The sequence below is a fragment of the Bos indicus x Bos taurus genome, chromosome 8 (assembly GCF_003369695.1).
Source record: "Bos indicus x Bos taurus breed Angus x Brahman F1 hybrid chromosome 8, Bos_hybrid_MaternalHap_v2.0, whole genome shotgun sequence".
NCBI lineage: Eukaryota > Metazoa > Chordata > Mammalia > Artiodactyla > Bovidae > Bos > Bos indicus x Bos taurus.
In genome coordinates, this window is record NC_040083.1 from 103,969,146 (window position 1) to 104,041,061 (window position 71,916).

At 44.5% G+C, this 71,916-nt stretch overlaps 1 protein-coding gene across 1 annotated transcript; it reads right to left on the reverse strand.

Annotated features, from left to right (window-relative positions):
- Positions 1-9,389: 9,389 nt before the first annotated feature.
- On the reverse strand, positions 9,390-31,031 carry TNFSF15 (TNF superfamily member 15). The gene is made up of 4 exons (XM_027550619.1): positions 30,719-31,031; positions 15,892-15,934; positions 14,945-14,992; positions 9,390-11,368 (listed from the first exon to the last, which is right to left on the reverse strand). The coding sequence occupies exons 1-4, from the start codon at positions 30,941-30,943 to the stop codon at positions 10,914-10,916; spliced, it is 771 nt and encodes a 256-aa protein (XP_027406420.1). The 5' UTR covers positions 30,944-31,031; the 3' UTR covers positions 9,390-10,913.
- Between the last annotated feature and the right edge of the window lie 40,885 nt (positions 31,032-71,916).

A 71,916-nucleotide genomic window follows, 5' to 3' on the forward strand; every position in this document is an offset into this window, starting at 1 on the left:
AAACAGATGTTTTTCTGGAACTCTCTTGCTTTTTCGATGATCCAGTGGATGTTGGCAATTTGATCTCTGGTTCCTCTGCCTTTTCTAAAACCACTTGAACATCTGGAAGTTCACGGTTCAGGTATTGCTGAAGCCTGGCTTGGAGAATTTTGAGCATTACTTTACTAGCGTGTGAGATGAGTACAATTGTGCGGTGGTTTGAGCGTTCTTTGGCATTGCCTTTCTTTGGCATTGGAATGTATAGTTTCTACCATACAGCAAAATAAATCAAGTATATATATATATATATATATATATATATGTATGTATATATATACCCTGTCCGTTTTGGACTTCCTTGCCATTCAGGTCACCACAGTGCACTAAGTAGAGTTCCCCCTGCTGTACAGTAGATTCTCATTAGTTATCTATTTTGTGCATAGTATCAATAGAGTATATGTGGATCTTCTCTGGTGGTCCAGTGGCTGAGAGTTCCTGCTCCCAATGCAAGGGCGTGTCAGGGAGTCACACACTCCCATAGTGTGTATGTGTCAATCTCAGTCTCCTAATTTCTTGCACTGCCCGCCCCCCCCGCCCCATTAAGTCCTTTTGTAGATTTGAATTTTTAAAATTTTATATTGGAGCATAGTTGATTAACAATGTTGTCCAAGTTTTAGGTGTTCGGCAGAGTGATTCAGTTATACATACACATGTGGCTGCTCTTTTTCAAGTTCTTTTCCCATTTAGGTTATTACAGAGTACTGAGCAGCATTTCCTGTGCTATACAGTAAGTTCTTGTTGGTTATCTATTTTTAAATACAGCAGTGTGTTCATGTCAGTTCCTAACTCCCAATCTACCTCTGACCCTTCCCCTTGGTAACCACAAGTTCTTTAAAGTCTGTAGTTTGTTTCTGTTTTGTAAATAAGTCATCATATCCCTCTTTTTTGTTATTTTATCTTTTATGGCAAAATTGCCTTACAACCTGTTAGTAGTTATACAGTAAAAATGCTTGCAGCGAAGATGTCGATGGCGAAGATGCTCATGGTGAAAAGACCAGACAAGGTCTTGGAGACATGGAAAGGTCCCAGTGCATTGGCCCTTACTCCTGTGTTCCTGTCTGTATCACACCCACAAGCACTTACAGGGGTTTAATTTGGCTGTGTAGACTTCCAGAGTGGGACATCTCTGACCCGTTTGCCCAGGGGCCGTCCCCTCTAGGGAGGCACTACAGGAGCTGGGAACAGTGTCCTGAGGTTGATCAGGCTCCACTGGGCCTGACAGTTTCCTCTCTAGGCCTGTTTGCTTCTCTATAAAATTGTTATTGTCCTCTGGACCCAATTCTCCTCCACATGGAACTCTTGAGAGAAGAGATACATGCCAGTGCTTTTTCTTGTGGTTTCGAATTGTGTTTCCCAGTGCCAGGACACTAGGGAAAGGTCCCTGGTGCAGGAAGCAAACTCCAGTTGGTATCATCCCTAAAAAAAAATTGGGAATTCCCCAGGTGATCCAGTGGTGAAGACTCCGCACTCTCAATACTAGGGGCCTAGATTCCATCCCTGCTCAGGGAACTAGATCCCACGTGTCACAACGAAGACCCAGCACAGCCAAATACGTCAATGAATATTTTTTTAAAAATGGCAAGAAGGGCAAAGAAGGGTTCTGGATCCCCATGCGTGGTGCAGGAGAAATGTTTCCCGTCTGAAAGCATGGAATGGAGTGCTAGGGATTGGTGGGGTGGTTGTGACCAGCCATACCAGAAGAGTCCAAGGTGAAACTCATTTGCTTTTGGCTCAGGGACAGCTGGCAGCTGGCCAGTGCTCAGTTATCTTATTCTTTGCCCCTGCAGGTCCTAGTAATTGGCAGTACTCGCTGGATTAGTCATACTTGCTATCAATCAGTAATTGTGTTGTATAGTCATCAGTCCAGATGTTAACTAAATCAAACACACTGAATCAACCTCTGTGGTTGGATCCCTCTTCTTGGTTCTCTGTCTTCACACCCTGTTTGTTTCCTTTCTGTGATGACTTATCAGGATGTAATGTCATTATTTTATTCCTTTATGGTTCCCCCTTCATAATTTCAATTCAGTAGCTTGGAAGCTTGGTGAGCTCAATAGCCATGTCAGTTTCACTCACAGCTCCCAACAGGAGCCTAATATATTGAAGGTGCTTATTAAGCATCAGTTGAATGAATGAATAACCCAATCTGTAGCTCATCATTTACTCTACCCCATTTCATTATAATTCCTATAACTTGGTTTTGCTTCCTTAAAGGCGGAAGAGGAGAAATACAGAGAGCATAATCTCTAGGTTATGACAGAAGGGTGACTGTCGTTTACTGAGCTCTGATCAGAGGCCATGCACTTTGATGGGCAAAGTCTCATATTATCTTCAGGAGGGCACCTAAGGCAGGTACTGCCCTCCTTCTCATTTTGCAAATGAAGAAAGCCAGGCTCAGCTAGACTACCTCAGCTGTCTGAGGTCTCACAGCTGGAGCGTGGTGGAATTGAGAATGCAACACAGGTCCGTCCGGCTTCAGGACCCTGGTCTTTGCTTCCTGTGTTGGTGTTTCAACAATTTTGGTTCACTATTGCAAAGTAGAAATAGAGACACAGATGTAAAGAGGAAGCATATAGACACCAATTGGGGGAAAAAGGGAATGGGATGGATTAGGAGATTGGGATTGATATATATGCACTGCTACGTATAAAACAGATAACTAATGAGAACCGACTGTGCAGCACAGGGGACTCTACTCAGTGCTCTGTGGTGCCCTGAGTGGGAAGGGACTCCAAAAAAGCAGGGTTTTTGTATATGTATAACTGATTCACTTTTCTTTATAGCAAGAACTAACACAACATTGTAAAGCAACTATACTCCAATAAAAATAAATTTCTGGTTCAACTCTGGCTCCACATTGGAGTTAAAAAAAAATACCTTTGATTGTCTTCCATTCTGTGTGTGTGTGTGCTCAGTCTTGTCCAACTCTTTGCAACTGTATGGACTGTAGCCCTCCGGGCTCCTCCGTTCATAGGATTATCCCAGCAAGAATACTGGAGTGGGTTGCCATTTCCTCCTCCAGGGGATCTTCCAGACCCAGGAATCGAACCCATGTCTCCTGTGGCTCCTGCATTGGCAGGTGGATTCTTTACTGCTAGCACCACCTGGGAAACCTCACCTTCTATTATTCTAATTTAATTAGTCTGTGATATTGCCTGGACATCAGGTGTTTTTTTTTTTTTTTTTTTAATCTAGCCCCATCTCCCACTTCTGCCAATGTGTAGTCAAAATTGAGATCTATTGCCCTGAAAAGCACAAGATAAACATAGAGCCGGTCAAGCAGTTTTGCTTGAGGGCAGAACTTCCTGGGAAATGCTTTAATGATAGTGCATCATGGTCCCCTGGGATAAATGCACAACCTGGAGAGGAGAGGGCTCTGGGTAGGATTTCCCTTCAAAAGCAAGACCTGACTTTACTCATCTGTATTATGACGATGATGACAATTCTGGCTTGTTTAGCTGTGAACCTAGAATCTTAGGCTGGAGGTGAACTTAGAAACCCAAGCTGGTGAAAGGGCTGCCAAGCCCAGTGGAAAGTCCGGGGGTGGGTGGTGGTGGTTGAGGGGGAGCAGAGGGGCAGGAAGAGTGCTGTCAGGATGGCACAGCACTCACTGACCCTGGAGTATATGTCTCAGTCCCAGCCACCTTTCCATTTTCTGCCCTGGGTGAGTGAAAAGTCCCCATTTGCCAAGTGTAACGTACTCGAAATATATGGTACACGGGGAATTTTGCTTTCTCTTGGAGAAACCCTCTTGTCTCCCCCAATACACTGAAAAAGGGAAGCTCACTTGAAAGTCAAGCATTATGAGCATAGAATTATTGAGACTTGTTTCTAAATTACAAATGGAAGGGGCTTTAGCTCACTTGATCCTTCTGTACTCAAGATTCTCGGGCCTCCCTAGTGGCTTAGACAGTAAAGAATCCCCGTGCATTGCAGGGTTTGATCCCTGGGTTGGGAAGATCCCCTGGAGGAGGGCATGGCAACCCACTCCAGTACTCTTGTCTGGACAGAGTAGCCTGGTGGGTTACAGTACATGAGATCGCAGAGTCAGACACGACTGAAGCGACATAGCATGCACTCACTCATGATTCTCACAGGAAGACATTGAGATTCATAGAAATAAAGTGGTTTGCCCAAGGTGGCAGAATTTGCCGGGTGACAAACCGGGGCCTGGAACAAAGTTCATTGACTCTAATCCACTGTGTTTTCTACAATTCCACCCTGAAGCATTATTATTATTGTCATTTTCATTATTATTATTTTGGTGTGTATGGGGGGAGTGGATAGAAGCAATGTAAACAGGGATGGCAGTCAAAATATATAACACTTGGTTAGTTTTGCTCTTTGTTCTGAAGTTCCTAGGGATTAGAGTCCTTTTGAGAACAAAAATTGTGTTTGGGAAGCTGGATTTGGTTCTCCAGTATTTTTCATCTGGAGAACTTGGTATTATGACTTTTGTGGACGTTTGACTTTTAATACATTTAGGGCAAATATTTCATTTTTTTCCATAAGTATAAAAAATGGTTTATCACTCCCAGGAGTTGAAAGTGAAAGTTGCTCAGTCGTGTCCAACTCTTTGCGACCTCATGGACTCATGAGTCCATGGGATTCTCCAGGCAAGAATACTGTAGTGGGTTGCCATGCCATCCTCCAGGGGATCTTCCCAACCCAGGGATCGAACCCAGGTCTTCCACAAAGCAGGCAAATTCTTTTACCATCTGAGCCACCAGGGAGAGGGAAATTTTTGAGACTGAGTTGTTGGAGGAGGATTTATTGTCTTCTCCCTCAATCCATGTTTCATTTTACCTACAACCACTAGCTGGAAACAAATGAAATTTCAATGTGACCATTTTTTGACCCACAGAAATGGCAATTTAATATGGTCCAACCTAATATTGGCTGAGCATCAGTGGTGACTCCAGATACTGCTCTGGAAATGGAAAGAGATGAATGAGTTTAACCCCTTCAGTTCTGGCTGATTGCTGTTGTCATGAGTGACAGAATGTGTGGTTTCAAAGATCTGGGTCCAAGTTCTGGCTCTATCAAATACTAATATGACTTTCTCTGGCCTTTTTTCCCTCCTTTTTTAGGGATGTTTAGTGTGAGCTTAAACCGCTTAACTACAGAATCTCCTAATTCATGAAAGGAACTCATCATATTCTGGGCTTCTCTTCCTTTCCTCCATCTGACCAGAGTGGTACAATCTTTTAGGCTTAACAATCAATTGGTCATAAGGTTTATAATAACCTGTGAAAAATCAGTTGCCATTTTGGATTCAAATACATGGAGAACTAGATGCATTTTAAAACTTCAAGAGATTATCTTTGGACCTTAATCTAGAAAGAAAAATAAATGCACAGATGGACAAAAGAATTGGTCTAATTATTAAAATTCTGTGGCTTTCAATGCCAGTTTATTAAGTTACATCTATTAAATACTTTAACGTACAACATTTCATTCACAGTGATTGAATACATACAGTAGTGCCAGAAGACATGGGATTAGTTAAGAACATATCCTACAGCATACAATATGCAGTTTACCTTGGGTTTGTGATGTTTTAACATAAAACATAAAATCAGTAAAAGCACATGGGGCTTATCATTAAAACCAGATAAACATTTGTTTAATCTTTTCACCCCTGAAACAAAAGGGGGGAGATTACGTATTTCATGACTTTACAAATAAAGTCATCTGATGAAGTTCAGCTTCTTTAGTTACTCAGCATTGTTTGTCTCCTTCCACCTGAACACGACACGAGCGTGGGACTCGCCCTTCATATTCTTTGTTGTCTCGACTCTCTAGCATCTAGGGAAGTGCTGTCATATGACAGATGCTCAAGAAAGTAAGTGAGTCGTGGATGACATGGAAAGATGACTAGTCTGGGTGTCAGGAGATATGCCTTCTAGCCTCACACTGCTACTTGTTACTGCCTGGCATTGGGCCATTCACATCACCTTTCTGAGTCTGGGTTCCTTCATCCTTAAAATGATATAACTTGGAGCAAATAAACTGTACAGTTCTCTAAAATTCCATGACATGCTCTGTTGGTCACGATCTCAGAGTCCCTTGTGTTGGACAGTCTCTGAGAAAGTAGGAAATGGCAACCACTTCTAGGCTAGAAGCCCTGAACCCTTGACAAGGCCTTCCAGGTTCTTAATAATCAAATAGAACAGTAATCAATTTAAGGAAAGGAAAGGAAAGTGAAGTCTCTCAGTCGTGTCAGACTCTTTGTGACCCCATGGACTGTGTAGCCTACCAGGCTCCTCTGTCCATGGGATTTTCCAGGCAATATTACTGGAGTGGATTGCCATTTCCTTCTCCAGTGGATCTTCCCGACTCAGGGATGGAACCCAGGTCTCCCGCATTGTAGACAGACGTGTTACCGTCTGAGCCACCAGGGAAGTCCATTTAAAAATGGACTTAAAAAATCAATTTAAAAATGGCCACAAAGATTTGGAAAAGACCTCAAAAATCCTTTGACTCAATTCTTATTCTCACCTCAATGAAAGTATGGTTTCTACAAAAACCTTAAGATGAGTCCTTTACTTGAATATCTTCTGGGACTAAATATTCACTATCTGGGAACATTCTCTTCAGGGATAGAAAGTTCATTTGGATATCAAGGCAGAAATGGTGACCCTGTAACTTCAACTTCTTAGCCTTAGTTCTTTCTTCTAGGGAAATAAGAAAAATCTCTTCCCCTTTCTACATCACCCCGTTGATACTTGATATTTCTCACGTCTTCCTCTAATTTCTCCTCCAGTTATTAAGAGGAGTACTATTTAATAAGAGCAGAGGGTAATTGGTGAGCCTAGGATTATGATTCAGGAAGCTAGTATCCCAGCTCCAGATCTGCCATTAGCTCATTGTGTGGTCCTGAAAAAGTTCTGAATGGGCTGGTATGGTACTTTTTTCTTAAAATGGGATGATGGAAGGAGAGATGGCAGGCGGCAAATGTGTATCAGAGCTTGGAAAGTTGTAAATATGGTTGTCAGAGTGGGGCAGGGCATAGATGTGACTGTTCTGACCCTCATTCTCTCACTGTTGGAGCAAAAGCATTCAGGGGTTAATAGTTCACTGAATTCTTCCCGGGCCCAGCTGCCAGCAGGATGCAATTGCTCTTAATATCCAGGATAGTGGTGCATCCTTTAAAAAATTTCTTCTAAAAATGGCAGAATCCTTCCGGGCTCTGGGTCCTGGGAGAGCAAGAAATCTTGAGGAAAGTGACTTCTGCATGTGTTTGGCAAGGTGCAGCGTATAAACAGTCCTGACCTAAAGAATTAATCCCCAATGTCACAATCATGAAAATACGACTGGGAAAGGACTTGGGAAAATACCTTGCAAGAGAAACTTGGCAACAGACATGCCTTGTGCAGTGAGCTAGTTGAACTTTTACAATCCAGAGGGGTTACTGACAATCAGGGGGGTGGCATTTCCTCTGGGGTTGTGTAGCTTTGATTGAAATGGAGCCCAGGGCTCTGGCATGCCCTGTTATTGAACTGAACCAGACGCTTTTCAGGATGTGAAAGTGCACCTTTTCATGTCCTACTGTACCTTAGCCAAACAATTTAGGAAGTGTAGTAGCTTAAGCAATTTTGTTGGGCCAAATAGACCAAACCACGTCAAAATGCTAGTGACCTCATGCATTTTGATCATGGTTCCTGTACTGGCTGAGAAACACAGGCTTTTCAAAACATCTGAGTTATCCCCAAAGTTACAATAGTATCATTGGTGTTGATGGATTATCTTCTCTAGTCCAGGAGATAATAAAAACCTTTTTCTATATGTGGCTTAGCTAGTGGATTTTACCACAGAAAGTATCTTTGTTTTCTCCCCTTTTATTTATAGAGAACTGTCCTTGAATAGCTGTTTAAAAAACCACTTAGGGTAAGCACAAGTCATTTTGTTAATGATTATCCTTCATCAAATGGCACCCATTTTCATAATGAGAAAATACCCACATGCCTAAAGCTAGCAAATTAATTAGTTAATACAACCAAAATAAATTAAAAGATCTACAGACAGTGGGGGCGCTAAGCAGTTAGAATGAACACATCAGAAGAGAAAATAATTTTTCTTTGTATCCCCAGGGCAAGTAGGTACTCAGTAAATGTTTGTGGAATTGATTTGAGTTCAGCCTTCTCATAGACTTAGAACCAGTAAAACATTTTCTCCCTAAATTAACTATTTTCCAAAGCATGTGAGCATGTTCCTTTTCCCCTTCTAAATCTTTGAATGCACTCTATTTACTCCTTAAAAAGCATTCCCTCACTTCATTTTCACAACTAGTGTACTAATTTTTGTCATGGAAATAATGCCAAGGAAACAGAAGTTCTGACTTGAGTCCCACTAGCAATGTTTGGCCTACTTAAGCAATAAAAGGAATATCAAAGAGGATTTAACAAATTCAGCATTAACAGAGAAGTTAACATTTCATTTCAGCAATGAAAACTTGAGCAAAATACAATCTTCAGTAATCAAGAGCAAAACAAATATGTGGTGGGGATTTTTCCAAAGCCTCAAGTCTTTTAGGAGAGTAGGAAATTCCTATTTTTTGGATAAACTTCCAAATTCACCAGATTCCCTATGGAACAGAGGGAAGATTTGAAGGCCCTTGCTAAGGGGTTCTTTTCAGAGGAGGGCAAAGTGAGCAGGCCACTCTGGGCACCTCTGTGAAAATCCTTTTCCACATCCCAAGATGCTTGGTGCTCACATGCAGATGCAGACAGAGCATTTTATTTCCTTAACAGGGTTAGTTCTGACCTAGAGCCAGGCTGGAGTCATTGATAAAAACATTCCTGAATTGCAAATAACTATTCTTCTAGGAGTTGGTGGAGGGAACATTCTCTTATCAAGCTGGTTTTGTAGTTACTGAGAAACCTTTCCTTTCTGCTTTAAGTAAAGGGTAATTCCTCTGACTGAGATGCCCTTTCCCCAGGCCCTCTGCTGCCCGCCCACCTCCTTTCAGGATGCAAGCTTTACTTCCCTTGTAAAGACACTTTTGAACCAGGTGGAAGGGACCACGCCCTGCTCTTTGCTCGTGCTGAGCCCTTTGCTGACTGTTGGTAGAAACTGAGGGCTTCAGAGCCTTAACCTCCCAACTAAGAAATTAATTTTTATTTACTTATAGCTCAACAAGTGTTGGTCAAGTACTGCTCCACTAGTCATTGTGTTCAGGAACCCCATCACACACGTCTCTGCCTCTGCGGTAACGAGTAAGAGTGAGGTGAAGTGAAAGCTGCTCAGTCATGTCCGACTCTTTGTGACCCTGTGGAATAGTCCATGGAATTCTCCAGGCCAGAACACCAGAGTGGGTAGCCGTTCCCTTCTCCAAGGGACCTTACCAACCAGGCATTGAACCCAGATCTCCTGCATTGCAGGCGGATTCTTCATCAGCTTAGCCACCAGGGAAGCCCAGGAAAGAGTGATGTCGTTGCCAGGCTTGCTTTCAGACCCATCTGTGAGGTCTCCCACAATAGGGGATATCTATAACAAAGGCCAAGGTGCTGGAGACCACTCCCCAAGTCACACTGACACACTCGCGGGCTTCACAGAATGCTCAAAGCTAACATGTTTCATCCCTATGAGCGCATTTGATCCTGGGAAACAAATTGATGGATTCCTCCTTTACAGACAAATCAACAGAGGCTAAGAGAACAAGAATGTCCCTCCAACCTTTGACATATGGTTGCAGGAAAATCATACAGATTTGAGGATCATAGAGGATATGAACTCATAGAAGCACAGGAGAGTGTTCTGCCTCTTCTTCAGGAAAGACGCCTTGGCTGGGCTGATGAGCCAATTCCACATTTAAATCCCTTTGAATATTTTCAAAGTACCCATATAACACTCTGCACATAAAGTGAGTCAAACCTCAAAGCAGATCTCAGTTAACATCTCCAGATTTGGTGATTGGCATTTTCCCTCCAGGGAATAAGTCCATCATCTCTTGGGATCAATCAACTTTGTTATATGGTTGGTCTGTTTTCTAGAACTCTTGTCTTCAAGTTTCTTGAGTGGCCTAATCAGCTGGTTGTCTAACATAGTGAGGAGAGCTCCAGAAATCTTCTGTTTAACAGTATCCAGTGATACTTGTTAGGAGTTGGAATTAGACCTTGAAATACGTTGAGCGGCATTTGACCAGGAGCCAGGTATTCATATACATTTGGGTAGAGTCTGTCTCATTCTTCATAGTGTGTTTTGGTTTAGCACACACACAAAAGGTGCTCAAGAACACTGTGCTGAGCAGGTGCTGTTGTGTTTTCAATATGCATGTGGAACTCACAGTTGCTTGTTTTGATGCATGTGTACATAAGAAATAGAAAGGTAGTTTTTCTCATTGGGCATAGATGGCATGAAAATTAATTCCTTTTCTTGAAGAACATTTATAAGAAATATCAGTTCTTTTTTCTTTTTTTTTTCCGGTAAGGCATTAAAGTATGTGTTTGGGGGAACTGATGCAGGATTTTGCGTCTGAAGTGTTTGGACTATTTCTGGGGCTTTGAATTTTGTTTTTAAGTTTCCTAAACTGAAGCAAATGCTGCATAATAAAATTGAACAGTACCTAGGCCCTCTTCTTGACAAATGCATAGGAGCCAGGCATGGAAATGTTCCATTCATTTGGTGATCAGTGTTTTAATGTTTAGAAACTCACCACTCTTCCAAGCAGTTCTGATAATAGGTCTGCTCTCTTCTGCCTTTTTCTGATTAGTATTCTCATCAGTCAGGTACATAAAGTATGAACTTTTGGCCCCTAAATTTCTTAACTGCTGTCTCTATCCTCCGACAAAGCCTCCTGGTTATAATTACAAGTGAGGAAAATTAGGACCTAAGAAGCAGAGGACCTCCATACAATGACATCTGTCTTACCACTAAAGCAAGAAGGCTCCGAAGAAGGTTTTATCTTCTTTTGTGTAATCTACCAAAGAGATATCGCTGACATTCACCATCAGCTTGTCCCCTTCATTCAAGGAGAACATGGCCCCTAGGTAGATGGGTTGGAACCAGTTGCTGCCTATTTCGCACACTGACTTGGTCCCCATTAGGAGCTGGGTTGGTTCGGGGTAGCTGTCTGTTACCTTGGTGATGACCACGATGATGGAGTCTGGCTTGTTTGGCCGCCTCCCTTGGCTGATTTCACCACACTCGGATGTGGTCCCTCGGAATGTCACCTGGGAGTAAACAAAGTAGTCTCCCGACTCTGGGATCACCAGGAATTTGTTGGTGTAATTCATCCGGTTCTTGGTGAAGGCTAAGCCGAGTTCATGTTCCCAGTGTAGAGCTGGGAACTGATTTTTCAAGGGCTGCATGGGAGTCTGTCTCACAACTGCAAAGACAAGAGGATGGTTTCATTGCTTGTGTCAGAACCTAAGGAATTTGCTTAGAAAAATCTTACATTATTTTCAAAGAGTAAAGAGATTGGATAAAACCAACGCTAACAGTCTCCTTGAAGGAATGAGTAGAGGATGTGTGAATGGACATAGACTTCTGTTCAGAGAGTAGCATCTTAGGCAGGGGACCTCAAGCAAATCACTTGGCCTCTCTGGACTTGAATTTTCCTGTTTGATAAATTTGAATTTTTTCTGAGCCCTCTGATCTTAGAAACCAAAGAAGGTTAAAAAAAATCTCCTACTCTCCTTGCTCCAGGCACCTGAAATTCTGTCCACCCTCAACCTGATCCTAAACCTGAGCCAGCCTCCTGAAAATATGCTGGCCTCAGGATAAAGCATTCACTGAGCTGATCAAGCCAAACTTCCATCCCACTTCCCCATACATGGTTCTTTTTAGCTGTATGTACTCCCTTCTATAAAAGCAAAACCCTTCAGCCTATCTCTTGAGAAACTTGCAGACTTGATGGTCTGAGATCCTTCTGTTTGCAAGCCTCTTCCCTTTCCTACCTCTCCACTTTGCAATAATCCTTTTGCATAAAGTATTAAAGAGGATTTGTTTTTTGCTGTACTTTTCCTTAAAAAACAACAAAAAAAGAACAACATTAAAAAAAAAACAAACGTAAAAAGAAAAGGAGATAATACCAGTGGAAAGGATTAAGAGATGATGTATGTTAGGAACGTCCTCTAAACTACATTCACTTTTACTAGCCTTTTGGTTTCGGAAATGCTGTGCTACTGAGAGAGATGTCAGAGAGAGTCATGTTCCCTATCACTTCCTTCCAATGCCTATTCCAAAGCCACATGAAACACAGGCAGTAATTAATAAAAAATTAGCATGCAGAATGCCAGAGATCCAGAAGATTTTGCAGTGCTTCTCCCACATCAAAAGGGACAAAATGTAAGCCAAAATACCACAGACTTGAGGAGTGAAAGGAGACGGGGACTCTGGACCACCCAGGCCCTGTTCTAATCCTGACTCTATAACATGGAGGCTCTTCTGTCTGAAACTCAGTCTCCTGTCTGTGAACTGGAGACAAAGGTCTTGTTCTAAAGAGCAGATGAATGAGACGTGGACATTTTCATCATGATGGCTGGATACAGTGTTACTTCTATATATATTTATTCTCTTTCCCCAAATAAGCTAACATCTTTCATTTTGACATTAAAAAATAAACCTTTTTCATGTTATATATACTTTATATGTTTTTATGTTTGCATTATTTAAAATGGTGGCTCAGACAGTAAAGTATCTGCCTGCAATTCAGAAGACCTGGGTTTGATCCCTGGGTCGGGAGGATGCCCTGGAGAAGGGACTGGCTACCCACTACAGCTTTCTTGCCTGGAGAATCCTATGGACAGAAGAGCCTGGCGGGCTACAGTCCATGGGCTTGTAAAGAGTTGAACACAACTGAGCAACTAACATTTTCATTTTCACATACATTATATAGAATATATGAATGAATGCTTTTTATGAGCTTTTGTCTATAGCAGAAAAAAATTGAATCAAACCATTGATTCAAACCATTGATTTTGAATAAGATAACCTGCAATAAAACTGGTACTTTTCAGAAAAAAGAAAAACACATTTTAATTTCCTACAACTGCTTTTGAAATTCATAGCAATAACCATTATGTACTGTTGGCCACAGTTTGGGGATAGGTTATATTTAAAGAAGTGTTCAGCAAACTTCTCACCTGGTAAGTGACCAAAACCTGGTTCCCGGATTTTCTGAAGTGTCTTTCCCTTTGCTGACTACGTTGTGACTTCTTCTGTGATTATGACACACGTTTAGAATGTGTGTGGTCTTTCCTGATCCCTGCACTGAGTGGCCCCTGGACAGCTCTGTTGTTTCTCTGCAAAATCTGTAAAAACCATTTTTACCAGTGACCTCTGATAGCCTCTACTCCCTCTTTGTGGGTGATGCAGTAGATTTAAAAAAGTCATCTCCTGGAACATCCCTGGCAGTCCAGTGGTTAAGACACCACGTTTCCACTTCAGGGGACACGGGTTCCATTCCTGGTCAGTGAATTAAGATCCCGTGTGCCGAGTGCAGTCAAAAATTAGAAAAAAACAAAAACAAAAAACAAACCCCAAAACTTAATTTCAGATGATTAGAAGCAAAAGCATGTATTTTCTAGACAAAGTCAGTTCTGTTAAATTGGTATGCAGTTAGCTAGGTCAACACAGCAGCAAGCAGGACTTTGAGTAGCAAGTATGTTGTAGTGGAAATAGTTGGAGTCAGTCTCAAATCTCAACTGTTCCTCATCCTGTGACTTGGGAAAGTGAACTTAGTTGTCTGAGCCTCAGTTTCCCCATCTTATTGGGCTGATACACAGGTTGAAAGAGATTGTGAATGTAAAATGTCTACCATAGTGTTTAGTGTTTCAAAGTGTTACTCACTTAGCTGTGTCTGACTCTCTGAGACCCCATGGACTGTTGCTTGCCCGGCTCCTCTGTTCATGGAATTCTCCATGCAAGAATATTAAGAGTGGGTTGCCATTCACTTCTCCAGGGAATCTTCATGACCCAGGGATCGAACCCAGGTCTCCTGCATTGCAGGCAGCTTTGTTACCACCTGAGCCACCAGGGAAAACAGTGGTGCTTGAGACATATTAAAAGCTCAGTAAACCTGGGATAGATTCCTGTCCCAATTTCCATTCCCCCCATTCAATAGGAAAAGGAGTGGCATCTCCATACTTGGTGTCTAGGATTTTCCTGCCAAGCCTGTTCATTATCTCCCATTTTCATAGGTAAGTGGTGAGTGATAGCAACTGACATCTCCCTGGCCCTCATCCTCACTTAGGACTCACCACAGTTCCCACTTGGTCAAACATTAAGGCAAATATGGGCCACAGGGATATCCCTTTGTGAGTTGCAGACTTTGTTATAGGTCAGAAGAATATGCTTCTTTTAACGCTCTAGTATTTCAGTGGGTTTTTAACACATCCTTCTGCACTGTCTTGCTCTTGTCTCTGGAGTCTTAGAAGTATGTGTGACTCCAGACACAAGGTGTCAGGAATGTCAACACTAAACTTGGGAATCTGACTAATTGGTGATGCTAAGAGATTGCTCTTAATCTTTTACATCAATGAAAATTCTTTAGAAATACCTAGCTGAGTGTAAATGTCCAATAAATTCATCTTGAATAGAGCACAGATGGACTCAGTAAATTGGCAACTCAGGTGAACATTCATCTTTGACTAGATTTGTAATTATGTGACTCTCTGCATCTGAGAAAAGTCATTTCTGAATGAGCAAGTGTGAGAATGAAGGGAGAAATGATAGAGAAGGAGGAGAGCTGATAGAATCTGAAAGAAAATGCCCAAGAAACAAAGGGGCTTTGGACCCTTCAAGGGAAGAAGAAATCTGAAAACCCTTGACTGAGAGGAGTCTTTTTACCAAGGGGTGTGGTTTCCATTTTAAAGCTACACACTTGAGTTTTGGCAAGCACTGAAAGAAGCCTCAGGTCCATGGCCCTTAGCCTCTTCAAAAACACACTCAGAAGAATTACCTGTCAGGTGTGCCCTTGGCTTCTCCCTGTCAGTTCCAGGAGGTGCGTCTGTAAGGAAAGGAGAAAAATGCTTGTATGAATGGGAGGGTGACTGGAGTGAAGATGGCGTTTGGGGAGTTGCATGGTGCCTGCAACCGGAGAGAAGCATTCCTCTCCTCCAGCTTGCTTCAGGGTTTTTGGTTTTTTTCCCCCCAGGGGCAGGGCAGCCTCAGAAGAAATAATCTTGAACACAAGTGAACCTTGACCCCATGACTTTCGCCAAGTCATTCAACCTGAAACTCTGTTTTCTCATACCTAAGGTGGGCACATCAGTTCCTGCCATGGGTGATGAGTGCTCAAAGTGACTCCGGCACGTGGTTGGGTTCAGCAAGGCTCATCTTGCCTTCCCTTTGCTTCTGTCTGTTCTGTGGGAGCTGATTGGCCTTCTTCGTTGTCCCTTTAGCTGTATCCTCTGAGCCATCTGAATGTGCTAACAGAACTAGCTGGGCACTGCTCTGTGGCTATGTGACCGTGGCAAATCCCCTTCCCTCTCTGACCTCTGTTTCCCTGTCAGTTCTCAGAGATGATGATATTGGATAACTGTGTTCTAACTGTAGTAATAAAGATGTTATTGATGATAAAAAGAAGAATTATTGCATACATTTGGTGTGCTAGGTATTGCAAAAATACCTTTCCAGAAGTTAATCCACACTAACCTTGGGAGGTTGGTACCATTATCACCATTTTTATAGGTGAGTAAACTGAGACCGAGGAAGGTGAAATTATTTGTTTAAAGACTGTCAACTCCACAGGCCATACACTTGGCCATGGCACCATTCTGCCTTCCTAGTGACTGAGGAGGAGCCTCACTTTGCCTCTCAGTCTACATCTGAACTTCCCACATATCAGAACTGCAAGAAACGTTCTTGCACCCCACAAGAAATGGTATAAAATATGAACACACTTACAAGCTCGCTGATGCGAAGGTCCAATCTCCTGCTCTTTTGGAGTCTGTTGGGAAAGAAAGACATGGTTCAGGTCATCTGTGGTCCTTTTGACCCACTGCTTATATCATGAGCACAGTTAAGATGCTGCTGCTACGCAGCCTTGGTCCTCAGAGAGAAGGGAGATGGGCGTGAGAATATGGGTTGACGGCAGTCTCGCACCCAAGCTCTCTCCTTTCCTCTTCCAGCTCCCCAGTGACCTTTCTCTCTCCTAGGCTTGTCTCTGAAGCTCAGCTTTAACATTTTGTCCTCAGAGCTTTTCCTGCTCCATTCTAGGGCACTCTGACATCTTATCGTTGCTTCTGTTATTTGAACAAATAGCCACACTTGCTTTATTTTCTTTTCTTCAGCACAATTTAAAAATTGGAACTGTTGCAAAAAATGAGACTGAAAAAGAAATGACTGTACTTTCTCATCATCACCCTCCACAATTCTGCCTTATTGCTTTGTACTATATGAAGACTTTTTCATTCTTGCAACCCTAGTTTGTGAGCCATTTCAGATACCAAAGGGTAGTTAAAGAATAACTGCTTTGGGGGGTAGACAGACTGGATTTGAGTCCTGTTTCCACCATTTATTAACAGTATAATCTTGAGCAAGATACTTCCACTCCAAGCTTTGGCATTTTCATTTGAAAAATGGGAATAATAACATCCCCAGCAACAGATAACTCCTGGGTCAGAGATGAAGAAAATGTATGAGTCAGTGTGGAGAAGGCCTAGGAAATGAAGAACCACCACTCATAAGACTTGCATACGAACTCAGGAGCAAAACTAAGTTCTTAGTTTAGGAATAAGATCACTGTCTTACATTATCCAATGTTGTCTTCTCTGCTGTAATTTGACTCAACTCTGAGTCTTCTGATTTGGTTCTTGTAACTACATAGTCCACGTGACCACTGATCATAGTGTCACCATGAACACTTGGTTAATTTTACATTTTAAAATTCATGTGTGTATGTGTGTGTGTGTGCTTGTGAACGAGAAACTGTGTGAGTAAGAGAGAAGGCAGTTTTATCAGTGGGAGAGGGTGTAAGTCAATGTGTTTTTGCATCTGTGTGTCTACACATGTTGTATGTATGGATTCTCTGCATGTGCATATGTGGTCTTATGGATGTAACTGGGTTGTTGGTGGGTCTAGGTCTGAGCAGTTCTGTGATAACAGTGATCTTGTTAGAGCCCAGACCACCAGGCTTGTGTTACTCCCAAGACACGTTACCCAACTTCTACTAGAAGCCGCCCGCCCAAATTGTCTAGTGGCTTTCTCGCTTTCCCAGCACCCTTTTCTCCACTTGCGAGTTCTGTGGATAGCGCCACTACTGCTTCTCTTCAGTTACCAAGCCTGACGTTTGCTTGCTGCTTTCTTCTTCCACAAAGCCAAGTAGTATTTTTATTTTGAAAATTTTGTCATTCATGCCTCCACTCCAGGTTTCAGCACACTGCTCTCCTGGATCCTTCCCACAGCCTCCTAACAGGTCTTCCTCCACCTGGTTCCTCCTTTTCTTTAACTCATCTCTTAAGCTGCCTTCAAAGGGCTTTCTCTAAAGCATCACTTTGAGACACAACTCTGTTCCTAAACCTTTGGTGCCCCCTATAACCTTTCAGACACAGTGCTAAATGCTTATGTTGGAATTAAAGTCCCAGCTGCCATCCCAGCCTTGTTATCCACTATTTATCCCTTTCCACGTCTTCTTTGGCTTCCGTGGTGGCTCAGCAGTAAAGAATCCGCCAGCAGTGCAGGAGACACATGAGACAAAGGTTTGATCCCTGGGTCAGGAAGATCCCCTGGAGGAGGGCATGGAAACCCACTCCACTATTCTTGCCTGGAGAATCTCATGGACAGAGGAGCCTGGTGGGCTACAGTCCCCGGGGTCACAAAGAGTTGGACACAACTGAAGCGACTGAGCAAGAGAAGCAGCAAGTTCTCTCTACTCCAGTCATTAGAGGCAACTAAGTGAATGATTCAAGAGACCTGAAAAAGGCAGTAAATGTAGCCTTATTTATTCCCTGAGTAGCGGCACTGTGCTGTGCTAAGCCCTTCATATGCGTTACCTCCTTCATCCTGGCAGTGAGTCTCTGCAGTGGATGCTCTTTATATCCTCATATTGAAAACTAGGCCTAGGGACACTAAGAAACTTGCCCAGTGTCTTATACCTGGTAAGTGGAGGAGCAGGGCTTTAGCCCAGGCCAACTGACTCCAGAATCCTAAGTCCTCAGCCATTATTCCTTCTAATCCCGGGCAAGTTCCTCATGTGCTGAGGTGGATGGATAAGTGCTAGAGGTTCCATGCACTGTGGCAGTTGGGGAAACACAGAGTCCAGAAAACAGGAACTTGGCCCAGAAGTAGGGGAATCAGGGGGGATTACCCTTGCACTGAGTCGTACAGGTATTAGCCATGTAATAAAGATAATGACCATTTTAGACAAGGCCAGAAGCTTGTGCAAGAGTCAAGAGGCTCAACAGAGCACAGGAGCAGTTGGGAAACTGGGATTTCCGCTGCCAAATGAACACATTATATGCTTTTAGCATAGCGCCATAAGCAGTCATCTTTGAACACTTAAGCCCAATCAACATGATGACTTATCCAGCATGGATAACTTGGATGAGCTTGGTAGGTAGCGAAGCAGCCTAGAAATGAGCTCACTCTGCAGCCTGTTTCCTTACTTGTTATTGACACAGCTGATAAAGGACTTGCTCCTTTGGCAAGGTAGAAAACTGAAGGTGAATTTTCAGAGAGAACTGGGTAGCCTGGGTGCATCCCCTGGTGTAGGAAATGGTACCTTCCCCGGTTGGCCTTCTACTTCATTTAGTTCTTCGCTGAGAGATCTTTGTGAACATCCTGCTTATTTTTGTCTAAGCAGACTTTCAGCTAAGAGTCTGGAGCATTTCTCGTGGCTCAGAGTTCGATTGTCTTTAGCAAGAATTTGGGAATGAACACATTTCCCTGTTTGCTCTGCTGGATGTCTGTAACTTGGGCACACATTTTATTTTCATATATGGGTGGATGTGTGTGGGTTTGAAGTGGCCCACCCAGTATGCTACGAAACATCTGGAGGCTGTGACAGTGCCTGCCAGTTGGCAGGTTTGAAGAACAAAGCATTCCAAGAGTCTCCAAGAAGAAGGTCAGCTGGGACTCTCTTTCCAAGAACAGCATCTAAAGCCTTCCATTGCGATTTCTCTCTCTTTCTTTAAAAAATGATTTATCTATTTTTATTTTTGGTTGTACTGAGTCTTCGTTGCTGCACGCAGGCTTTCTCTAGTTGTGGAAGGCGGGGGCTTCTCTGTGTCGTGCTGCGTGGGCTTCTCATTGTGGTGGCCTCTCTTGCTGAGGAGCACAGGCTCTAGGGCACGCAGGCTCAGTCGTTGCAACGCATGGGCTCTAGAGCGCATGCTCAGTGGTTGTGGCCCGTGAACCCAGTTGCTCCATGACATGTGGAGTCTTCCTGCATCAGGGATTGAACTCATGTCCCTGGCATTGGCAGGAGGATTCTTAGGCACAGTAACACCAGGAAAGTCCACTTTTTCTCTTAATAATCACTCTATCAAGGAAGGAAGATGACTGTGATGAGAAGCAAGAATGAATAAACAGGAGATTTGAGAGGATGAAACAGAAAGTTTTCAAGGCAAGGTTTACGCATGTGTCCTGGCTCAATGCCTGTTGCTCTCAAGGTGGTTGCTTAGAAAAAATGTCAGTAAGTGGCTTACTGTCTTCCAACCCTGACACCTCTTTATCACTTTTGGTTATTCTGGGGTACCAAGGAGATGATGGCTCCTGAGAAATGCTGGTTACTGCAACATTAGCTCACAAATCTGAATAGATACGGAATCCAAGAGCACCCCTGAGAAATATACGTTATCTATTTCCCATTAAATGCCTTCTCAAATCACTGGCTGAGAATAAGGATCCAACTTTTATTCCCCCCTAAGAGCATTTATCACTCCCTCAAGTGTTGTTGCTTATTTGTGGGCTTATTGCTTTTCTCTCTCTAGCAAGACTTGGTCTGGCTTGCTCACCCCCACATTCCTAGCACCTCAAGACAGTGCCTTGCTCCCCCACTGGATTGTCCAATTGATGCTCAGGCACCAGAATGACAGACAGAAGAGAGAGCAGAAGATGGAGTAAGATTCAGTTTCAGTGACTTTAGCCAGAATTTTACAACTTAGAAATCCAAAACTTTGCACGTATTCTAAATACATGCAAAGTTTTGAGATTTTGTTTAAAAAAAAAAAAATGATTAGGCAGAAGTGGATAGACATAATCGTTTAGTACAGAGGCCTTAAAGGTTGTTTTCATCAGGCTCTGCTTGGAGCATAGTCACAGCTCTAGAAATATTTGTTGAAAGCTGCCCAGGATCAGAATCAGAAAATGCAAATGTGTCTGCACACCAGCATATATGTTGATGGGAGAGTAGGACGCTTGCTACTTTGGTATTTATTAGCCCAAGCAAAGCAAACTCATGCTTTTTCCCCTTTAGTTCTTATGAAGTTAGTTAATAAAGGTAGAAGTGAAAGTGTTAGTTGCTCAGTCACTTGCGATTCTCTGGGAACCCGTGGACCATAGCCCATCAGGCTCCTCTGTCTATGGAATTTTCCAGGAAAGAATACTAGAGTCAGTTGCCATTTTTTCCTCCAGGGGATCTTCCCAACCCAGGGATTGATCCTGGGTCTCCTGCATTGCACGAAGATTCTTTACCATTTGAGTCAGCAGGGAAGATATTTCTTTTAGATCAGGGAATTTTCACTTGCATTTGATTTTTTTTTCCCCCTTATTGCTTTTTTTTTTTTTTTTTTTTTGAGGGGATGGTGCAAATAGATTCTACAGCGTGTGTGTGCTCAGTCATGGTCCACTCTTTGCGATTCCGTGGACCGTAGCCTGCCAGGCTCCTCTGTCCATGGGGTTTTCCAGCCAAGAATACTGGAGTGGATTGCCATGCCCCTCCTCCAGGGGATCTTCCCAACCCACAGATTGAACCAGCGTCTCTTGTCTTACCTGCATTGGCAGGCAGACTGTTTACCACTGCGCCACCTGGGAAACCGACTGGTAAAGAACCTGCCTGCCGAAGCAGGTGAGACATGAGAGACCCGGGTTCAACCCCTGGGTCGGGAAGATCCCCTGGAGACTGGTAAAGAACCTGCCTGCCGAAGCAGGTAAGACATGAGAGTCCCGGGTTCAGTCCCTGGGTTGGGAAGATCCCCTGGAGAAGGAAATGGCAACCCACTCCAGTATTCTTGCCTGGAAAACCCCATGGACAGAGGAACCTGGCAGGCTGCAGTTCATAGGTTGGCACAAAGTCGGACATGACTGAAGTGACTTAGCAGCAGCAGCAACTCAAACTAACCATGACCTATTACTTCAGACATTTTGGAAATTCTGTAATACGTCCAACAAGGAAAAAGGAAGGATGGAGGGAAGGAGGAGACTGCAATCTAGTTGAGGGCTCCTTGGTGCCAGGTACTATTAGTGCTTTTGTGCTTGCCTCATCTAGTACTCCAGTTGCCCTCAGGAGAGGTTGTCACCTGTTTATCGTCTTTATAAGTCAAAGGCAAAGAGAGGGAGGGATCTGAACCTTTAGACCAAGTACAGACTGGTACATGTCAGGAGCCCTATAAACATTAGCTGACTACATGGTGGATGAGCCTGAAGTGATATGGTCTTTGAGATTCTCTTATTGGCATTTCTCCAGAAAAATCCCTTGAGCATGTTTTAACTAATGACCCACTTATCCTTTTTCCCATAGTCTGTACTATGGGAAATACCATAAATACCACATAAATAAATAAATACCACATAAATACCACAGTTGCAAAGGCATAAATGCTTTATGACCCATAACATTCTCCCAGCACTTCGAGGAGAAATACACAGGTGCTTGTTGCCTTGCCTTTTCCTTTTGCAATTTCCTGTTGGTACTTGCACAAGGATATACCCAACCAGGAAATGTTTGATGCCAAGGCCATTTCATTTCATCCTCCTCCAAGGTGTGCTGGATGGAGCTTTACATGGAACACTCCAAGTGGTGCAAGGCAAAGAATGTGGTGTTTGCAGCCCAACAAAAGGTGGAAATCTCAGCTGTATTATTTCCTAGTGGTTACAGTGGTAAAGAGTCCACCTGCAGTGCAGGAGTTGAAGGAGACGCAGGTTCAGTCACTGAATCAGGAAGATCCCATGGAGGAGGAACTGGCAACCCATCCCAGTATTCTTGCCTGGAGAATCCCATAGACAGAGGAGCCTGATGGGCTACAGTCCATAGGGTTGCAGAGAGTTGGACATGACTAAGCACATAAACATGATAACCTCAATGAGACAGTCTCATCAGTAAAAGCAAACTGATTCTTTCCTCCCAAGACTGTTGTGATGGCTAAGAAAGACCATGTGCATAGAGTAGGAAGCCGATTCATTTTCCTTCTTTGTTTGGGCTCAGTCAATCCTTATGGTATGTGTTGTTGGTTCTGAAGGAGGAAACAGAACAGGCTCTATCTTGAAAGCAGGACTCCATCTTGGGCTGGACTAATGGACCTTGAGCTATATGCCCAGTATCTATGGAAACGACACACCAACTGGAAAACCAGGCCCTCGGCAAGGAAGAGCCCCAGGGCTCTCCATCGCCTAAAAGAATACCCTAATTATCTGTGCAACTGAATAGAATCATACATTCTATTATGCTTATTGGGATATGACCACAAGCCTATTGATAATTGTCCACTGTTAACTATCTGGAGAAGGCAACAGCAACCCACTCCAGTACTCAGGCTTAAGGCATATGAATCATGGGTTAACTTTGATTGTATCTTTCTTTTTCCTTTGTTCAGACTAGTTTCAGGGAATTTGGGGAGGTGGGTTTGGGCATGTACACTTAGGCTATATAAGGTTTTCACAAAAACTGGCCGGGGTCCTTGGCTAAGAGGAGACTGCCTTGGGCCTGCCGGTGTAATAAACTGCACTCTATTGTCTGCATTGTCCTTCTGAGTGAGTTTGTTTCCCAGCACGTGTGGCTACAACAGTTCCACATACCTTCCCTTCATCCCCACCGCTGCAGTGGTAAACAGAAGCCACCCTTGGGTCTCTTTATGATGAGTGGCACATTTGGATCCTTTTGACCCTCTGGATGGCTCTCTCCTCCCAACAGGAGGCCTCCTTAGTCCACAGTTTGCTTCTAGACTCCTGCCCTTGCTGAGTCTACAGGAGTTGAAGGATTGGGATATAGCCTCACCCATTCAAAGCCCATACTTGTTGCTGCTTTCAGCTGCAGGGCCTTGTTAAGGACACCAGGCTGGGGGATGACCTCTGAGAGGCACGGTGCTGCTGCCGCTGGGCTGCCTCTGCTCTGTTAGAAGAGGACGCTGGCCTTGAGTGATGTGTGTTTATTTTAAAGAGGGAATGGATGGATCATGGAGTCAGTAGCCAGGAGCTCCAGCGGAAGTGTGCAATTCATATACCTGCTCAGTTGCCCTCCCTTCCTTTCATTTCTGCAGTGCACCCTCACCTCCTCTGGATTCTCTGCACTTTGCCTCTGGTTTGACCTTGGGAGTGGGCTGGGCTTCTCCTCCAGTTGTGCCCAGACTCCTTGAGGCTACAGCAGAGGCAGCCACTGAGTGCTCAGGGTTCTGCAATTTACAAAAAGCACTTCTCTCAACTGTGTTTCCTCTAGACAAGCAAAGGGGCTTAATCCTTACATCCAACAGAGGGAACAGCTTCAGTGAAATAAAGCACTTAAAGGTGGCCTCAGCAGAGAAATGATGTCTGTGGAGCATCTATCATATGGCAATAGCTTTCTGGACATCGTGCAGAATTCTCAATGCAATGCCATGAAGAAAATGTGTTACTCTCTCTGTTTTATAGATGGGGAGTTTAAGGCTTAGGGAGGTCAGGTACCTTGTGCATTCTTCCATTCTCCTGTCCATCCAGGAAACACTTATGAGTGCCTTCTGTGTGCTAGGGACTGCCTGGTGTCTCCGGAGGAGAAAGGGAAGTCGCATTTTTGAGCACTTATTATGTGAAAGGCATTTTCTAGGGTAACATTTTTAAATCCTCTCTGACTACCCCCAGAAAGTGAATAATTTGTTGGCTTTATACTCAAAGGCAGACTAGCCTCACGGTTAAGAGGAACGAACATGCACAGGGGTTCTGATCCCAATATCGCTCTGTGTATGGTTTAGACTTTCTAAGCCTCAGATTCATCTTCTCTAAAACAGAGATAATAGCAGTACTTTCTTCATTGTGTGATTTCAAGGATTAACTGAGATGATGCACTAAGCATCAACAGTAAGCATTCACTGCACGTGTGACATGCCGGCTCCCACATTAAGAACTTTATAGGCGTGACCTCATGTGCTTGTCTCAAAACTCTGAATATGAAAAAGCTTAGAATGGAGTCTGGTATATAATAAATTATAATGTGCTTAGTCGCTCAGTCATGTCCAACTCTTTGTGACCCAAGGTACCCACCAGGTACCTCTGTCCATGGGGATTCTCCAGACAAGAATACTGGAGTGGATTGCCATGCCCTCCTCCATGGGATCTTCCCAGCCCAGGGATTGAACCCAGGTCTCCCACATTGCAGGCGGGTTCTTTGCCATTGAGTCTCCAGGGAAGCCCACAGATTATAATAAGGTCACAGTTGTGGCCTGGAAGGGCCATGGCTCTCCCTGTAGTGTGTACCATGTTGAAGCCTGAGCTGGCATCACTGTTGGGTCCCGCTGATCTGGAGCAAAACCAGGATGTCTCAGGGGCCATGTGTAGGAGAAAGAGGGGTGCAGGGAATAAGAACCAGGAGCCTTGCAGGGATTTTCAGGAAAGGCTGGAACTGAGATTGGAGGGGACGGAGGAGAGGTGAGGAGAGTACATGCAGATGATTCTAGAGGTAGGACCTGGAGGAAAGGACTGAAACTGACGGTGGTGCAGCCCTGGGAAGCCATGCCTCCCGTGGCATTCCTGACTATTCATCACACAGCACTGAGTGCCTGACCTGTGGATCTGTGCTGGGTTCGGGCTGAGCCAGTGCGGTGCATTCAGCTATGCCTGGAATGCAGACTCTGTGCTGGAGGGAAGATGAAGGCCTAGACTCCAGGTACCTGTGGGCCTGAGTCAGAAATGTAGACCACCACTAAAGGCCAAAAGAATGCCTGAGCCATGTTCAAGAGCAGCTGGGAAAAGATGCACTGGAGTGTGGGTGAAGGGGGCAAGACCAGGGTGGAGAAGGAGGTATGAAGACAGCTCACAAATATCAGAGACCAAGAAAAACCTTCCAGTGCCAGAACCTGCTCTCTGGACTGCTGATGGCAGATTCCAGGAAGGCTGCGGAAATCGTCCTCTTGTGACGTAGTTTCCATGAGCAGGGAAGTTCCCGGAGCCTAGCTCCTACGACTGCTAATACTCCACACCCTGCCAGATACTTTAAGTGTTTTATTTCTAATTATCCCTATTTCATACATTAAAAAGCTGAGGCCCAGGAAGATTAGGTAACATGGCTAAGAAGTGGCTAAGCCAGAATTCAAATTGGGTTTGAATTTTTGACTCACGGTTTTTCCACAATGCAAATCTATGTAGCATGCTTCAAGAGTCTCAAATGCTTCACTGTGTCTATTTTTCTTTTTTTTTTTTTCTGTATAGGTAACAAATATATTTTGTCCAAAATGTTATGGGTTCAAGAATATCTCCCTATTTCCTTTGTTACCCAGCCTCCCCAGTTTCCCTACTTGGATACTAACAGAGTTATCAGTCTATTTAATCGTCTTCCTTGAGATAGTCTATGCATTTATAGACACATCCATATATATTAATATACATTGTTTTTTCAGAAAATGAAGTATTTCGCATTCTATATGCTGTTATGTACTTTGGTTTTTTTCACCTAACATACATCTTCCAGAAAGTCCCACCCGTTCATACGAGATGCTTCATTTTTAGTTTCCCATTGCATGAAAGGACCATGATATATTTAATTGATGCTATATTTATGATCGCTTCATCTAAAGGCAACTAGCCCAACCTTCTCAAATCTAATTTTTATTTCTTCTCTGCAACTTACTGGATAATATGTCACATTGAATCTTTCCTAACACATTTCCTGAAGGAAGAGTCCCGTTTAAAGTATTTTCTTTTTTTAACAGTGCTGGTGACCGTTTTTGTTGCTGCTAAGAAAAACCTGGAAGACTACACACAAGTCGCTGTTGCTTTTCCAAAGTCTAGCCTAGGGACCCAGCAAGAAAGGAACTGGTCCTGTTTTCTGGTAGCGTGGGGCCAAGCAAACACAGACGTAGGATCTAGCTCTAGGCCTGCCCCTGACCTGCTCTGTGACCCTGGACTTTTCCTTCGCTCCTCTGATTCTTGGCTTCCTGAACTGTAAAACGAGGACATTCTACTAGATCAAAGGTCAGCAAACACTTCCTGGGAAGGGCCATGTAGTAAATATTAACTCCGTGGACCACAGGGCCTGTCACAAATACTTTACTGTTTGTATGAAAATGTCCAGTGTGTAATGTGTCCAGTGTGAACATGTTCACTGTGTAAGCGAATGGGTGTGGCTGTGTTTCCACCACACACACTGGCTGAGATTTGGCCCATGGATCATAGCTGTTGACCCTTGAACTAAGGGCATTGCCATCTTTTAATTTCTATAAATCTCTGAAGAGCCCTGCTACTAAGGGAAAGGAAGGGACAGACACCCAGCAGTGCCTAGATTGCCAAGTACTTTCGAGGGGCTTTACGAAGTTTCCTTAGCATCCTCAGGGCTCTTCTGTGGGGTGGGTATGATGGGAAAACGGAAACTTGGGGAGCTTCTGCGTGTTGCTCACTCTCTTCCTTTCAAGCCCCTTTGAGCCTCCTCTTCTCAAGCCTCAGCTCTCTTCTGAGGTAGATTAGAAAAGATCCTCAGGGATGCTGGCCTCCTACGGTTGTTCCGTGGGTGGAATGAGGAGGTCTCTCAGTGCAACCCTCACAGGGGGAAGAGGCCAGGTGAGGACCTGGCACGCAAGAGCACTGGAGCCCTGCGGGGACCTCGGGGAGCCAGAGGAGCTGAGGAGCCAGAGGCAGGGAAGAAGGGTGAGGGGTGAAAGATGAAGCCACCGTGGTGGGGCCAGTACACAGTGCAGTGAAGAGGTTCCCAAGAATCACTGCGGCTCCCATGGGGAGAGTCAGGATCAGGCCCCTCTTTACAGGATCTCTCATTTTGCAGAGTTCTATTCCCTATGCTCCACAACTCCCCAGTACACGAGGGTGATCCCCTCTCTCATCCATGCAAAGGGGCAAATGTGCTTTTGTTGGCTGAAAGCTTGATTGTGGATGGGGCGGTGGAGGAGGGGAGGTAACAAAGAAACCAAGGCACCCTGGATTTGTCAACTCTGAGGCTTCGCTCCAACCCCCTACTCTGCGACCTTGGGTGCTCCGCTGAGCTCTCACTCCAAGTTCCCCGTCTGCCAAATGCCTCTGTTCCCCCTCTCACTGCCTCTCTAGGTAGGGATGAACGTCCAGTGGGATCACATTTGTGAGCTCACGCTACATGTGTGAGATGGGAGCTCATAGCATATCTTCAATATTGTCTTTAACGTGTTATCATCAGCTTATCCTCTGCTGCTCAGCCAGCTCTTCAGGCCTATGAATATATTTGAAGGTCTGGGTGACCCTCCTCTCTTAATTTTTCTTGTGTTAGCATTGATTTGCCTGGGCCTGAAAAATCATTCCGTAAACAAGCTCAGATCCTGTGGATTTCACTGCAGGCTGTCGGCAGATGGTGGTTGTGGGGCTGGGTGGGGGTGGTGAAGAGGAGGAGGAGGCGAGGACGGGGACACAGAGGGGAAGCCCATGGAAGGGAGGATGGGGAAGGTGGCGATTTGCCCCTAGGTGCCTCTGGGCAGTCCCCACAGGCAGATCACAGCGGGGCTTTGTATCTGCAGGGCTTGTGGAATGTTTCAGGCTCTGAGGGAGACAGATCTGGGTTTGAGATGTGGATCTAGGTCTTACTAACTGTGGCATCTACGTCATAAGGACAAGTGCAAATGAAAAATAAGAAGCTTTGTTCAAAATAAGAGAAATTTCTTTCCCTTCCTCTTTCCTTGAACATTTATGTTAGAAAACTCATAAGTGGTTTCTCTCTGCTTTGGAATGTATAGAAACTCTTTCAAAGACCACATGGGTCTCTTCTTGCCACCCTCTCCCTGGACCTGGGAGCATCTCTCTGAAATGTGAACATCAGGAAAGATAATACCCCCACCTCCCAGTTACAGTGCAAAGGTAGGTACCTAATTCAGGTGGGCACCTTGCTCCGAGTTGCAAGACTACCTTCTATCATAGAGAAATTAGAAGTTGGCTTGCTCTCTGGAGAAAGCCAATCAGCTACCACAGCTGTCACTCCAATTACAGGAAGTTTGGATGGACCCCGTGTGACAGCCGGTGCCGGCAAGTCCTCTGAACGCGTTCCTGCGGCTCTCCCCACATTTCCAGCATGTAAACGGCACCTGCACGTGCTTTATTAGTGCTGTCAGAGCACAGATACTAGAATCCTTTTTGTTAGAAAGAGGAACAGGCAAACACACACACACACAGAAGCCTCATACTTACGCACACAACCGGAAGCTCCTGAGCTGGGCTTCAAAGTCGGGCGGCTAAGAACCCTGACATTTCATTGTGATGTCTACCCAAGCTGTACTGGTAAATTGATTTTCCTTCTTGAATCCCACTGTCTTCCATCCCCTCTGAGCTAGTTATTGTCTGCTAGCCTCTCTGGGTCCACTCTCTGTCCTGTGCCTGGCGAGTCTTCCCTCCTGGCAGGCTGCCTCCCTGGCTCTTTTGAATCCAGCTTCCAGCTGAGTTCTGCCCAATGGGGTGAGAGGCTGGGACCAGACACTGGTCAGAGTTTCCCTTGCCCGCTTTCTGTTGCCTCTCTGCTGCCCCTCCAGGCAGGCCCTCTCCTACAAGTTAGGTCTCCTTGGGTTCTTTTAAAGCGCCTCCCTCTGTTTGCCTCTTCGGGTCAAGAGGCGGTGACCAACTCTATACCGTTGGTAGCACCAGGATGCTGCCAGCCCTGTGGTTCCCATTAATCCATCTGCATTTTAGCAAACTGACCTTTCTTTGAACCTCTTTTAAATTCTTTAAACATTCTTATTTAAGTCTCTTCTTTAAATAGGGCTGGTGTTTCTTTCCAGGACTCCAATTCCTGCATGCTCCCCAGCCTTAACCTCATTTCCCTTTCTCTTTCTTCTGACCAAGAACTTGTATAACCTGACCAAACCACAGCTCCAAAAGTCCCCGCATGTTCACTCTCCAGGGAGATTGATTTAGCAATGACAGAATGGAATATTAACTTCTGCATCTCTTGAGTGCCTACAACAGGGCAGGCACGTGGTTCCTTCACTCACAGGGCTTCCTGTCTAGTGCCAGCTTGTGCCTGGACTCTCTTCCCGACTGGATACATCACTGCCCCCTGAGGGACCACAGCATCCAACCCAATGGACTTTTAGATCAACACCCCCTGGGCAGAGACAGGGTTTTCCATCAGAACCAAGGAGAGCTCAGGTTGGAAAGCACTCAGTGCCTCATTCAAGAGCACCCGACTCTTTCTGGCTAAAGAGGGACAGAGTCCAGAATGTTGACTGGACTCTACTGTTTGACTTTGTAGGAACCAGCCCCACAGTGGTCTAGGGTCACAGCCCAGACCCGCATGCCCTCCTGTTCTCCTGTAATTATGAGCAGCAATTCTGGTTGTCTGCCTGTTTCTACATTTCCTGAATGGTGGTGGCACGTGGCCATGGATGCTGGTGTCCGAATCTTAGCCGGTGTCAGTCTCAGGGTCCTAATCTCTGCTGACCCTGATGGGTGGTGAGAGTTACACACTCACCACGACTGGTTCAGCATGTCTCTGCTTTCAAGTACCAGCAGTGCTTAGAGAACAGGTTTCCAGTTAAACTAACTGAAGAACCTGTTTTCCCCTCTGAAATGTAATACTTTGGACTGAAGTTAAATAACTTATCACAGATTATGCAGGAGAGTTTTTTTAAAAAGGGTATTGCTTGAATGACACATTCTTCAGGCTTTGAGGTTTTTGGAGTTCCTAGTCTGGAACTGTTTTCCCCCATCACCTGTCAGCACTCTCCAACCATTGCATCACTGTTTTCCTAGACCCAATATTCTTTGACTAAGCTCCCTGACACCCCACCCCGACCAAGACCGGAGAGATAAATAATCAGGTAGGAGGTTCTCTTTTGAGCTTTGATAAAGAATATTTCCAAACCCAAGAAAGGGGGTTGATTAAATAAATTATAACACATACATATACAGCAATACAATACAACCATCTATGTCATCATGCTGCTGTGAATTTAGTAACAATAAAATCACAATATATTAGGAGACTCAAAATAAACCTATCTTATTGAAAAGTACCCCAAAATGTTAATTATAGTCACCTTCATGCATTATGGGTAATGATAATTATCTTTTTCCCTTTATCTGTATTTTCTTTTTTCGACAACTATGTATTAGTTTTGCACTTCCTCCCCCCATAATTTAGCTTTTTTTTAAAGAAAAGGAATACCCCCAAATTATCAGTACATTATAAGTATCTAAATATGTGGCTTGAAGTTCTTTCCAAAATAAACATCCAAAGGCACAATTCATACCCTGGCAATGTTAAGAGTAAAAACCAGTTTGGACTTCTCCACCCCTCACATTCTACCTCTCCTCTGCATGTGGAAGCAAGCACTGTGATGGATCCCGGAGCTCTGTCCAGAGCTGCAGTAGTGGCCAGGTGGCCTCTGGAGGTCTGCGGACCCCCAGGTCACTGAGAAGTCTCACTTACCCGGAGCTCACAGGCCTCTCCTTGGGCCCGGAGCTGGCCGACGAGCAGGTAGGTGGTGAGTGCGGCCAGGATGGGGATCGACAGCAGGCAGCAGGTCAGAGGCCAGTGTGCACTGCTCCTCCTGGACGCCAGCCCAGCCCTGGCCTTGGGCCTGCAGCCGCCATCCTCCGGCAGCATTTCCACGCTGGCCGTTTCCCTGAAGCCCAGTGTCAGGCTCTCTGCCATACTCCTGCTGCTCCTAGAGTTGCCTCCAACTCCTTCTGGGCCGAGAGACCCCCCATTAAATAGAAGCCCAGCTCTCGCAGTGGATGAATTAATCACTGCCTACTCCTCCCCTTGCCCGCCCCCCCCCTCCCCTTTCCACAACACACTTGGCCCCACCCCACCCTACTAGGGAATGCACCGCCTACAACAGAAACCAAGTTTGGTTTAAGAAAAAAAAAAAAAAGAGAAGGAGAAGAAGAAGAAAGCTTTCCCAAGCATATTTATATACAGTGTGCTCATGTGCTCCTTCCTTCATCTACAGAAGGAAGTCAGGAAAGTCCCTGGAGGAGGAGAAAAAGAATTCAAGTCAGTGGGTGGAGCCAATGAAAACATACCTGCTCCCTGGGCTGCTGGAGGCCTGCCCGCATGCCAGTCTGGGAGTGTGCGTCTTCCGGAAGTGAAAGTGAGGATGGGGAGGTGTGCCCTGTGGCTTGCGGACTGGCAGATAGAAATCATGTTTGCATCACCACTTTGCAAAGTGCTGCCAAGCCCTCTGCTTTTTTAGGTCTCCTAGGAGCTTATTCCCATTGTACAGATGGGATGACTGATGTCCTGAAATGAAAATGCACCGGCCCTAGGTCAGCCAGGGATTAAGACACAGGAGCTAGGAAGACGATCTGGTTCTTCCAAATCATGTTTTAAGCTTCTTTCACACGGTTGCTTATGAAAGGAAAGTGTATTTTTAGCTTGTGTTGACCAACCTGTGTTTGTCTGAGGCAAGAGTATGAGGTAATAAGAGGTGACTGTCTATACGGAGAGGACACCCTCTGATGAGTCCAAAGTTGACTGAGCCCAAGCTGGGCGTGCCTGGGGGCCATCACGTGTAACAAAGGGCTAACACTGATTAAATGCTGGCTTTGTGCCGGTCACTCTTCTGAGTGAGTGAAATGTATCAATGAAATTATTCCATCCTGAGATGACCTTTTGGTGTAGAAATGTTGCTCTTCCCACCTGACAGATAAGGAAATGAAAGTACAGAGAATAAGCGAGAGAAGCAGGATTGGCACTGGGGCAGGCTGGTTCCAGAGACTCCCAACCATTACGTTACACGGCACGTCCACGGACACCCGCACCGTTCCACCCAGACTGCCATCCCTTCCACGTGCAGGTTGCAGAGGCTTCCTGGAGAAAGAGGTGGTGTTGGACAAGACCTTGAAACTTAGGGAGGGTGATACTGGAGAAGAAGAGAGGGCCTTACAAAAAGACGGGTTACAGAAAGAGGAAAACTTAAGGGTGTCCTGTGGCATATGGTGGAAACCAGTCTGACTTGTGCCTCCATTCAGCGGCTACTTCTGCTTCTATCACAGCTGGAACCCTATAGGCTACTTGGAAAAACCGTGCATGACCTACCCACCGTCACTTCTCCGCAATGTCCAGCTTTTCTCTTGTTATTTTCCAAGCTGTGGTTCCCTCAAGTGCACTGTGGACTAGCTGCTCTGTTGTATTTGCTGTTCCTCCACTGTTTCCCCTGTCATTGAGTATTTCATACTAGACTGTGACTGTTTCATCATCCTCAGTAAAATATCAAATCTAAGACGGCAGACATGTCCCTTCCTGTTGCTTCTAACGTAGTAACTGTCACACCATAGAATCTTAACCAACACCTGTTGAAATAAGCATCTAAAATATTCTCAAAGAATCCCAGCCAAGGGTGTGTTCCTTGGTTACCTATTCTTGGTTTAACAAATCAATAAGAAACTTTTCCTTGAGATTAACCTAAATCTTTGCTATTGTAACTTTTAAACATGTAATCACACTTAGTATCGAATCATCCTGAAGGAGTTTATAAACGTGTACTTACCCTTGTAGTTCTTTTTTAGAGAGTTGGTGTGCTTGATCAAGCCACGGTCTTGTAAGTGTATGGGTTCAAATGAAGAGGTATGTATTATCATCTTCAATATAAGAAGGTCTTGAAAAACGGTGAATACTAAGAACACCAAACTGGGTATCTGGAGACCTCAGTTTTAGTCTCGTGGGTGTGCGACCTTCAGAACTCCAGGAGACGCTCCTCTTTCTGATGTATCTGATTATCTGCAAAATCTGGTAAATAAGCTTGTTATGGGCTTCCCAGGTGGCACTGGTGGTAAAGAACCCACTTGCCAATGCAGGAGACATAAGAGACACAGGTTCAATCCCTGGGTCGGGAAGATCCCCTGCAGGAGGAAATAGCAACTCACTCCAGTACTCTTGCCTGGAGAATTCCATGGACAAAGGAGCTTGGTGGGCTATTTCCATGGGATCGCAGAGTTGGACACGACTGAAGCAACTTAGAACGCAGCACACAGCCTCGTTATAATTCTGTTTAAAGTAAGGGTCACTGGATTCTGAATTTGTGCCTGGGGAACTTCCTGTGGGAAGAGGATAAGAGTGTTGGGCATAGATCTACTAGACAGCTATTTGAGATAATTGTAGACGTGCATTTACGTAGTGCTGTAAGACAGGGCTTCCCTGGTGGCTCAGTCTGTAAAAAATCTGCCTGCAATGCGGGAGACCTGGGTTGGGAAGATCCCCTGAAGGGGGGCATGGCGACCTACTCCAGTAATCTTGCCTGGAGGGTCCTCCGGAACAGAGGGAAAAATACAGGGAGATTCTTCATACCCTTTACTCAGCTTTTCCCAAAGACAGCATCTTGCATAAGTATGATAATACCATTATCAGGAAGTTGACATTGATATTCAGATTCGACCAGCTTTATATACACTCTTTGTGTATATGTGTTTAGCCCTGTGATATTTATCACATATATAGATTCCTGGGGCCATCACTACAGTTAAGATACAGAAAAATCTCTACCACAAAGATCTGGCTCGGATCTTTATGTAGTCACAGCTGCCATCCTCCCCCCCTTCTCCCTTCAGTTCAGTTCAGTTCCATCGCTCAGTCGTGTCTGACTCTTTGCGACCCCATGAATCACAGCACGCCAGGCCTCCCTGTCCATCACCAACTCCCGGAGTTCACTCAAACTCATGTCCATCGAGTCGATGATGCCATCCAGCCATCTCATCCTCTGTCGTCCCCTTCTCCTCCTGCCCCCAATCCCTCCCAGCATCAGAGTCTTTTCCATTGAGTCAACTCTTTACATGAGGTGACCAAAGTACTGGAGTTTCAGCTTTAGCATCATTCCTTCCAAAGAACACCCAGGACTGATCTCCTTTAGAATGGACTGGTTGGATCTCCTTGCAGTCCAAGGGACTCTCAAGAGTCTTTCTTCCTTAACCCCTGACAATCACAAATTTTCTCTTCAACTTGGTAATTATGCTGTTTGCCAAACATCATATAAATGAATCATGTGGTCTGTATCCTTTAGGGGTTGGCTTTTTTTTTTTTTTGCTCAGCAGCATTTCCTTGAGGTTTGTCCAAATTATTACATAAATAATACTTCATTTCTTTTAATTGTTGAATGGAGTTCCATGGTATGGATGGACCACAGTTTGTTTGACCAGTTAAACATTTGGGTTATTTCCTGTTTAGAGTTTTTAGAGCAGAATAAAGCTGCTATGAATGTACGGGTGTACAGGTTCTTGTGTGAACATGTTTTCATTTCTCTAGAGTAAATGCCCAAGAGTGAAATTGCTGAGTCATGCAGCTGGCACATATTTAGTTTATAGGCAACTGCCAGACTCTGTTCCAGAGTGGTTGTATCATTTTACTTCCCACAGCAATGTGTGAAAGAGCCAACATCCTTTCTGCATCCTTTCCAGAACTTAGAGTTACTGCAGTTTTTAACTTTAGCTCTTATGTTAAGTGTATAGGGTTGTCTCATTGTGGTTTTAATTTTCATTTCCCTAAAGGCTAACAACATTGAACATCTTTTCATGCACTTTATTGCTATCTGTATAACCTCTTTGGTGAGACAAACATCTATTTTGGCTGTTACAATGTACTTCTCCCTTCCTCCTTGATTCTCAGTGCAGAAGGAGATTCTCAATTCCAAGGCAGAGGTAAGTAGCTTACAGAGAAATAATGAGTTACTGTACTTGAGTCCAAGATAGTGTTCTAAGTGATGGGCTAAAGCAGTGATGAAAACACATAAAAATCCCTGGTTTCATGAAGCTTATAGTCTAGTGTATGGAGATGGCCAGTAGACCACAAAAAATAAGTTGAATTTATGGTATAGTAGATGGCCTTAGTGGTTTAGAAAACAAATTAAAAAAACAGAAAAGAGAGCTAGGGAGTTACCCTAGTTGTAACTTAAAATAAGGTGGTCAGAAAAAGCAACTTTTCCTGAGACTGGACATTTGATTGAAGACCTGGAATGAGGAGAAGCCCTGTGGGTGTCTGGTATCATAGAAGATTGCTCCTGACCTTGAAGCAGGTGTGTTTAAGGAGCATCAAGGTGGTCATGAAGACTGGAACAGTGTCACAGGAGCCTGACCACACAGGGCCTCTGGGGTGGGACTCAGGTAGGACTTGGCTTCTCCTTCTAGGAGATGGGAAGTCTTAGAAGATGTGTTGCAGAAAGTTGGCAGGTTCTGATTTCAACTTGAAAAGGATAATCCTGTTTGCTATGTTGAGAATAGCCTGAAAGGAGAAGGGTGGAATCAGAGAGACTAAGTTGGAAACTATTGAAGTAAACTAGGTGAGGAGTAATGGTAAATCGGATAGGGTGGTGGCAGGAGGGTCACAAGAAATGGCAGATTCCAGATGTATTTTGAAATAGAGAAGACATAATTTCTTACTGAGCTGAATGTGAGTGAGAGAGAAGACAAAAATCTGGGTCCAAGTTCTTGCCTAGAGCATCAGAAGAATGGAGATGCTCTTCATGGAGACAAGGAAGACTGTGGGAGTTCCACATCTCAGATCAAGATGTGCATCCTGTAAGGTGATTTTAGACCCAAGCAGAGAGGACATGACAAGGAGGCAGTTGGATGACAAGTCTGGGGTCCCTGGGAAAGACTTGGGAGGAGACATTCATTTTTGAGTCAGTCTTGGGTTAGAATCCATCACATCACTTCAGTTCAGTTCAGTCGCTCAGTTGTGTCCGACTCTTTGCAACCCCATGAATTGCAGCACGCCAGGCCTCCCTGTCCATCACCAACTCCCGGAGTTCACTCAAACTCATGTCCATCGAGTCAGTGATGCCATCCAGCCATCTCATCCTCTGTGGTCCCCTTCTCCTCCTGCCCCTGATCCCCCCCCAGCATCAGAGTCTTTTCCAATATGTCAACTCTTCGCATGAGGTGGCCAAAGTACTGGAGTTTCAGCTTTAGCATCATTCCTTCCAAAGAAATCCCAGGGCTGATCTCCTTCAGAATGGACTGGTTGGATCTCCTTGCAGTCCAAGGGACTCTCAAGAGTCTTCTCCAACACCACAGTTCAAAAGCATCAATTCTTCAGTGCTCAGCCCTCTTCACAGTCCAACTCTCACATCCATACATGACCACAGGAAAAACCATAGCCTTGACTACTGCTGCTGCTGCTGCTAAGTCGCTTCAGTCGTGTCCAACTCTGTGTGACCCCACAGACGGCAGCCCACCAGGCTCCTCTGTCCCTGGGATTCTCCAGGCAAGAATACTGGAGTGGGTTGCCATTTCCTTCTCCAATACATAAAAGTGAGAAGTGAAAGTGAAGTCGCTCAGTCGTGCCCGACTCTTAGCGACCCCATGAACTGCAGCCTACCAGGCTCCTCTGTCCATGGGATTTTCCAGGCAAGACTACTGGAGTGGGGTGCCATTGCCTTCTCCTTAGCCTTGACTAGATGGACCTTTGTTGGCAAAGGAATGTCTCTGCTTTTGAATATGCTATCTAGGTTGGTCATAACTTTCCTTCCAAGGAGTAAGCGTCTTTTAATTTCATGGCTGCAGTCACCATCTGCAGTGATTTTGGAGCCCAGAAAAATAAAGTCTGATACTGTTTCCACTGTTTCCCCATCTATTTCCCATGAAGTGATGGGACCGGATGCCATGATCTTCATTTTCTGAATGTTGAGCTTTAAGCCAACTTTTTCACTCTCCACTTTCACTTTCATCAAGAGGCTTTTGAGTTCCTCTTCACTTTCTGCCATAAGGGTGGTGTCATCTGCATATCTGAGGTTATTGATATTTCTCCCGCAATCTTGATTCCAGCTTGTGTTTCTTCCAGCCCAGCATTTCTCATGATGTACTCTGCATAGAAGTTAAATAAGCAGGGTGAGAATATATAGCCTTGACATACTCCTTTTCCTATTTGGAACCATTCTGTTGTTCCATGTCCAGTTCTAACTGCTGCTTCCTGACGTCCATCACATAACTAGTGCCTAAAAGTGGAGGCTCCTCTTTGGATTACAGATTGTCAGTGCAAAGTCCTTAGGACCAGATTTTAGAAAAGCGTTAAGCTGAACCATAAGAATTTGCCAATATCAGGCCATTCTTGACCCATATTAATAATATATATGCTTCCTCATAACTGTCCATTCCAATGTCTTACATTATGTAACACTTTTCTGGTGGGTCTGGAACAGTGCTCTAATCAAACACAGAGATATTTCTGAAGCTCAACTCAAACTGAGTGAGATTTATCTACACACTACACCCACACACTTATGTTTTCAAGTTAGGTTTGGTGCCAAATGCATCATATCAGCATCTTACATTTGCGTCTCACATTGTTAGGGTTTTGTTTTGTTTTTTTTTTCCTCACATTTTTGGATTGTATTATTATCATTAAGCCTTCCCAGACGGCGCAGTGGTAAAGAATCCACTTGCCAATGCAGGAGACACAAGAGATGTGGGTTTGATCACTGGGTTGGGAGGATCCAGTTCCATGGACAGAGAAGCCTGGCGGGCTAGTCCATGGGTTCCCACAGAGCCAGACACAGCTAGGTAACTGAGTGTGCACACACACATTATTATCATTGTGCTGTTATTATTTGGCCATTCTGTGTAGCACCCACAGAGTTGAAAGAGCGGAAGGTACTGAGAGGCATATTTCAGCTCAATTTTAAGCCTATATCAATGCTCTTCAAAGATAAACCATGCTGCTTGCAAAGGCAGCAGCTCTCTGCCCAATGACTAAATACAAGACCTGAATAACCACTTATTGGGGGATATTTTAGGAGAAATTAAATTATTAGAGAGATGCTTGAAGTCGATGTCTGTTATAGTTCTTGGTCTCACTGAGACAGGATGAGCCTAAATCATTTCTCCTCTTCAGGCCTCGGTCTCTGCATCTGTAAAATGGGGACAAGGAGTTGAGCTTTGTGATTATTGCTGAGGGTGCTTCCAGCATCAATGTTTTCAGGGTCTCTCTGTGTCTTTTCACTGGTTGTTCCCCTTACCCGTCTCTACACACCCTTGTTTGCTGAGTAGCCCTTTCCCACACTGTACCATGCAACTTCCCCACAATGTGCAATGAGGAATTAGCATAGGGAGCTGGGATAGGGAGGAGGAGGTTTTCTTGCTGCTTCCCAAATTGGGAAAACCAGTCATTTTTTCAGTAATTACTTCTTGACATCTTAGTATGTCTTGACTTGTGCAATACCCACAGTCTTCCCAGGAGATTGCTAATCCAGGGTGCATCTCCACCTTCCTGGAATGGTGTTCTTGGCTGCAGAGCTTCCCCTTTCTGGTTCTGCTGGGAAATAAGCTATTTGATAAAAGAATTTTTCTTCTTTTAAAAAATTTGTTTATTTATTTTTATTTATATTGAAGTGGCTCAGCGGTAAAGAATCCTCCTGCCAAGCAGGAGACTTGGGTTCAATCCTTGGGTTGGGAAAATCTCCTGGAGAAGGAAGTGGCAACCCAATCCGGTATTCTTGCCTGGGAAATCCATGGATGCAGGGCAGGCTACAGTCCATGGGGTCACAATGGTCGAACACAATTGACAGCTAAAGCACCACCAGCACAGAGTTGTGTATAATATTATACAAGTCTACAATGTAGTGAGTCACAATTTTTAAAGGTGTATAGTCATTACAAAATAGTGGCTGTCTTCCCTGAGTTGGACAATACATCCTTGTAGATTATGCTTAATAGTTTGTACCTCTTAATTTCTCATCACCTCTCCCTTCTTCCCTCTCCCCCTCTGTAACCACTTAGTTTGTTCTCCGCATCGAGTCTGCTTATTTTTTGTTATATTCACTAGTTGGTTATATTTTTAAGGTTCCACATATAAATGATATCATGCAGTATTTGTCTTTCTCTGACTGACTTATGTCACTTAGCATAACACCCTGCAAGCCTATCTATGTTGTTACAAGTGGTAAAACTCCATTCTCTTTTTTTGAGTGAGTAGTATTCCATTGTAATAAAATACTGTATCTACTTTACATGTGGTATGTTTATACCACATCTTCTTCTGTTGATGGATACTTAGGTTGATTTCATATCTTGGCAATTGTAAATAATGCTGCTATGAATGGGGTTCATGGATCTTTTCAAATTAGTGTTTTTATTTTTTTCAGATATATACCCAGAAGTATGTATCATACATGTCATATGGTAGTTCTATTTTTAGGTTTTTAGAAACTCTCCATAATGTTTTCCACAGTGGCTGTAGCAATTTACATTCCGCCAACAGTGAACAGTGTATGAGGGCTCCCTTTTATTTACATCTTTGATGACACTTATTTATTTATTTATTTATTTTGCAGTATAGTTGTTTTCTGCTCAGTAGTAAAGAATTTGCCTGCCAATGCAGGAGACCTGGGTTTGATCCATGGGTCAGGAAGATCCCCTGGAGAATGAAATGGCAATCTACTGCAATTATTCTTGCCTGAGAAATTCCATAGACAGAGGAGCCTGGCCGGTTACAGTCCATGGGGCCGCAAAGAGTTCGACATGACTCAGCAACTGAGCACACACGCATAGTTGCCTTACAAGGCTGTGTTAGTTTCTGCTGTGTGGCAGAGTGAATCAGCTACATAAATACACACATCCCCTCTTTTCTGAGTTTCCTTCTCATCTAGGTCACCATAGAGAGCTGAGTGGAGTTCCCTGTGCTGTGCAGTAGATTCTCATTAGTTACCTGTTATATTTTATACATAGTAGTGTATGTGTCTCAATCCCAGTCTCCCAGTTCATCCTGTCTCTCCTTTCCCCACGTGGTATCCGTACATTTATTCTCTATGTCTGCTCCTCTATTTCACTTTGCAAATAGGTTCATCGGTACCATTTTTCTAGACTCCATATATATGTATTAATATATGATATTTGATTTTCTAACTTGATTCACTCCGTGTGACAGTCTGTAGGTCCATCCACATCTTGATAAATGTCCCAGTTCTGTTCCTTTATATGACTGAATAATATTGCATTGTATATGTGTGCCACATCTGCTTTATCTATTCCTCTGCTGATGAACATTTAGGTTGCTTCCATGTCCTGGCTATTATAAATAGTGCTGCAATAAACATTGGGGCATATGCCCAGGAGTGGGATTGCTGGATAGTAGTAGTTCTGTTTTTAGTTTTTTAGAAAACCTCCATACTGTTCTCCATAGTGGCTGTGCCAGTTTCCATTCCTACCAACAGTGAAGAGGGGTCCCTTCCTCCATACCCTTTAGAGCATTTATTGTTTGTAGATTTTTTGATGATGGCCATTCTGACCAATGTGAGATGATACCTCATTATTGTTTTGATTTGCATTTCTATAATAATTAATGACATGACTGAGTGACTAAGCACACACACAATAATTAACGATAGTGAGCACCTTGTCATGTATGTGTCCATTGGCCATCTGTATGTCTTCTTTGGAGAAATGTATATTTAGGTCTGCAGAAGGAAATGGCAACCCACTCCAGTATTCTTGCCTGGAGAATCCCATTGACAGAGGAGCCTGGCAGGTTATAGTTCATGGCGTTGCAAGAGTTGGACACAACTTAGCGTCTAAACCAGCACCAACCGGCATATTTATGTCTTCCACTTATTTTTTGATGGGATTGTTTGTTTGTTTAATATTGAGCTGCATGTGATTTTTGGATCTTTCGGAGATTAATCCCTTATCAGTTGCTTCATTTGCAAATATTTTCTCCCATTCTGAAAGTTGCATTTTCATCTTGTTGATGGTTTCCTTTGCTCTGCAAAAGCTTTTACATTTAATTAGGTCCCATTTGTCTATTTTTGTGTTTATTTTTCATTACTCTAGGAGGTGAATGGAAAACTTGCTGCAATTTATGTCAAAGAGTGCTCTGCCTATGTTTTCCTCTAAGAATTTTATAGTGTCCAGTCTTACATTTAGGTCTTCAGTCCATTTTGAGGTTGTTTTTGTGTATGGTAGTAGGAAGTGCTCCACTTTTATTGTTTTGCATGTAGTTGTCAGGTTTCCCTGGCACCATTTATTGAAGACGTTGTCTTTTCTCCTTAGTGTACTCCGATCTCCTTTGTCATAGTTTAGATGCCCATAGGTGCTTGGGTTTATCTGTGGACTTTCTATCCTTTGCCACTGATTTCCATTGATTCCTGTTTTCATGCCAATGCTATATTTATTGATTAGTGTAGCTTGTAATACAGTTCGAAGTCAGGAAGCCTGATTTCTCCAGCTCCGTTGTTCTTTCTCAAGATTGTTTGGCTATCTGCAATCTTTCCCCTACATCCTCCCCGACATTTGTTGTCTGTGCTCTTTTTGATGCCACTCATTATGGCAGGCAAGCAGCGCTCCCTTGCTGTGATTTTGAATTGCATTTCCCTGATGATTTTTGATGTGGAGCATCTTTTCTCGTGTCTGTTGGCCATCTGCTTGTCTTCTTTGGAGAAGAGGTCTTCAATTCATTTAGGTCTTCTGCCTATTTGAGTTGTTTCTATTTATGATGTGGAGTCATATGAACTATTTATTTTGGATATTAACCCTTTATCAATCATACCATTTGCAAATATTTTCTCCCATTTAGTAGACTTTTTCTCATTTCATTGATGGTCTTCTGCTGTGCAAAAGATTTAAGTCTAATTAGGTCCTATTAATTTGTTTTTCCTTTTATTTTCTTTGCTTTAAGTGGTGGTGGTGGTTTAGTCACTAAGTCGTGCATGGACTGTAGTCTGCCAGGTTCCTCTGTTCATGGGATTCTCCAGGCATGAATACTGGGGTGGGTGGTCATTTCCTTCTCCAGGGAATCTTCCTGACCCAGGAATTGAACCCGGGTCTCCTGCACTGCAGGCAGATTCTTTACCAACTGAGTTACTAGGGAAGCCCCTTTAGGAGACAGATTTGCTTTAGGAGGCAGATTCAAAAAAAATATTCCTATAATTTTATGTCAAAGAGTGTTCTGCCAATTTTTCCTCTAGGAGTTTTCTGGTTTATAGTCTTGCATTTATGCCCTTTGAAGTGATGAAGTGAAGTCGCTCAGTCGTTTCCAACTCTTTGCGACCCCGCGGACTGTAGCCCGCCAGGCTCCTCTGTCCATGGGATTCTCCAGGCAAGAATACTGGAGTGGGTTGCCGTTTCCTTCTCCAGGGGATCTTCCCGACCCAGGGATTGAACCCCAGGTCTCTCCTGCAGGCAGATGCTTTATCATAATTCTCAAGCAGGTTAGAGCCAACTAGTCTACTCCTAAGCACATGCCCAAGAGAAACTCTCACACATGTTCAACAGGAGATACATATGAGAACCTCTGCCACAGCAGTCACCATGGAGGCAAAAACCTGGATGTCACCAGGAAAGGTGGTGAACAGAGTGTGTTGAAGTCACCGAATAAGGCATTATACAGCCGTTCAAAGGAAGGAACAACACAGCATACCTTGATATGGATGAATCTTAGCAAAATGTTTTAAGCGGAAAGGTAAATTCCCAGAGGTTATATATAGCAAGGTTATATGAAGTTAAAAACAATGGGTGTGAGCGCACACACACCACACACAAATACATATGATACAGCTAGTTATAAAGGAGAATAAAACAATGATGAACACAGGACTTAGGATGAGGAATACCCTGAGCTGGAACAGTAAATGGGTGGTGGCAAGAGGCTTCATATGATACCCCTCAAGGTCCTGGCTTTCCTTTTATGTCATGCGTTAACTGGTATTTACAATGTTATTACTAATTAATTAGCTGACTAATTAGAAGGCAGTCCAAGCATAGACTATGACGTGTGTAACATGATCCAGGGATTATGACAATTCCAATTCTGTCTTTATGAGATCCAAAAACAGACAAAAAATAAGAATCAGTGGATGCCGTGTGTGTTCCTGAAAGACTTTCCAACAAATCATGTGCATGAGCCTCAACACATAGATTTCAGAGTGACTGCTTTGGTCTTACAAAGGGATGTTTTGATTTCTTCTTAGTTCTTAATTATGGTCCAGCAACTGATGTTGCTAGAAAATGAAGTCTGGTTGAACCTGGTCCCATTGTTAAGCCTTCCCTTAAATCAGCATTCCCTTAAATGGCCTGATTGTGTATTTGTTGACAATTCGATTACAGAAAAAAAAAAAAAAGAGGAGACCTCTTTGGATACATGAAATGTTCTGGTTGGGAGGAGAGTGCTTGGGTGAAGACAGTGTTGGAACAAATTTGGAGCAGGGAAGATGGAATCTGAGTTGTCCTGGCCAAACAACTAGACTATTTACTTGAAGTCTTTCTTTCTTCTCTGACCTTTCTGGAATTACTCAGTTTCAACCAAGAATGTGGCTATGTTGTGAAGCCTGGCTGTGGGTGTGGGCATTCCCTGATTCCTCAGACACCTACCCCCGTGGCCCAGACTCAACCAGAAGCTGGATATGCATATTTGACCCAGATCTGAGGTTGAAGACTGGTAATATTTTGTCCTTGGCTTATTTTCTCTCAACATGGGCAATATTGGCTCCTCGTGCAGTATTGCATCAAGTGGATCTTGCAGTAGAGGAGCAGAAGACTCATCTGTAGAGCCACATCCACAGTGGCAGCCCCAGGCAGAGCTGGAGCTCCCTCCTCTCAGTATGTCCAGCCCACACCTCAGTTACTGAAGTCGTATCACATTGTATCATCCTGGTTTATTTACAGAGCTCCCCCGCCCACCAGCCTGTGAACATCTCAAGGGCAGAGAGTCTGCCTTTTTCATTGCCAAGTCTCCCAAGTTCAGGGAAGACTGGAGATGCTACTTGAAAGTTGGGGGAACACCATGCATTTCACCTTGTTGTCAGCGCCCAGTGACTGGGACCTCAAAGTAATGACAGATTATTACTGCCTGGATGGGGTTCAGGGAAGATCACAGATAAGGGAGGATGGTTTACTTTGGTGTTTGAAGTGGGTTCCCTGCGTAGAGAGTGGGTTCCCTTCCTCTCTATGCAGGGGATAGAGAGTGGGGAGGAGTGGTGGTAATGATGGGATGGGGATAGTCAAGGTAAGTAACAGCCGGAGCTGCATGCCTGCTCACCCATCAGAGCAGACTCTGAAAGCAGATTGTCGATATTGCTGTCTTGGTGTCGTGGGGCCTGGGGTTTGGGTGGTGAAGAAGTAGAACAGGAATAAATGTTTCACCATCAGCTCGGCATCAGGAACTTCCTATGCACGATCTTACTTGATTATCACACAACATTGGCAGATAGGCACCATGACTCCAATTTTTAAGAGTAAGAAAGAGACAATGGAGGGGTGAGAAACTTGCTCAGAATTACCCAAAAAGTGAGTTGTGGAGCTGGAATGGAAGTTTAAATTGGACCCCGCCCCAAGTTCCTACGCCTGTGCTCTGTTCCTGACATCCCGTCACACTGCCATGCACAGAAGGTGTGGCCATTGGAGGTCAGGCTCAAAGCCAAGGCATGGGGTGGGAGCCATTAGACACATGCAGAGGACTGTGTGGAGGAGGAGCAGGAATGAGGCTGCAGTAGAAGGCTGGGCAGCTCCTGAGGTCAGGGTGGGTGTCCGTGGTCAGGGACATTCTGTTTAGAGCCTGTAAACCTCCACCCTTCACGCCCAAGAAAGTCCACAGTGGCCACACCCTTGTCATGGGCTTTCTGGGGAATATTTCTGGACAGAGAGCTCAGGCAGTGAAGGAGGGCAAGGCACTGACTGCCATGGAACCAGGGCCAGAGATGATTTTGGAATTTAGGATGGAGAGATTGAGCACAAGGTTTCCAGCCTTTGGGGCTAGAGATGAGTAATGTTGCGGGAGGAGCTCTACTCTAGGGATGAAAAAGAAGTGATAAAAAAGAATCAAGAGATGGAAGGTGTGGCTGAACAAGCAGATGGTTTTAGTCCCAGTTTTGGTGAGAGAAGCCCAAGGACTGGTTTCATGGGGATCATCAAAAAACGTTGGAGTGGTATAAACATCCCAGTGTATGGGAGGGAGAGACAAAGTGAAGACTGAGAGGGAGGAGAAGAGACACTGAAGCAGAGAGACAGACTGAGATGGGGACAGAAATACACAAAAGAAAAGAAAAACCCAAAGACACAGCCACACGGAGAGAATGCTGTGGAGATCCAAAGGTGCACAGAAACCAGGGCAATGAGAGGAAATCAGAGAGGCCCAGAGATGGGAACAGAGAATAAGAAAAGACAGTGATGCAAATTCCCAATGGGTAGCTGTGTTTCATGGAGAAAAAAACATATAAACTTCCTGAGGACTGTCTTCTGGCCCTGTGGGCCTCCGGGGAAGAGAGATTCTTTGGCTTACCTGAGGTGCTGGGGAGTCCTAAGTTTCTGGGCTTTCCTCACTGACAGGTGGAAAGCCCGGGGTAAAAGGTCGCCTATGACATAGGTTTTCCCTGTAACCACAGTCCCAGAAGAGGCCTTCATGCCATCTCCCGTCCTCCCATCTCACTCCTCTGTTTATGGCCCTCCAGGGAACTCCAAAGACCAGCCACTTAGTACTAACTCCCAGAATATTATTGCTCAGGCAGCCACCTCTGCAACTTTTAGTTTGGGAACTTCACACGAGCAAATTCGGTGCTGCCTTTCCACTTGACTCTTCAGGCTGTTGCTGACAATGGCCATGTTCCCATAGAGTCTCTCTTCTTCAGGACCACCATCTGCAGTTCCTCCCCTGGTGTAACCAGTCAGGACAGGCTAAGTTATGCTACGGTAACAAACAATCTCAACATCTCAGGAGCTCTCAGGAACAAACGTTTATTCCTTGTAGTAAAGAAAAAAATCATTCATTACACTTGTTAACGAATGGCAAGGAGACTTCATTCAAGGGGTATTTCAATGGGTGTAGGACCACCACAAGGCCCTGCAGAGACTGGAATCAGCTCTTAATATAGCATGGGTAAGTGGAAATGGGGATCAGTGGATGGAAAATAGCTAAGAAGAAATATCAGAAGTAAGGCGATTCTGGCTAATAAGATCTAACAGGCTTCTCACTGAAGGCAGGCCAGGGTGATTACACATCACCTGGGAAGTGGTGGAGGATAAAGACCTGACCAAATGTTGAGAGCCATCAGACATGGAGGATGGAGGAGTCTAGCTAAACTGACTTGGCGGTATTCCTGTTAAAACAGGGCAATGCAAAGATGAACACTGAAGCTCAAAACTCAAAGCCTGCTTGAGAGGACAGTTCATAGGAGCCTGAATAGAGGTGGCTGAGGAGGGAATCTTTGTCATTTGCTCATGCTGTACGTTCACTTTGTGAGCCAGATCCACTGCTTGGGTTCATCTTTGTTCTGGGATCCCATCTGGCCAAGCCTCGCCTCTCTCTGAGTGCTAGCTGGTCCACCAAGGTGGGGGCGCTGGGCGGGGAGGACTGCAGAGCGTGTGCTTTGGTGCCTGCGATGTGATGCAGCATGTGGACGGCCTTGGATGGGCCCCCGCGCTGCGCCGGGCACTGCGTCTGCACCGCGTGCTCACCGCCTGGAGCCCGTCTACCTGGTGGAGGCCCACTGTCCACGAACAAGATGGACCATGTCCCGGGGGTCTCCCAGGTGGTCGTCACCACCGTGTTGGTCATGAAAGCTTTGCTGGCTGTCATGAGTCCTCTAGCTTCTCCACTGACCTGAGGTCCATATGGGTGGCCAGGCCTTACCCCGCAGTCCACCGGACACTGTCACACCCTGGCCGCACACCCCTCAGACACCGCCAGGTGCCCGAGCCAGCTCGCAGTGGAAACACACAAATGCAAAGCCTGAAGGAGGGCGTCCCAGCTCCTGAGAGCTTCCTGGATGGATTGCAGGCGGCCTTCCATCCAGGCTGAACTCCGTGCAGCACTCACGTCTTGCCGGTGACCAAGCGCAGCCAGGACCCCTGCGCCCTTTTCACGACACCTGACGGAACTGTTCCAGACCCAGTGATGGTCCGTCTGCCAGGTGTCTAGGGCCCACTCTGTGCCATCACAACCTGAACACTTGATATTTAGTTTAGGGTTTCAGAGGCAGCGCAAATGACCTCCTAGCAGGTACTTACTTGGCCGGTAGAGGTGAGGGAGGGGATGGGACACCCAACATGTTTTTGTCATTTCTTCAGAGGGAAGTTCAAGTTTACTGCCCTCTTCTCCCTGCCCCCAGATTTAAAATGAATGCATTAAAAGGTTTACAAAGCAGAGCCAACAACAACAACAACAAAAATAAAGCATTGCCAACTGTGTTCGTTGAAGAAAATGAGAACACAGGCCTCCGTACCCTGATCCTGAAAGCTTCTACTGGAATTGACACATCTCACCCTCAATCCTGCTGCTTTAGTCAGAGCCTCCTGTCAGTGAGGTGAGGAGGAAAATTCTGGAGTCAGGAAGGGGCTGCAGATATTTGTGAACGAAGATACGGTTCTCCACGGTCGCTTCTCCCACACTACAGTCTCAGGCTCTTGAAGCTAGTCCCTTGATTAAGGTCTCCCAAGTTTGTTGATGTTCCTTTTGATATTTAGGAGCTGGTACTGGACAAGAAGCTTGCAGGGAGGTGATGTTTATGGAACACTTGGTGAACATAGCTATGAATGGTCTTCTTCCATCTTGTAGTTAGAACATGTGTCCACTAGGTTTACCAAAGGCCACAGGAGAGAGAGAGAGAGGAAACACACCTTTAATTTGATTTTTCTACCTAGGTTTTACTGGGCTTTATCGTTCAATGCCTTTTAAAAATCTCATCTTTTATCACTTGGGGTCTTGAAGCAGTTGGCTCTTCTGTAGCTCTGAGATGGAAAAGGACATCTTATCTTCATTGGGCTTTGAATGAATGAGAAATAAACCCCTATTCTTTTAAGCCACTGAAACTGTAGGACTTATCTGTTTTGACAGCTACTGTTTATTATTTTAATGCAGAAATTGCTATAAGAAGTGAAGTGCTCCATTATAAAAACATAAAATATATGATATCTTAGTGATTGGGACAGGTAATGGGAAAGTGTGTTGGAGACTGGAAAGATGGAGGTATGAGTATTCAGTGGCAAGATATTTGTAAAGTTGTTCCTTGTGATGACTTGAAAATGTGGATCCTGAGCTTAGTGTACTTGTCTTTCCAGGGAAGATGTAGTAAAATAGAATGATGGTGGCCTGGCTGCATTTGATAAGGTATTATAAGTATGAGAAAAGCACAGGAAATTCTTAGGTGGATGGCAAGCAGAAATTAAGAAGAAAGAGTCCAGAAATTCGAGGCTTTGAAATTGGATTGCATACTACTTAAGACATCACACAATAAGAGAGGAGATTCTATAAGGATTTAGGCGGCAAAGGTCTAGTAAGACCTCTCAATTGTGAAAATGACTTGGGGGATGGATCAAATGAAAAGAGCAGATTTCTCATTGATTTTTTCCATATAGTCTCAAGATAGCTGCCATTAGCTTAAGAGGGAGAGAAGCAAGGGAGTGAGAAAGCGAAGGAAAAGGACAGATTTGAGAACTATGTTTTCAAAAGAGCTTTGGCTGTGGTCAGTGGAAATAGATCAGAAACCTATTATATTACTGAGTGAAATGCAATGCTAAAGAAACCATAAGCCTGGTCTAGAAAATCTTTCAGGCTTAAAACAACTCTTGGGATTCCAACCTTTTCACCAAAGAAAAAAATACAATGTCCAGCAGAACATAATCCCTAATACTCACTCTAAGAAAGGTCACGCACGGCTCCCAAAGGTGGACGCTGGGGTTATGAGAACAATAGACACTGATGGCTCTGAGAGGACATCATTCCCTCTTACCCAGAGCAGGAGGCTTCCTGAAGTCTGCCTAGCAAGATTTCAGAACCACTCCAGCCTTATGACTCGTATGTTTCCCTTTCTTTCCAAGCAGGTATGTTGATCATGGTTATCCTGCCCCTCTTTGTTTATCATGTTTTGGATAAGTGGTATGGGGATGGCTGGGAGGGAGGGATATATAATTTGTCCTTTTGGATCCTTTTTGTAGGGTAGTGATCTCAACTGGGCAACATTTGGCAATACCTGCAGGCATTTAAAAAATTTTAAGTATAGTTAATTTACAGTATTGTATTAGTTAACCTGGAGGCATTTTTGATTGTCACACCTAGGGGAGGGATGCTATTGGCATTTTGTGAATAGAGACCAGAGATGCTGCTAAATCTCATACAACAGTGCACAGGACAGCTTCCCTTGCCCACCCCCAACAAAGAATTATCTAGTCTAAAATATCAATATTGGGCTTCCCTGGTGGCTCAGTGGTAAGAGACATGGGTTTGATCCTTGGGTCCCTAGTGAAGGAAATGGCAACCCGTTCTAGTATTCTTGCCTGGAAAATCCCATGGACAGAGAAGCCTGGTTGGCTACAGTCCCTGGGGTCGCAAAGCCTTGGACGTGACTTAAACTGAGCATGCACGCAAAATGTCAATCAGGTCTAGGGAATATGCTCTGGTTTAGCTTAAAGCTCAACATTCAGAAAACGAAGATCATGGCATCCGGTCCCACCACTTCATGGGAAATAGATGGGGAAACAGTGGAAAGTGTCAGACTTTATTTTTTGGGGCTCCAAAATCACCGCAGATGGTGACTGCAGCCATGAAATTAAAAGACGCTTACTCCTTGGAAGGAAAGTTATGACCAACCTAGATAGCATATTCAAAAGCAGAGACATTCCTTTGCCAACAAAGGTCCATCTAGTCAAGGCTATGGTTTTTCCTGTGGTCATGTATGGATGTGAGAGTTGGACTATGAAGAAGGCTGAGCACCAAAGAATTGATGCTTTTGAATTGTGGTGTTGGAGAAGACTCTTGAGAGTCCCTTGGACTGCAAGGAGATCCAACCAGTCCATTTTGAAGGAGATCAGCCCTGGGAGTTCTTTGGAAGGACTGATGCTAAAGCTGAAACTCCAGTACTTTGGCCACCTCATGTGAAGAGCTGACTCATTGGAAAAGACTCTGATGCTGGGGGGGATTGGGGGCAGGAGGAGAAGGGGACGACAGAGGATGAGATGGCTGGATGGCATCACTGACTCGATGGACGTGAGTCTGAGTGAACTCCAGGAGTTGGTGATGGACAGGGAGGCCTGGCGTGCTACGATTCATGGGGTCGCAAAGAGTCGGACATGACTGAGCGACTGAACTGAACTGAACTGAGGGAATAAAAGTTGTAGCATCCTGACCTAATAGCGAGATTAGGGAACATCACCTGCCAATCAGAAAGCCTGAAATGGCTTCATTCAGTCCTTCATTCAGCACTTAACTGATTGCTTTCGAGAGGGCGGAGGTGGAAAGGGGTAGCATGGGGATTTGTCAGGTATTAACGCTAGTTGCTGCATTAGCCAGCCTCCGAGAACCTCAGTGTCTCAACAGGAAAAGTTTGTTTTTCACATCATGTTAAGGAAAAAAAAATCTGTTTTTCACCTAAATGACTAATGTATATTTTTTCTTATGGGCATTGTGAGCCTGGTAATAGATTGATTTTCCTCATTGAGTTGGCTTCCAGGAAGCTCGTTATAACAACTTTTTGTTGCTGTTGAATGATGTTCTCTGGCTCATCTTCCTATTTGACACTCATTTGCCCAAGACTTTTGATTTTTTTCCACCCCTCCCCAATATTGCACGTACTTTTGCTTGTTGCTTCAAAATACCAAAATACTTTCGGGGATGAGGTGAGCTATAGAATAAATGAATGAATCAAAAGCATTCTTGCTGGAAGATGGCTCCTATTAAAGGGAAACTGGGCAACAGTATCTCTTTCCTTGTTTAAAAAGGAAAGTGAAGCTTTGGGTTCTGGCTTGAAAATTTATAGAATTGAAACTGTTGTTTGGGCTGGACATCTGCAAATAGCTTTTCTTTTTCATTCTGCAGTTTTACTTACCCCTTTTAAGTTGCTATTTTAGCAATCCAGACTCCCATTTGCTTTTGTGGGCGAATGGAGACAAGAAAACCTTTTCTTCACAATCTTTTGGGGAATCACTTCATGCAAATATCTTTGTCTCAGAAGGAAACTGTCCCAAGGTTAAGTCTCTGGCCATCTCTGAGTAAGAGGCATTAAGAGCTAGTGTTTTTCCCTTTTGCTTTTCTGTTCCAAATGGTCAAGGAGTCAGGAGACCAGTCACAAACTTGTTATTTCTGATTTCTGGGGAAAAAAAGTGGGCTGAGAACCCCACCAGATCCACAGAGAACCCCACCAGATCCACAGTTCTCATCTGTGTGCCCGGAGAGAGGGCTAATCCAGTGAAACATGTTTTCTGATGATTTTGGTTGAAAGTAGTTTTAATGACACCTAAACCATGTTTTCCGAAGAAGCTAGCTCTGCTTCTTGTAAACATGGAAAAAATGTTGGGTTTGGAGACCGAGGCCAGGGTCTCTCTGGGGAGTTCTGAGAGGTGGGTCAGTGTAAACTTAGGAGCCCCGCTGCCTGGCTCCCAGTCCTGGCTGCCTCCCTCAGTTGTGTAAACTTGGGCAGACCATGTTGCCTTCTTAGCCACAGAGGTATGACAACAATAGAACGATGTGTCCTAAAGAATAAATGACATGTTGCTCATAAAGTGCTGGACACATTATACAACATGTATTCCTGACTGCTTCCCTGACAGCCAGGATGGATTGGAGCGCGGCCACTGGAAGATTGAGACCGCATGCCCTCACGCTGGACCCCTGTACCTTCCTTTCTCATCTTCAGAGAGGCCAGGAAAGCAGTGCCCTGGCCACTCTCCCCAGATGGGGTGTTGGGAAGGATGTAGAAACCTCCCCACCAGAAGCTTCTGGAGGTAGGCTCCTCTTGACTCCATGTGATCTCTCCTTGGGACACGAATCCCTTTCCCTTTTTGATCTCTGTCTTCCCTTCTGTGAAATGAATAGGTTAAGTTATATCATCTTTAACAGATTTCATTCCCCCTAGTTTAGATAGTTTATATTACATTGAAGCAGGATTTCTCAACCTTGGCATTACTGGCATTGCATGGCAGATAGTTCTTTGCTGTGCTGTGTATTGTAGAATGTTTAGCGGCAACTTTGGCCTCCAGCCACAAATGTCAGAAGCGGCTCTCCCCCAAGTCGTAACAACTAAAAATGCCCTCAGACATTGCCAAACATCCCAGGGAGCGGGGTGAGGGGAGCACAGTTGCCCTGGTTGAGATACTGACCATCTTTGTTGAGTTCTTTATGCCAGCCCCAGTGCTGGGATTTCCATGCTGGAATTTTATTCAGTCCTCACAATATCCTGGTGAGGTAGGTGTTAATAGCCTCTGTTTTGCAAATGAGGATGTTGAGCTACTAATAAATGATAAAGCTGGGATTTGAATCCATGTGTTCCCAACATTAGCACTTGTGATGCTTCATCACATTAAATGTTTAGAAACACAAGGGCAGTCTTGAAAAGTATAGCAGTGGTGTTTATTTGGCAAGAACACAGAATTTGGAAACAGACAGATCTCATCTAGAATATCAACTTCAAACTGATGAGCTGATCATCAGCCCCTTATTGAGCTCCATTTCTTCCATTGTTGAATCAAGGGTAATACCAGCCTTGTGGATCCTTGGAGGAAAGAGACACACCAGGTCCTTCCCCAGCTAGACGATGTGCTCAACGACAGTGGAAAAAACTTGCTGTTGCTTTCATTCCTTCCCTGAAGCCCTGGGTGTGTGAGCCCTGCGGCCCTCACGCCATAGTGTATCACCCCATTACTGGGCCCACCCTCTCTTGGGTGTCTAGGCCTTCCTTCTGAGCTCCGGACCAACATAGCGGTTTTCAGAAAATCTGTACTCAGTATGACCAGAACTGAAATTGTTGTACTGCCCCTAATCTACTTCTCTGCTGTGTTCCCTTTGTCAGTGACCTCAGTCACCTAAGCCAGGATTCTGGGAGTCATTCTTGACTTCTCCCAACTCCTCACCCCCCCATCGTCAAGCAGTAACTGGGCACTGTTCGGCATACCTGCGAGACCTGCCTGCATTTATCTGTATCTCTCAGCCTCCCCGGCTCCCACCCCGGCCCCAGAGTCGGGTTGCCATACCTAGCATCAGGGTGCCGAGAGTGCTGCCAAACCAGCACCTCCGCCCTCCGCCCACCCCTCTCTTCTTTTCCTCTTAGAGCATGGCTGCTTTACCATGTTGTGTTAGTTTCTGCTGTTCAGCAAAGGGAATCAGCCATACGTATACATCTTATCCCCTCTTCCTTGGAGTTCCTTCCCACTTAGGTCACCACAGAGCACTGAGTAGAGTTCCCTGTGCTGTGCAGTAATTTCTCATTAGTTAGCTGTTTTACACATGGTAGTGTATGTGTGTCAATCCCAAGCTCTCAAATCCATCCTACCCCCCCCGCCACCACCGCTTCCCGCCTTGGTATCCATGCATTTGTTCTCTATTTGTTGTCTGTTTCTGCTTTGCAGATGAATTCATAAAACCAGTCTTGCCTCCACACTTGCCCTTAAAATCCATCCCGAAAGTACAGCCAGAATAATCCTTGGCTGCGTTCTTATTCTCAGGATAAAGCTTACTTTCTCAATTGGCATGGACGCATTTCTCATTCTGGCTCCATCTTTTCTTCGTCCTCACTTTTGGCCTGTCTCACCATCTTTTTATCGGTTTCAGCCATATGGAACCACTAACACTTTCTCACAGAGCCATGCTCACCCTTCCCTTCAGCTATCTGCGTCTGTTTTCGCCTAGTAGAGAACACTTGGCTGCCACTTTTGCTCTGACCTAGATAATTCCATAAGCCTCAGCTCAGAGCAATCGCAACCCACTCCAGTGCTTTTGCCGGGAAAATCCCATGGATGGAGGAGCCTGGTAGGCTGTAGTCCATGGGGTCGCGAAGAGTCGGGCACGACTGAGCGACTTCACTTTCACTTTTCACTTTCATGCAGTGGAGAAGGAAATGGCAACCCACTCCACTGTTCTTGCCTGGAGAATCCCAGGGACGGGGGAGCCTGGTGGGCTGCCGTCTATGGGGTCGCACAGAGTCGGACACGACTGAAGTGACTTAGCAGCAGCAGCAGCAGCTCAGAGCTCCTGTCCCCTTTAGCCTTCTCTGATCCCTAGGCTGTCAGGCGTCTCCTGGGGCTTCCTCACTAAGGCAGTTACTATCTGTGTTGCCACCACCTGTGGACAGGTCTGTCTCTCCCTACTAGACTGCGATTTTAATGGGTGGCCAATGTGCCTTTTGCTGTAATCTCTAGTATCCAGCACAGGCCTTGTTGTAATAAATGTTTGTAGCACAAATGAATGGTACTCAGTGTTGCCCAAGTTAGAGTGGCTGTCCAAAAGAGGAAGGAAACAAGACAGTGAGGTAATAGAAACTGATAGAAACTGGTCCAGAAATTGGCTCAGAGACCCCTCTTTCCATCTTGAAATCTCCAGGGATTCAACAGGAAGATTATCTTGTTTGGTGGAAATGTGACTCAAGTAGCTTTATCTTTGACATTTAGATGGACAATAAATCATCTTCATTCCTGACAAGGAATTTCTGTTTCTTTCTGTGTTATAAATGTCAGATGGAGAGGATCAAAGAACCAGGAGTTATGTGACCCTAGGATTCACTTTCAACTTAGCTGTCAAAAAGTATATGAAGGAGTCTTTCAGATGCTGTAACTTGAAAAACTGGGTGAGCTTTTGGTATGTTTTAGAGCAGAATTTCTCAATGCTATTGACATTTTGGGCCAGATAATTCTTTTTTTGTGGGAGCTGCTCTGTGCCTTGTGGGATCCTTGGCAGCATGCCCTCACCAGATGCCAGTAGCTCTTTGTGGCACTGTGGCAAGCAGGGATGTCTTTGGACATTGCCAGATGGCCCCTGTGGAGACACAGTTGACCCTGGTTGGGAATCATGGCCCTGGAGGAATTAGCGTAGGAGTCCATCTGACAGAGCCAAGGGAGCACTGGACGAGAGTTGGGTTTAAAGTTCATTGCTAACTTTGCCACTTAAAGAAGATGTTTTTAAATAAGTTCTATATGAATCCAAAAGTAGGATGTTTGAGGGATCAGCTTGACCTCCATGGATTACAGCCTCCTCATCTGAAGTAATAAATAATGCAAGGCCAGAAGGTTTTGGATCCTTCCAAGTTCAGTTTTGATGTTAAGAGTGATCAGGGAGATGGAGTGAGCTCAGAACTGGGGATGAGGATCTGTGGTCTGGCAGCTACAATCAGCCAATGAGCTTTGGGCTTCTGCTTGCTCAAGATGGCCTATCCTCAACTTGGGCCTCTCCCTAAAGACTCCTCAAGATGCCTTGGGAAGGACTGTCTCTTCAGTCACTTTTGGCCATTCTCCCCTCCCCAGAAGCAGAGACTGTCAGAATTGGAAAGTGCTTAGGAACATTTGGTCTGAGTCCTTTTTTAGAGAGGGGAAGTGGAGACTCAGAAGAGGGAAGAGGCTTAGCTGAGGTCGCACAGCTAGAGTAGGGCTTCTTATTGACCAAATCTCTTTCTTTCTTATTTCTTGAACTCCTTTGTTGAGGTATGATGACATGTGAAAAGGTATACATATTTTGTTATTATTGTTGTTTAGTCACTAAGTTGTGTCCAACTTTTCTACAACCCCATGGACTATAGCCTGCCAGGCTCCTCTGTCCATGGAATTTCCCAGGCAAGAATACTGGAGTGGGTAACCATTTCCTTCTCCAGGAGATCTTCCCGACCCAGGGACTGAATCTGTGTCTCCTCTTTGGCAGGCAGATTCTCTACCACTGAGCCAGCAGGGATGCATATAACTCAGTGGGCTTGGGGTTAAGTCTACACCTGTGAAACCATTACTACTGTCAAGGGCAGAGCCACATCCATCACCTCCCGGAGTTTACTCCTGCTCCATTTATCATGATGATGATTATTTGGTGATAACAACACGTAACATCATATCCACCCTCTTGGCAGATTCTGAGTATACAATACAGCTTTGTTAGCCATAGGCACTCTCCTATACAGTAGAGTTCTAGAACTTACTTATCAACGTCAGTTATTATTTCTCCCACTCTGTCCTGCCTATAACTCTGGGAGCCTACCCATGTCTGTTCAACTCCTGATGGGAGTCTATTTCATTGAACCTTGACATGTCTTTGGTTTTACACTTCCTATATCCTGATTCCTGCTTGCTGATAGCCATCTAATGCAAACATAAGACCGTAACACTTCAGCAAGAAATAATGTGTTTACCTCCCAGCAGAAACATTTGGCTTTTAGTTGAGCTTTAACCTAATGAAATGAAACTAATAGAAGGAATTTGAAGCAGGGGCTGGGTTTAGAAAGACTTCTGGACCAGCTGGATTCTTTTGGGAAATTCCCCATCTTTGGAGGTCATGTCATCTACCATTGAAGATAGAATTGCACACTGGGGTTGTTTCCCAGCATGTGATACAGAGGAAGGAACCTCGGCTTTGGACATAGGTCCAGATTCCAGCTCCACCTCTTCAAAGCTGTGTGAATTTACCACAAGGATAACACCATTTATGAATGGTCTGTGTGGGCTGGTCATGTTACCTACGTTATCTTATTAATTCTTATGACAGCTCTGGGCAGAAGGGTTCACAGTTTATGGGTGAGAAAACTGAGGATCAGAGAATTTATAAGCGTTGATTAACAAAGTTAGAAGCAGTGGGGTGAGGAGTTTAACCCATGGCAGCTGGGCTCTAGATGATGAGCAACCTAACTGAGATCAAAACCAAATGATTAGGGCTTCCCTGGTGGCTCAGTGGTAAAGACTCTGCCTGCCAATGAAGGAGACATGGGTTCGATCCTTGGCCTCGGAGGATCCCACATGCTGCGGAGCAGTTAAGCCCGTGCGCCACGCTGAGTCTGTGCTCTGGAGCCCGGGGGCCACAACTTCTGAAGCCCACTGCTCTGGAGCCCGTACTCTGCACCTTGAGAAGTCAGGGCAGTGAGAAGCCCTCGCACCACAACTGCAGAGTAGCCCCCACTCACTACAACTAGAGAAAAGCCCGCTCAGCAACAAAGACCCGGTACAGCCAAAATAAATAAAATGATTTAAAAAAAAACGATCAGGCATAACTGCCTGGAACTTCAGTTTCTTAATATGCTAACTTGTGATGGCAACATCTCTGCAGAAGTATTGCTGGGAGGATTAAATATTAATAAAATAACGCCTATATAGCACCTGGTAACCACTAAGTGACAAATGGTTATTTTTCCCGTTAGCTCACGTTCGTTTAGTATCAGTTATGATTTGTTGTTAACTTCGTGTAAGCAAAGTGCTAGGTAAGTTTACATATATAATTTCACTAAACTTTGCAAAAGCTGTGTGAAGGAGGCCAGTGTTATTTCCCCCTTTGCCGTGGAACAGTAGAGGCATAGAGACGTGTAGGAAGCTGCAGAGTCAAACAGCGAGGAGACGGCAGAGTCAAGATTTGTTCGTGCCTGGCTGACTCTAAAGCGGCGTTCTCACACCCTCAGCTATGCTCACCCCTCTAACTTCTCAAAACCGCAAATGAGCTTCAGGAAATTGCAGATGCTCCAAGCCTTCCTCTTGGCATGCCATTCACCTTATGAGACTAAAATAAACAAAAATTTTATCTTAATTAGTAGAAACCTCTTACTGTTGATACCTGGAAGACCATCTGAGTACTATAAAGCCTTGGTTTATCTTTGGTGAATGTCTAGTTCAGACTCATATCCATCCCTCTTCCATCCTGCCCAGTATGGCCTCAGGGACTTCAGACTAATCTTCAGCCAAATTGCTGAATTTGATGAGATCTAATTAAAGCTGCTCGTGGTCTGTACCCAGCTCACCCGGCCAGCCTTATTTCCTAGCATGCCGTTCCCTCCTGGAGCCCCTCGAGAAGCGTAGCTCCTTCTGTGCCTTTTAACCTGTCAGATCCCTGTTCCTCTGCTGGGTGCAAACCTGTCTTCATCTGATTCAAATTCTTTCCAAACCCATGCGGCAAGTGTGAAAAAGTTGGGTAGGGTCAGAGCCACATCTTTTTTCAGACCAAAATGATGACACTGGAAACCAAATTTTTCTTTGTTCTTTCTTCGTAAGAGCTCCCCGTGGTGCTAAAACCTGTAGGCCCTAGTGAGTGTCTGGTGCTGAAAGAGGGGACTTCATATGGCACACCAGCAAGGGCTATGGACATGGACAGACCTGGATGTGGGTCCCAGCACTTCTTAGCAATCTGGTCTGAAACAAGTCATATGAACCTCCTTGTGCCTGAAGTCTCTTATCAGTAAAGTAGGGACTGCACTGTGGCTGTGGCGAAGGTCCAAAAAGGCCACATATGTGAAAGCACTTAGCACTGCTGAATTGGATCTGAGCAGATGTTTGCTAGGTCATAGAGGGCCCATATGTTTCTCTTCTCTAATCTGATCTTGTGGCATTTCACTGTACCTCTTTAAGCCACTGTACACTTTCCACTTTGGTTGGGATAAATGGGATGTATGTATATGTTCTCCTGCTACTTGGAGCTCCTTGAAGAGAGATCTCACAACAGACTTGACTTTGAGTTTCTGCTCCACCAGGGCCATACCTTGTATAGAGATAGTCTTAAGAAACAGAATGGGAGAAAGAGAAATTTGCTCCAAAGAGACACTGGTAAGAATCAGTCTGTGAAGGTTGGGATCAAGTCCGTCTTGGTCACAGCTGTGTCCTTATCACTTGGCACAGTGACAAGTGATAGTGTTTAACAGATGCCTACTGAATACATGAATATGAGGTCCAGGAAAATTTAACTTCTCAAAGTCCATAGCCATCACTGGGACTGGTGCCTACCTAGTCTCATATGGAGAAATAGAGGCCCAGGGAAGGGGAAGAACTTTCTAGTTTCACACAGGAACTCAGAGCAGGTATTTTAGATCACCTGATATATAAGATTATCTATAATCTGGTACAAGCATAGCTCTTGGTTGGCAGAGACTGGCTTCATGTACCAACCAGAACTGAACCTAGTTTCATTCTTGTGCCCTTCAGTGACTGGCAGGAGCTGAACCAACCAGAGGATAAAAAGGGACTAAAGCATTCAAGGGGTTCTTTTTGGATTGAGATTCAGTACATTCCTAAATCAAACTGTGTGTTTTGGGAGCAAAAAAGAGTTTTGGTTATTTTTTAAATTGTATGCCTTGACTTTTACCATGTGGGGTTCTACAACCAGATTCTGCCTCACCCTCCCCCCCCCCCCCCCCAAGTTGTGCTAAACCATCCAGTTATGCTAGTTGGAGGCATTCTCCTTGGGAGCCGGAGTCTTGCTTTACAAAGCATCAAGGTATGATGCGTGGTCCAACGCAATAGTTAGAATTGAATTCTCTTTTGATTTTCTGTGACTTCTCTGAAAAAAATAAATATTTCCTGTGACTCAGATGAGTCCATAAAAAATTACATAAACTAGAACGCAAGCTTCATGAGGGCAGAAACTTTGTTTTGTTGCTAATGTCCCCAGTACCTAGAACATTGGTAGAAACTCAGAGCAAGTATGTGAGGAGCCAAAAGAAAGAAAGAAAAAGAAGAAAGAAGGAAAATGAATGGCTGTTGCTTGCAGATGGAACAGAACCTTAAAAATCTGGTGTTGGGAGACCCTGAAGACATCTGTATTTTTGCTTGTAACCAACAGTGCTACCTTGGGCAAAAGCCCTCGCCTCTCTGGATTGTTGGTTGGTCTGTAAAGTGAAGTGGGTAAGATAAGTGGTTGTGAAGAGGATTGAGTTCAGTAATGGGTATGAAAATATTTTGGGGAAAATACTTGGCTTTCATCACTTTCCTTTCTTTAAAGTTTCTCTATAGGACAGTCTCCAAACATGTTTGTTTTTGGACTGTTGTGGACAGCCAGCTTTACACCAGGGTGGATTGTGAAGGTGTTGCTGGAAGGTTTATGATGGGTGGGTTATAACCAGATCCAGCACGTGTAAGTGGCAAAGACCGAGGTGTATTCTGGAAGCTTGTACTGGGAGTAGCATTGTGTGCCTTCTTGATGATCTGAGCAGAATCCAGAAACCACTGAGGTAGATGGAGGTGCAGAGAGAGGAGCATGGATGTTCACTGCACTGCTTTGGAAGAGCACCAAAGTAAAACCAAAAGTTGGAGCTTCAGACTGTTCAGGTCAGATTTTTATCCACAAAAGGGTGGAAGGAAGAAATTAAGAAAGGTGAAAACATTAGGGCTGAGAGATTGAATGAAAGCAGGTGAGGAAGTGAGCTTATCAAGAGCTGGTTCACATGTGACCTCTTCTACTTGTATGACCTTGGACAAGCCGTTCTGAGACGAACCAGGTGTTGTTTCCAGCCCTCCGGGGGATTTTTTTGTTTAGTTGCTAAGTTGTGTCTGACTCTTTTATGACCCCATGGACTGTAGCCCAGTAGGCTCCTCTGTCCATGGAATTTCCCAGGCAAGAGTACTGGAGTGGGCTGCATTTCCTTCTCCAGGGGATCTTCCCAACCCAGGGATCGAACCTGCGTCTCCTGCATTGCAGGAAGATTCTTTACTGCTGAGCCACCAGGGAGCTCTTAGAGATGAGTGTAACACAGTCTCAGCACTCACAACCCTGGGAGATGCAGATAGGTCAGACTGAAATTGAAGAAAGTAGGGAAAACCACTAGACCATTCAAGTACGACCTAAATCAAATCCCTTATGATTATACAGTGGAAGTGAGAAATAGATTTAAGGGCCTAGATCTGATAGATAGAGTGTCTGATGAACTATGGAATGAGGTTCGTGACATTGTACAGGAGACAGGGATCAAGACCATCCCCATGGAAAAGAAATGCAAAAAAGCAAAATGGCTGTCTGGGGTGGCCTTACAAATAGCTGTGAAAAGAAGAGAAGCGAAAAGCAAAGGAGAAAAGGAAAGATATAAACATCTGAATGCAGAGTTCCAAAGAATAGCAAGAAGAGATAAGAGAGCCTTCTTCAGCGATCAATGCAAAGAAATAGAGGAAAACAACAGAACGGGAAAGACTAGAGATCTCTTCAAGAAAATCAGAGATACCAAGGGAACATTTCATGCAAGGATGGGCTCAATAAAGGACAGAAATGGTATGGACCTAACAGAAGCAGAAGATGTTAAGAAGAGATGGCAAGAATACACACAAGAACTGTACAAACAAGATCTTCATGACCCAGATAATCACGATGGTGTGATCACTGACCTAGAGCCAGACATCCTGGAATGTGAAGTCAAGTGGGCCTTAGAAAGCATCACTACGAACAAAGCTAGTGGAGGTGATAGAATTCCAGTTGAGCTATTCCAAATCCTGAAAAATGATGCTGTGAAAGTGCTGCACTCAATATGCCAGCAAATTTGGAAAACTCATCAGGGGCCACAGGACTGGAAAAGGTCAGTTTTCATTCCAATCCCAAAGAAAGGCAATGCCAAAGAATGCTCAAACTACTGCACAGTTGCACTCATCTCACACGCTAGTAAAGTAATGCTCAAAATTCTCCAAGCCAGGCTTCAGCAATATGTGAACCGTGAACTTCCTGATGTTCAAGCTGGTTGTAGAAAAGGCAGAGGAACCAGAGATCAAATTGCCAACATCCTCTGGATCATGGAAAAAGCAAGAGAGTTCCAGAAAAACATCTATTTCTGCTTTATTGAGTATGCCAAAGCCTTTGACTGTGTGGATCACAATAAACTGTGGAAAATTCTGAAAGAGATGGGAATACCAGACCACCTGATCTGCCTCTTGAGAAATTTGTATGCAGGTCAGGAAGCAACAGTTAGAACTGGACATGCAACAACAGAATGGTTCCAAATAGGAAAAGGAGTACCTCAAGGCTGTATATTGTCACCCTGCTTATTTAACTTCTATGCAGAGTACATCATGAGAAACGCTGGACTGGAGGAAACACAAGCTGGAATCAAGATTGCCGGGAGAAATATCAATAACCTCAGATATGCAGATGACACCACCCTTATGGCAGAAAGTGAAGAGGAACTCAAAAGCCTCTTGATGAAAGTGAAACTGGAGAGTGAAAAAGTTGGCTTAAAGCTCAACATTCAGAAAACAAAGATCATGGCATCCGGTCCCACCACTTCATGGGAAAGAGATGCAGAAACAGTGGAAACAGTGTCAGACTTTATTTTTCTGGGCTCCAAAATCACTGCAGATGGTGACTGCAGCCATGAAATTAAAAGACGCTTACTCCTTGGAAGGAAAGTTATGACCAACCTAGATAGCATATTCAAAAGCAGAGACATTCCTTTGCCAACAAAGGCCCGTCTAGTCAAGGCTATGGTTTTTCCTGTGGTCATATATGGATGTGAGAGTTGGACTGTGAAGAAGGCTGAGCACCAAAGAATTGATGCTTTTGAACTGTGGTGTTGGAGAAGACTCTTGAGAGTCCCTTGGACTGCAAGGAGATCCAACCAGTCCATTCTGAAGGAGATCAGCCCCGGGATTTCTTTGGAAGGAATGATGCTAAAGCTGAAACTCCAGTACTTTGGCCACCTCATGCGAAGAGTTGACTCATTGGAAAAGACTCTGATGCTGGGAGGGATTGGGGGCGGGAGGAGAAGGGGATGACAGAGGATGAGATGGCTGGATGGCATCACTGACTCGATGGACATGAATCTGAGTGAACTCCAGGAGTTGGTGATGGACAGGGAGGCCTGGCATGCTGCAATTAATGGGGTCGCAAAGAGTCAGACACGACTGAGTGACTGATCTGATCTGATCTGATCTGAAGGCAGAGATGAGTGATGCCTGCAGAACTAGAGTCTGTATCAATACAAGATTCTATGGAAATAGGAAAGCGGGAGGGAATTGAACCTGCTTGAGTGGTTCTGGGAGGATATTAAAGGAGAGGTGGTATTTGAGATAGGCATTAAGAGAAGCAGAGACCTTTACCAGGTGAGTAGGGGTAATGGTGGGCCAGATGGAACTGTTCTCAAAGGAGAGAGTAACTTCCTGAAAGCGTGAAGGCAGGAAGGAGCGTGGTGTCTTTGGACAGTCAATTGCGAGGGGGTGCAGCTCCAGCACAGGCTGTATGGGGAAGAAAGCAGGGCAGAAGGAGGGCACAGATCATACAGATGCAGTGAAACCAGGTTCACTGGGACTTCTGTTCCTGTGTACAGAAGCTCCTAGTGATGAGATATGGAAAAATTGTAGGCAGAGGAGGAACACAGTTACATTTGCATTTCAAAATAATCATTCCCATGCAGAGGATGAGTTGGAGTGAGAGAGGCGGGTGGGAAGGCCACTGGTGGAAGCCGGTGGCACTTGTCCAGGTGAGAGATGATTAAGGCAGAGGCCAGGGAGATGGAATGGGGGGCCTGGGATTCCCCGTCTATAAAGTCAAATCAAGTTAAATATTTCTGGACCCAAGTTTCTTATGGTGGCCTCAAAAATAAAGTGTAACTATGGTTGAGATTGGAGATACCCTGGGAAATGAGTGTCCTCAGGAGGAATGCCATTTTGTTTACTCCTCGTAATTGGCTGAGTCTGTGGTGGGGAGGGGATGTCCTAGTTTTCATAACAGCCCTGCCAAAGGGTGAAGAAACTACGCTGTAAAGCCTGAAGGATGGGAGCCAAGGCTGGTGTATTTGAATGACTGTAGCAGAGTCTCAGGTTTGGAAGAATCTTGAGAAGCCAACCTGACACGCTGAAAATGATATCTCCTCTTCGCCCTTCCTGTAATGAGAAGACACTCATCTCCTGAATTGCCTGTTCTGTTGCTGAAAAGCCTCAGCGCTGAACATCAACCCATCTGTCCCATTTCTACCCCTACCTTGGCCAGAGATTGCAGTATTTTTGAAAGAGACAGGTCTTAAGAATCCTTGTATGAAAATGCCTGCTTAACAAAGGCACCCCTAAAGCAAACCATTGCCTTGATTTGAAATTGATTTTCATTTTTTTCTCATTCAAGGCCCAACACTATTTCCAGCTTCATGTATGACAGAGACAGTAACACGGTTGAGCTCAAGAAGGATTTTTGTCAAAATAGAGCTCCGGGCATCAGACAATGCTAATGCCAACTGTAGTTAAGATGGTTCTACCCATGATGAGGAAGGAATACATGTGGGTCAGGAAGGCCACAGGTTACAGGCTAAGAAAGCCATAACCCAGTCTTGGTGTTCGGGATGGTGTAAAAGTGTCCTAGATGAGCATGAAAACTATTAAGAAATAAGGCAGAACCTGCTGCAGTGAATGTGGCCAGAGGGCTGGAAAAGCACTGAGGAATCACTCCAGATGCAATGGGCTGCTTTCTGCCCTCTCTCACCCCCACTTCCCTTATCTTCCTCCCACTCCCAGCCTCTGCTTCCCGGTTTCTTCCATTGTCCCCTGTCTAAATTGGCTACCTTCTTCCTTCTTCCCACCCAGCTCTTTCTCACTCTGGTTTCTGTCTCATCCCCCACATAGAAGAAATGCCTTACGTGTTTATGATGCTTTGCAGTTCACAGAGTCAGTTGGAATATATGAGCTCATCAGCCACACAGCCACACTTATAAGTAGGTACTGTCCCCATTCTGCAGATGATGAAATTGAGGCTGTGGGAGATGAAGTCACTTGCCTGAAGATACATAGCCACGTGGCAGCAGAGGCAGGTGGTGACCCACGCTTCTTTTCTACCTCACCCCAGCTTTACAGATCCAGTCTCTGGTATTCCAGTGTACTGACTTATGCTGGATTTTCCCTGAACCTAGGAAGTCAATTAATCTCCTCATTCAAAGACCCCAAAGATTGACTACTTTCTCCTGGAGGCATTTTTAGAGAAAGTCAAGTTTGTCTCCCTAAAACTTGCCTTGAATTCTGGCGACGTCTTGTTGGTCTTTGAAGTCTTTTGATGTTCAGGCCTGCTGAATTTGCCCACACTCCATTCTGGTGATAGTGCTCCTGTGGGCAGAAGCAGACCAGAGTCAGCCCTGTGCTGGAGTCAGTTCACACTGGCCCATTTGTTAAAAGTTTCAGGAATTTTGCAAGCTGGTTGTGAAACACAGCCACTATTGAAAACTATATAAACTTCTAATCGAATGAATTATAATGAAAATAGAGATAAGGGAATATTCAAGACACCACTTCTTAATCATTTTGTTACATTTTACTGTTACTATGATTACTTACTCTTTAGGTTGTTTGCGTCTGTTGTATCTGAATGGTGAAAATACAATATAATCATATGTATTAGTCATCTCTTACCAACTTTGTGCTCCATATCTTCAGCAGTTTGACATTGGACATGGGGGAAATATTTACACCATGGAAACGCAAAAGCTACAAATCAAGGCCCCTTTTTCTCCCTTGCTGCTGCCGCTGCTAAGTCACATCAGTCGTGTCCGACTCTGTGCGACCCCATAGACGGCAGCCCACCAGGCTCCCCCTTCCCTGGGATTCTCCAGGCAAGAACACTGGAGTGGGTTGCCATTTCCTTCTCCAATGCATGAAAGTGAAAAGTGAAAGCGAAGTCAGTCAGTCGTGTCTGACTCCTAGCAACCCCATGGACTGCAGCCTTCCAGGCTCCTCCATCCATGGGATTCTCCAGGCAAGAGTACTGGAGTGGGGTGCCATTGCCTTCTCCGTCTTCTCCCTTAGAGAACCAGTTATTAAACCTTTTCTAGCCCAGCACTGGCGAAGATAGGTGAAGGTTTGTGATAAGTGGCTCTGAAATCCTGAATGCACAGCTTGGTCTTCACCCTGCCAGCAGGAACTTGGGCAGAAGGGTAATGATGTCTGGAGAGGAATGCAGAAGAATGGAGGCAGTAGACATTAGGAGGGGGGCCACTCTCTGGTCGCCCTCCCTTCCTCTGCCTTGGTGGTGATATAACACCGGCAGTGGCATATAACATTTAACACCTGCTGTGGGCCAGGTACTGTGAGTCATTTGATATACCCCATTTTGTTTAATTCTCACCAAGACCCTATGAGGTCAGTGTTACTGTTTCCATTTTACTGATGGAAACCCACAGTTCAGGGAAGTGGAATAATTTGCCCAAGTTTGCCCAGAGAGAAAGAGGTAGGGCCAGGCTTTGAGGCCAGGTCCATCTGACCCCTAATCAGTACTTTTCCTGACATGCTGGTGGGAGGAAAGTTGTGGACACCCTATGGACCACCCTGCACAGCTGCACCCCCAGATGAGATGGATATATATGGGTCAGTGATATATCAGGTGTCTTTCACTAAAATTAATCACTAATGCCAAATGGAAACCAAAATTGGGGCATATTCATCCACCCAAATTTTCAAGTGCATGTTGAGCCCAAGGCACTATCTTAGGTGTTTGGGATCCAGCAGTGGACAAGAGCGGCAAGATCCCTGCTTTTGAGGTGTTGGTCAGCCAAGAGTCAGCTTTAGGCCTGGTGACACACAGGTCTTGCTCTGAGGTTATGATGTTCAGAAAACTTGGTGGCGACTCTGTGCTCTCCCGCAGTTACCAGGCCTTGCCCAGGTCTGGCGGTATCCTCCTCTAGGGTTATCAGAACTCCCTTTCTCTCCCCTCTTTCAGAAGAAGCTGGGTCACCAATTGTCAAATTCGATACTGCTACCCAATAGGAGAAGTGGCCCTGGACACAGGCCTCAGATTGTTTCTGCTTCCAGGGCTAGGCGATTGGAGACCAGCGTGTATGTGGTTTCCTCAAATCATGGTTTCCTGTTTGGGTTTGTGGTTTAAATCCCTATGTTTGGGAGTTATCTCAGCTACAGATCAACCGCTCACACAGGTAATTCTGTTCTACACCTGTGGACAGCTTTTAATGTTTGAGGGGAGGTGTATGATTTATTATGATTTCATTCTTCTTTGGAGCGAGGAGAGGCACAGCTAGTTGTTGGGGAAATTTTTGTTTTTCTTCTTCAAAGGAAAGGTCAGACCATTCTAGAGTGCTTTACTGCAGCCACATTGAAGTTGCTAATGAGATATTTCCTGAAGCCTATATTTTGGCTCAGACAATAGAACTCTTGTGGTAGGTAGAAGGGATCAATCATTTTGATCTATGCAATGTTGATTTCCTTAGGCTAGCTGGGGTTATTTCCCCTGTTGTGATGGTGGGAGAAACATCTTGCAAAGCCTGGAAACCTACAGAGGAAAGTCCCTCAGGAAGCTTGCTTGTTGAATGAGTCTGACCACAGCTTTATCTGACTGTGATTGGTTTTCAGTGATCAGAAGATTTGGGCTTTCCATGTCTGCCTTCTCTTCCCCTCTTGCCATTTGTAAAGAGAAGTGAGTATTGATTCTACTTGAAAAGTATGCCCAGAAGATGGCATTCATTCCAGTGGAATGATGAGAGTGGCACTTTGGTACTAGCAAACATCAGGCTGGGAGTCTAGAAATGAAAGAGAGGAAAACGCCCTGCAGAGCTGGTGAGGCGTGAGCTTGGAGAGTCCCCAGCCTGGCAGGGAGGGGCTGCAGAAGCAGGCATGGTCTCAGTAACCTGGCTTCCTCCTCAGGCTGCCTTCCTTGCCCTTCTATCAAGGACATGTCCTAAATCCTCTTTGATAGACCCCCTCCCCCTCCCCCAGTGGGGTTCTGTTTCAGTAATCCAGGCCAATGGAGTGGCTTCCCCAAGCTGGAGGCATACACACAGGCAGGAGCAGTGCTTCTGTCCTCTGGAGTTCTGACCATTTCATTGCCTTTGGCGGCATCCACCCCTTCTCCTCTGAAATCCCTGCCCATGACCAGCTGCCTGTAGTTCTGCTGCCAAACAAAACTATATGTCTTGAAAGATGTTTTCCATTAGTAATTTATTTCCCTAGTATATATGAATCAAAGAGCTCAGAAGGGATGATTAGAGCTTCAGAACTGCCTGAGATAATCAGAGAGACCAATAGCTATAAGATCTTGGAGATCTCGTCTTGCATAAACTGCTGTTATTTAGGTGAGCATAATAATAGCATGACAACATACCCCTCAAAGAGTTGTTGAGTGGATTTTAAAAGACAGGAATATAAAATGTTTAGCCTTGAGCCTGGACTTGTCATGGTCTCTCTGATTATCCCATGTGTGATGGATTGTGCTTAGTCTCTCAATCATGTCCAACTCTTTGCAGCACCCTGGACTGTAGTCCGCCAGGCTCCTCTGTCCATGGGGATTCTCCAGGCAAGAATACTGGAGTGGGTTGCCATGTCCTCCTCCAGGTGTGTGATGGATTAGAAGAACAATATTCGAGGAAAGCCTGCTCCATGCCCAACCCTGAACTTGGCTTTGGAGATACATTGATAAGCATCCCTGCTCACAGTCTTTCTGTTCTGGAATTTTGAGTTGAGAAGGAAAGAAAATCAGAGCAGAATAAAGCCAGTGGGTAAGAAAGTCTGTCGCATCAACTCCACGTGCTCCAGATGTCCCACTTTGTGGAGAGTTCTGTTTCCACCATCTTAATTCTTACTTCAATGGAAGATGTTCCAGAGCCTCTTTTCCTCCCTGTGACTTATCTCCCAAGAGTTTCATGTTTCCAACTTTCTAGTAAACATTTCCTTGGCTTTACCACCATGACTTTAAACCCACTGTGTCTAGAAGCAAGTTTATCCTCTTCTTCTCCCTATCCTGACCTTCCCTCTGAATAGCACTGAGGTTTCCTTGTTAAGCTGTTTAGCTGGGCTCTCTGGGTCATCTGTAGTGCTTTTCTCTCCCCTCCTCTAACCCCCCTGTCCCGACACTCCTGGAGGCACTGATGTTCTCTCAGTAGCTGAGCAGCTGGGGCTCGGCTATCAGGGTCCTCCTTAGTCTTGCCTGTATCTTGGCCCCTCTGTCCTCTTTATCCCCAAACCTTGCAGGATTCCAAACCATCCTCCCAACTTTCCTGTAAGCCACAGTGATCTCTCTGCCTCTAATCCCTCATGCATACACCCTCTGGTAGATTAATTTTCCCCAAACATGACTTCATGATATGATTTGACAGTCACCATTTATCGAGCACCTATTTTATGCCAGGTGCTATGCTAAGCATTTTATGGTCATTGTCTTTTAAAATCCTTCCACCAACTCTTTGCTGCTGCTGCTGCTGCTAAGTCGCTTCAGTCGTGTCTGACTCTGTGCAACCCCATAGATGGCAGTCCACCAGGCTTCCCCGTCCCTGGGATTCTCCAGGCAAGAACACTGGAGTGGGTTGCCATATCCTTCTCCAATGCATGAAAGTGAAAAGTAAAAGTGAAGTCGCTGAGTCGTGTCTGACTCTAGCAACCCCATGGACTGCAGGCTACCAGGCTCCTCTGTCCATGGGATTTTCTAGGCAAGAGTACTGGAGTGGGGTGCCATTGCCTTCTCCCCAACTCTTTGAGGTCTATATAATTATGTTCGCTTAAATAGCAGAAGCTTATGGGAAGTGAGCAGTCTAAGATCTTATCATTAAATGACGAGATATGAATACATTCTTTTCTGGGATCCCAAAGGCCATGTTATACTAAATGGCCTGTGGATTTTTTTTTTTTTAATGTCTGTTGTCAGCTAAAAAAATATTTGGTGGCTCCCCATTGCCTGAAAGGTAGGGTTCAAATAGCTAGCCAGTTTCTCTTGTTGCCTATTCTTTGTCACCGTTTTTCTAGCATGAACTTGTTGCTTGGACCAGGGCCTGGTCCTAAATTCCCCTTCAGTGCTTGGTTCATTCCAGCCTTTCTATTTTTGATCATTCTGAGAGCTATCTGAAAAGTCAAGAGACTGATAAAGGAACCTAATCTAAGCACTATTCAGAGAACAGGAAAAATTACTCAACTCTACTTGAATTAGAACAAGAAAAAATCATACGTAAGTTTAGTGAAAATGTCAAATGTTATGAAATAAATTTGTATCCCATGCTGTTAAGTCATGGCAACATAAGGTCAGTCTTTCTTCTGATGTTCATGAGCTAAGGCACTTGATGAGTTCCATGAATGAATGAAGGAATTTCAGAGTGGTGAATGAGAAAGCAAAAAGACAAGAGAGATGGACATCTTTATATTTGGGGAGAATGAATGATGTAGGCATGTTTTATTTACAATGGTGAGGGCCTTACAGTTTAAGCAAATATTAAAAAGCAAAAATACAGAATTTATATGTTATATTAATTGTAAAAATTTAACAAGCTTGAACTTGTACTGCAAAAAAATGTAATACATTTGTGCTATTTGTAAGATGAAACAGACTTCATAAAAAATATTACTCTGTGTGCCCAAATACAACCTGATGTAGTCATTTAGAATGATAAGCAAATAAATCTAACCATATTCAATCATTTTTCTTGGGTTCTGCCTTCCTAGAATGTAAGTGATGGGTGAAAATTAAACAGATGGTTTTATTAAACAATAGAATTAGTGTGATTATGCTTTGAGTATACAATTATGCACCAGAAGATAAAGAAAAACAAAGTCTTCCAGTATTCTGAAAATGGAACTTGTTGCCTTGGATTGCATCTGAAGTGTGAGTATGATTTGTGGATCAGCACATAGTTCTGAAGCAGAATTATAGATGATACACTCTGAAGAACTGAGTTTGATGACTCCAAAAAAATGGCTCTGTTGATGACAAAGACAGTGATGTTGAAGATGAGCATGAAGATTTTGATTAAAGTTATTATAATATACATGAGGATGGGAGATTTTTATTGATATTTTGTCAGGGATTGTAAGCTTCTCCCTATATATGGACTTGCTTTATAGTTGGTCATATATGACACTTACTGAGCTCCCTGGAAAGCATGCTTTTTGGTTATTGGCACAAGTTAAAAGTCGCAAGATGAGTGCCATCTTTAATCCTGATAGTACTGGTCTGTGATAAAAACTACAATTGAAATTAAGGTAAAAAAGTCTTTCAGGAATCTTGAGACCTGCCGTGAATCTGAGGTCCTTCACGTTGGGACCTTGATGTGATTTTTCTGAGAGAAGATGAACCATAGGAGATGCTTAGGTGAGGAGATCATAGGGAATTTCAAGTATTTAAAGTTTTAGATCATTCTTTTCCTCCCAGGCCTAAAATATCTAAGAAACTCTGCTTCTCATATCATATGTCTAGAAATCCACCTCCTTAGTCCTGCCTCCTTCCATCCCAGCCTTTCTCAACTGGGAGCCTCATCTGTGCCACTAACACAGAACATGATTTGAGCAACCAACCATATTCTCATTTCTTCCAAGGGTGGTTTGTAACTAGTACAATTCTGGATGCATAAGAGAGAGATAAGAGAATACCATAGGACCTCTATTCTATCTCTTGGGGTGTCTTTCTTTCCTGGGATTCCTAGGTATGAAGACTCATCTTCCCATTAGATGAGAGAAACTATTTTTGCACACTTACTAGGGGCTAGGACTGTGCGGGTGGAGAAGGCAGTGGCAACCCACTCCAGTACACTTGCCTGGAAAATCCCATGGGCGGAGGAGCCTGGTAGGCTGCAGTCCATGGGGTCGCTAAGAGTTGGACACGACTGAGCAACTTCACTTTCACTTTTCACTTTCATACATTGGAGAAGGAAATGGCAACCCACTCCACTGTTCTTGCCTGGAGAATCCCAGGGAAGGGGGAGCCTGGTGGGCTGCCGTCTATGGGGTCGCACAGAATCGGACACGACTGAAGCGACTTAGCAGCAGCAGCAGGACTGTGTGGGACGTTTTGCTTACTTCTCGTTTATTCTTTCTAACAAGGCTGTGGCCTGTGTGCCATTATTTGCATTTTATGGCTAAGGATATTGGAGCTCAGAGAAGCTAGTTACTTGGTGATGAAGATGGTTATTTAGAAAACTAGAATTTGATTGAAGGTCATCTGGACTCCAAAGACCTTGCTTTTAATGCCTGCTCTCCATTGCATGTAGCTTGGTATCAGTTAGATTTCATCCCTTTGGATGATGAAAAATTTCATAAGACTCAGGTTTATAAGAATCATGAGCAAACCTCTCAGTCTGTTGTTTGGACTTTGTTTCCTTTCTCGTAAGTCTTACATGAGTCCAT

What these genes read in the sequence shown, in the direction of transcription:
- TNFSF15 (XM_027550619.1), bottom strand. Translation starts at nt 30,943, where the DNA reads ATGGCAGAGAGCCTGACACTGGGCTTCAGGGAAACGGCCAGCGTGGAA. An exon ending in ACCTTCGCATCAGCGAGCTT is followed by an intron (nt 14,993 to 15,891) that starts GTAAGTGTGTTC and finishes CTTTCCTTACAG; the next exon opens with ACGCACCTCCTGGAACTGAC. An exon ending in GCCAAGGGCACACCTGACAG is followed by an intron (nt 11,369 to 14,944) that starts GTAATTCTTCTG and finishes TTGTCTTTGCAG; the next exon opens with TTGTGAGACAGACTCCCATG.